At 57.7% G+C, this 60,194-nt stretch overlaps 3 protein-coding genes across 7 annotated transcripts; 1 reads left to right on the top strand and 2 right to left on the bottom strand.

The window, feature by feature from the left end:
• Positions 1-17,058: 17,058 nt before the first annotated feature.
• LOC133216526 (sacsin-like) lies at positions 17,059-31,632 on the bottom strand. Its single transcript, XM_061361288.1, has 6 exons — positions 31,450-31,632; positions 31,255-31,357; positions 30,815-30,961; positions 28,668-29,994; positions 28,345-28,433; positions 17,059-27,727 (listed from the first exon to the last, which is right to left on the bottom strand). The coding sequence occupies exons 1-6, from the start codon at positions 31,630-31,632 to the stop codon at positions 17,619-17,621; spliced, it is 11,958 nt and encodes a 3,985-aa protein (XP_061217272.1). The 3' UTR covers positions 17,059-17,618.
• A 2,506-nt stretch (positions 31,633-34,138) lies between these two features.
• LOC133216743 (immunoglobulin superfamily member 1-like) lies at positions 34,139-37,455 on the top strand. Its single transcript, XM_061361722.1, has 5 exons — positions 34,139-34,430; positions 34,520-34,555; positions 35,750-36,019; positions 36,256-36,540; positions 37,038-37,455. Exons 1-5 carry the CDS (start codon positions 34,397-34,399, stop codon positions 37,193-37,195), a joined length of 783 nt encoding a protein of 260 aa, XP_061217706.1. The 5' UTR covers positions 34,139-34,396; the 3' UTR covers positions 37,196-37,455.
• Positions 37,456-40,965: 3,510 nt separating this feature from the next.
• L3MBTL1 (L3MBTL histone methyl-lysine binding protein 1) lies at positions 40,966-59,854 on the bottom strand. 5 transcript variants are annotated; one of them, XM_061361691.1, is made up of 22 exons: positions 59,748-59,854; positions 56,636-56,798; positions 55,355-55,578; positions 54,501-54,645; positions 54,219-54,357; positions 53,438-53,561; positions 52,730-52,817; positions 50,303-50,394; positions 49,583-49,687; positions 49,086-49,221; positions 48,545-48,645; positions 47,458-47,609; positions 46,430-46,506; positions 45,942-46,027; positions 45,265-45,375; positions 44,879-44,993; positions 44,536-44,635; positions 43,455-43,652; positions 43,130-43,176; positions 42,693-42,850; positions 42,260-42,322; positions 40,966-41,415 (listed from the first exon to the last, which is right to left on the bottom strand). In XM_061361691.1, the coding sequence occupies exons 2-22, from the start codon at positions 56,769-56,771 to the stop codon at positions 41,281-41,283; spliced, it is 2,532 nt and encodes an 843-aa protein (XP_061217675.1). In that variant the 5' UTR covers positions 56,772-56,798; positions 59,748-59,854; the 3' UTR covers positions 40,966-41,280. The 5 variants fall into 5 exon arrangements, with proteins under 5 accessions (XP_061217675.1, XP_061217674.1, XP_061217677.1 ...); XM_061361690.1 differs by lacking the exon at positions 59,748-59,854 and adding an exon at positions 57,013-57,184; XM_061361693.1 differs by lacking the exon at positions 59,748-59,854 and adding an exon at positions 57,013-57,184 and having other exon boundaries at positions 48,545-48,636.
• Between the last annotated feature and the right edge of the window lie 340 nt (positions 59,855-60,194).

Genomic DNA, 60,194 nt, shown 5'->3' with positions numbered 1-60,194 from the left:
CTCGCATTTCCAAGACTACTGCCTGCTCTAAGAATGGCAACTGGACAAAACACCAATGGGCAAACTTGGAGTGTTTCTTCAAACCAGGCTTGTTTTCCCCTGTCATTGCTTTGGGGAGCTTTCTGTCTGCATTGACAAATGCTACATACACTACCTTTAGTTGGCAACCTACACACTCACCCCTCCCGCGTCCAGCTGCTGCTCCAATTCCTGACACCGAGTCCGGTACTTGAGTACCTGGAACGAAGGTGAGCAAATGCACGTTGTAACTCGGCTCCTCCTGCAGTAGCTTTTCTCTTAAGTCTCTACAGCCCAAGCACAGTACATTTCACAGTGCTGTGGGTACAGCCAACAAGCCATGATATAGGGAAGCTTCACTTTATCTGGCAGTAAAGGCATCGAGGCAGCGTTTCTTTGCCACACAGCGCTTGCTGCTCACCCTAAGATAGCAGTGCCAAGCCGAACGATGAAACTGACTTAGCCCTGCCTGCCCTATGGCCACCGTGGACCCCAAACAGGCACGGCCCGACCTCGGCCCGGCTCCGGCCGCCCCCTCGCCGCCAGCACTCCCGCGCCCCAGGCGAGCCCGGGGCCGTTCAAAGCCGGCCCTCGCTGGCTCAACTGCTCCCGCGGGGGCAGCGCGGCCACACGAAGGCGTTTGTGAGCCCGGCATCTTTATTCGAGCACGGCAAAGACCGAGCGAGAGGCTGCGGGAAGCGGCGGCAGCAGCAGCGCGGCCCGGGCCGGTACCCAGGCCTTCCCCCGACCTCCGGCCTCGGCGCCATCCCGCCCGCGGCAGCGCTGAGGAGGGCCCGCCTTCGCCGCCCGCACTGCACTGCACGGCCCGGCCCGGCCCGCTCTCCCCAGCCCCGCCGCTCACCTTGGCCTGCAGCTGCCGCACCAGCACCTCTTGCCGGCGCTGCGCCTCCTCCGAGCTCCGCAGCCGGAGCCACAGAACCTCCGGACCCCGCGCCTCCAACCCGGCCTCCGCCGCCATGGCCCGCTCGGAGCCGGAGCCGGAGCCGGAGCCGGAGCCGGGCCCGCTCCCTGCAAGACTCCGCCCCGCTGCACCGCCCGGCCCCGAGCCCGCCCCGCGCCCTGCCCCCGGCCGCTGCCTGGGACCTGCCGGGCCGGGCCGGGCCGAGCGGTTCCCGCTGCCCAGCGGGGCAGGTGCGGTGCTGCCTGCTCGGGGAGGCCGCTCCTGCTGCGGGTTTTGCACCACAAAGATGGAGATTTACCCCACAAGCAACCATGTAAATACCTGCCAGGGTTAGAACTGCTGACAGAGCCCACACTGCTTTGGGTTGGAGGGGACCTTACGGCTGGCATGGGGTGTGCTCCGCTTGTGGAAATACACCACTGAGCATCCTGTGCAGAATCCTGGAATAGTTTGTGTTGGAAAGGACCTTACCATCATCCAGTTCCAACCCCTCTGCCATGGGCACGGACACCTCCCACTAAACCCTGCCACCCAAGGCTCTGTCCAACCTGGCCTTGAACACCACAAGGGATGAACATTCACAACTTCCCTGGGCAACCCATTCCAGTGCCTCACCACCCTCACAGGAAAGAATTTACTTCTTAGATCCAATCTAAACTTCCCCTGTTTCAGTTTTAACCCGTTACCCCTTGTCCTATCACTACAGTCCCTATTGAAGAGTCCATCCCCAGCATCCCTATAGGCCCCCTTCAGATACTGGAAGGCTGCTATGAGGTCTCCACGCAGCCTTCTCTTCTCCAGGCTGAACAGCCCAACTTTCTCAGCCTGGCTCCATACAGGAGGTGCTCCAGCCCCTGACCATCCTTGTGGCCCTCCTCTGGACTTGTTCCAACAGTTCCATGTCCTTTTTCTGTTGAGGACACCAGAGCTGCACACAATGCTCCAAGTGAGGTCTCATGAGAGCAGAGCAGAGGGGCAGGATCACCTCCTTGGACCTGCTGGTCACGCTCCCTTGGATGCAGCCTAGGATGTGGTTGGCTTTCAGGCTGCGAGCGTGCACTGAAGCTGGCTCTTGTTTATTTTCTCATCGACCAACACCCCCAAGTCCTTCCCCGCAGGGCTGCTCTGAATCTCTTCATCAGGTCCCATGCACTTGTGCACGTTCAGGTTCTTAAGATGGTCTCGCACCCGATCCTCTCCTACGGCGGGCCTAGGGTCTTCATTCTCACAGTCCCTGCATCTGCCTTCCAAGACATGGGTGGTGTTGTCAGGGAATTTGCCAGTGAAGACCAAGGCAAAGAAGCCATTCAGAACCTCAGCCTTCTCCAAATCCAGGGTAGCCAGTTCTCCTGATAGCTTCCGGAGGGGGCCTACGTTGTCCCTAGTCTCTTTTATTTGCTACGTACCCGTATAATCCCTTCCTGTTATCTGTAACATCCCTAGCCAAGTTTAATTCTAACTGGGCCTTAGCTTTCCTAATCTGGTCCCTAGCTTCCCGGACAACATCCCTGTACTCTTCCCAGGCCGCCTGTCCTTGCTTCCACCATTTATAAGCCTCTTTTTTCCTTCTAATTTTCCTCTTCAGCCTCGCAGCCTTTCCTGTGCGTGGGGCGCAGGTTCTCGCATGGGCTCACCCGTGATGGGCACGGCTGGAGGACGTGGCTGGGCAGGGCTGAATCCCAACCCCATGGACACATCCCAACTGCAGCACATGAGCACTGCTCAGGTTGATCACTGACTGCTTGTGGGACAGGGCAGGAGGCACAGGAGATGGTCCTGGCACATCCAAAGTTGGCCAGCTCAGGCTTAACCCAGTTTATTGATTATTTAAGCACCAAAAGTGTGTCCTGTTTTCTCAGGGGGTCGCGTAACGTTCCATGTCCCCCATGAAGCTGCACCCCCCTCAGGGCTCATCCCCATCCCCCGCTCCCAGCAGTTCTGGAACTCTGGGGTGATGTCACAGAGGGGGTCACAGCAGCACCGCCCATGCCCAGGTAACAGCACAGACCTCCACCCCTGAACCCACAGTTAGCCCCTGCTCCTACCTACGTGCTCCATCCCTTCTGCCCTGCTCCTGCCCTGCGCTTCTGCCCTACTCCCAGCCCTTTCCTCTTCTTCCATCCCTACACCTTTGTTCCTCGCTTCTTACACCCGACCTTCCTACCTGGAATACAGCACCAGAAGTCCACCCTTGTGATGATGGAGGTGGACGAACCAATGGATGTGGATGGGGAGATGGAAGAACAAGTGGAGGTGGAGGAGGAGGTGGATGAGGAGGTGGACAAGGTGGACGAGGAGGTGGACGAACCGATGGAGGTGGATGCGGAGGAGGAGGAGGCGATGGATACCAGTTCTTTGTTGTTTCTTCTATTTTTTGTTCCTTTGTAAATACATTTCCTGATGTTCTCCTGACCCAGTCTCTCTTTGTATTCACTGCGATCACACGTGCTTTGGCAGACAAGGGGTTTCCACTTGCTCTGTGCTCCCAGGGCTGGAGGGGCCATGGGGCTGGTGCTGGGGCTGGGGCACCCCAACTGTCCTCACGTGGGCTCCCTGCCCTGGCAGAGCGGCTCTTTCAGGCTCTCCGCAGCTGTGGGCAGGGCTGGGCACGGGTGAGGGACCAAAGGTCTGGGCGCTCAGCCCGACCCCTGGGTGGCTGCAGGGCGCCTGCTCTGGTGCTGCCATCGGGCACAGCCTGTGCCAGCGCTGACCAAGGCTCCTCGGGCTGCTCCTCAAGCTGGGGGAAACACGGCCACGTACAAGGAATCAGTCCTGGAATCTCAGAATCACAGCGTGCCCGGGCTCGCGTCCCTGCGGGGAGCAGCCTGCGCCCGGCATCCTGTTGGATGCTGCTGCCCAAACCAAGCCTTTGACCCCCTTCCTCCCACTGAGTCCCTTGGTCCCCATCCCGCAGGGTGGGAAAAGGGGCTGGGGCTGCAGCTGGTTTGGGATACCAGATGTTGGCGGCTGCAGCTGGAGCCAGGCTCACCCGCCGGTGCTCTCATGTGGGACCAGGCAAGCAGGCAGGGAGGGGGAGCTGCCAGCAGGAGATTGCAGCGGGGTGCAGGGGGAGCTGCTGCGTGCATGAGGTGTGCGTGCAAATGCAGACGGGCACACGCGAGTTCAAGGTGCGGAGCTGTTGCAGACCCCTCCTGAAGCAGGCAGCCCTGGGCACCCGCTGCTGGCACCACATCTTGTGCTGCCCTCGCAGCCTTTCCTGTGCGTGGGGCGCAGGTTCTCGCATGGGCTCACCCATGATGGGCACGGCTGGAGGACGTGGCTGGGCAGGGCTGAATCCCAACCCCATGGACACATCCCAACTGCAGCACATGAGCACTGCTCAGGTTGATCACTGACTGCTTGTGGGACAGGGCAGGAGCACAGGAGATGGTCCTGGCACATCCAAAGTTGGCCAGCTCAGGCTTCAGCCATTTTATTGATTATTTAAGCACCAAAGTGTGTCCTGTCGTCTCAGGGGGTCACGTAACCATTGCCCAATGTCCCCCATGAAGCTGCACCCCCCTCAGGGCTCGTCCCCAGCCCCCGCTCGCAGCAGTTCTGGAACTCTGGGGTGATGTCACAGACGGGGTCACAGCGGCACTGCCCGTGCCCAGGCAACAGCACAGACCTCCACCCCTGAACCCACAGTTAGCCCCTGCTCCTACCTACGTGCTCCATCCCTTCTGCCCTGCTCCTGCCCTGCGCTTCTGCCCTACTCCCAGCCCTTTCCTCTTCTTCCATCCCTACACCTTTGTTCCTCGCTTCTTACACGCGACCTTCCTACCTGGAATACAGCACCAGAAGAAGTCCACCCTTACGATGGGGCAGGTGGACGAACCAATGGAGGTGGATGAGCAGGGGGACGAATCGATGGAGGTGGATGAGCAGGGGGACAAACCGATGGAGGTGGATGCGGAGGTGGACGAACCGATGGAGGTGGATGAGGAGGAGGACGAGGCGATGGATAGCAGTTGATGAGTGGTAAGGGAGTACAGGTCCCCATCCACTGCAGGCAGTCAGGGTGGGTTGGCTGCTGCCATGCTGCGGCTGGGGCTGTGTGCGACGGCCCCGCTGCAGGGACACGGTGCCCGGTGGCCTCATCCTGGTGGCACAAGCACCACCACCGCGCTGCCCTGCGCTGCCTTGGGGACACACGAGCCGAGTGTGATCTCGTAGAGTCCCGCTCTCCGCAGCGTGTGGCAAACACAATGACCATCAGTAGCCTCATGAAATGACCTCGTGCTGCTTGTTTCCACGGCTGGTCGACAGGGAGGTTTTCACGGCGTTTGAAGGCTTCGTTAGAAGTGTTCCAGTTTATGTTGAAGATTGTTGTTGTTGAAGAAGATTGTTCGTTATTACCATAGGACTTGTAGGTTTAGGTAGAATAGGTGTAGGTTTAGGAATAAGCGTTGTTCTTTTAGATAGAGTAGTTGTAGTTTTAGGTAGAAGAGTTGTATTTTTCAGAAGAACAGTTGCTCTTTGTTGTTTATTTTGTTTATTTTTTGTTGCTTTGTAAATACATTTCCTGATGTTCTCCTGACCCAGTCTCTCTTTGTATTCACTGCGATCACACGTGCCTTTGGCAGACAAGGGGCACAGCCCCTTGTAAGTGAGCACTCAAGGTTATGAGCTGAGGGTAAGACTTGGAGCTTGGGAATACTCTCCTACCCTTCATTTCCCAGGTTTCCTCTAGCTGTGAAGCACACAGCAAGCACACAGCCAGCTCTGTACGTTGAATGCCAGCACTCTCACCTTCCAAAATGCCATGCTTCAACCAATTCTTTTTCAGAGACAGCCAGAGAATGAATGTAACAGGCAGTGTAGCCTGAACCTAAAATCCTTCTTGACAGGGTTTTCTGGACTCGCATTTCCAAGACTACTGCCTGCTCTAAGAATGGCAACTGGACAAAACACCAATGGGCAAACTTGGAGTGTTTCTTCAAACCAGGCTTGTTTTCCCCTGTCATTGCTTTGGAGAGCTTTCTGTCTGCATTGACAAATGCTACATACACTACCTTTAGTTGGCAACCTACACACTCACCCCTCCCGCGTCCAGCTGCTGCTCCAATTCCTGACACCGAGTCCGGTACTTGAGTACCTGGAACGAAGGTGAGCAAATGCACGTTGTAACTCGGCTCCTCCTGCAGTAGCTTTTCTCTTAAGTCTCTACAGCCCAAGCACAGTACATTTCACAGTGCTGTGGGTACAGCCAACAAGCCATGATATAGGGAAGCTTCACTTTATCTGGCAGTAAAGGCATCGAGGCAGCGTTTCTTTGCCACACAGCGCTTGCTGCTCACCCTAAGATAGCAGTGCCAAGCCGAACGATGAAACTGACTTAGCCCTGCCTGCCCTATGGCCACCGTGGACCCCAAACAGGCACGGCCCGACCTCGGCCCGGCTCCGGCCGCCCCCTCGCCGCCAGCACTCCCGCGCCCCAGGCGAGCCCGGGGCCGTTCAAAGCCGGCCCTCGCTGGCTCAACTGCTCCCGCGGGGGCAGCGCGGCCACACGAAGGCGTTTGTGAGCCCGGCATCTTTATTCGAGCACGGCAAAGACCGAGCGAGAGGCTGCGGGAAGCGGCGGCAGCAGCAGCGCGGCCCGGGCCGGTACCCAGGCCTTCCCCCGACCTCCGGCCTCGGCGCCATCCCGCCCGCGGCAGCGCTGAGGAGGGCCCGCCTTCGCCGCCCGCACTGCACTGCACGGCCCGGCCCGGCCCGCTCTCCCCAGCCCCGCCGCTCACCTTGGCCTGCAGCTGCCGCACCAGCACCTCTTGCCGGCGCTGCGCCTCCTCCGAGCTCCGCAGCCGGAGCCACAGAACCTCCGGACCCCGCGCCTCCAACCCGGCCTCCGCCGCCATGGCCCGCTCGGAGCCGGAGCCGGAGCCGGAGCCGGAGCCGGAGCCGGAGCCGGGCCCGCTCCCTGCAAGACTCCGCCCCGCTGCACCGCCCGGCCCCGAGCCCGCCCCGCGCCCTGCCCCCGGCCGCTGCCTGGGACCTGCCGGGCCGGGCCGGGCCGAGCGGTTCCCGCTGCCCAGCGGGGCAGGTGCGGTGCTGCCTGCTCGGGGAGGCCGCTCCTGCTGCGGGTTTTGCACCACAAAGATGGAGATTTACCCCACAAGCAACCATGTAAATACCTGCCAGGGTTAGAACTGCTGACAGAGCCCACACTGCTTTGGGTTGGAGGGGACCTTACGGCTGGCATGGGGTGTGCTCCGCTTGTGGAAATACACCACTGAGCATCCTGTGCAGAATCCTGGAATAGTTTGTGTTGGAAAGGACCTTACCATCATCCAGTTCCAACCCCTCTGCCATGGGCACGGACACCTCCCACTAAACCCTGCCACCCAAGGCTCTGTCCAACCTGGCCTTGAACACCACAAGGGATGAACATTCACAACTTCCCTGGGCAACCCATTCCAGTGCCTCACCACCCTCACAGGAAAGAATTTACTTCTTAGATCCAATCTAAACTTCCCCTGTTTCAGTTTTAACCCGTTACCCCTTGTCCTATCACTACAGTCCCTATTGAAGAGTCCATCCCCAGCATCCCTATAGGCCCCCTTCAGATACTGGAAGGCTGCTATGAGGTCTCCACGCAGCCTTCTCTTCTCCAGGCTGAACAGCCCAACTTTCTCAGCCTGGCTCCATACAGGAGGTGCTCCAGCCCCTGACCATCCTTGTGGCCCTCCTCTGGACTTGTTCCAACAGTTCCATGTCCTTTTTCTGTTGAGGACACCAGAGCTGCACACAATGCTCCAAGTGAGGTCTCATGAGAGCAGAGCAGAGGGGCAGGATCACCTCCTTGGACCTGCTGGTCACGCTCCCTTGGATGCAGCCTAGGATGTGGTTGGCTTTCAGGCTGCGAGCGTGCACTGAAGCTGGCTCTTGTTTATTTTCTCATCGACCAACACCCCCAAGTCCTTCCCCGCAGGGCTGCTCTGAATCTCTTCATCAGGTCCCATGCACTTGTGCACGTTCAGGTTCTTAAGATGGTCTCAAACCAGACTGTATCCTACAGTGGGCCTAGAGTCTTCATTCTCAAAGTCCCTGCTTCTGCCTTCCAAGACTTGGGTGGTGTGGTCAGAGCATTTGCCAGTGAAGACCGAGGCAAAGAAGTCATTCAGAACCTCAGCCTTCTCCAAATCCAGGGTAGCCAGTTCTCCTGATAGCTTCTGGAGGGAGCCTATGTTGTCCCTAGTCTGTGTTTTATTCGCTACGTACCTATAGAATCCCTTCCTGTTATCTGTAACATCCCTAGCCAAGTTTAATTCTAACTGGGCCTTAGCTTTCCTAATCTGGTCCCTAGCTTCCCGGACAACATCCCTGTACTCTTCCCAGGCCGCCTGTCCTTGCTTCCACCATTTATAAGCCTCTTTTTTCCTTCTAATTTTCCTCTTCAGCTGCCCTCGCAGCCTTTCCTGTGCGTGGGGCGCAGGTTCTCGCATGGGCTCACCCGTGATGGGCACGGCTGGAGGACGTGGCTGGGCAGGGCTGAATCCCAACCCCATGGACACATCCCAACTGCAGCACATGAGCACTGCTCAGGTTGATCACTGACTGCTTGTGGGACAGGGCAGGAGCACAGGAGATGGTCCTGGCACATCCAAAGTTGGCCAGCTCAGGCTTAACCCAGTTTATTGATTATTTAAGCACCAAAAGTGTGTCCTGTTTTCTCAGGGGGTCACGTAACCATTGCCCAATGTCCCCCATGAAGCTGCACCCCCCTCAGGGCTCGTCCCCATCCCCCGCTCGCAGCAGTTCTGGAACTCTGGGGTGATGTCACAGAGGGGGTCACAGCGGCACCGCCCGTGCCCAGGCAACAGCACAGACCTCCACCCCTGAACCCACAGTTAGCCCCTGCTCCTACCTACGTGCTCCATCCCTTCTGCCCTGCTCCTGCCCTGCGCTCTTCACCAAGCCCCTTCCACGGGCACCTTCTTCCATCCCTACACCTTTGTTCCTCGCTTCTTACACCCGACCTTCCTACCTGGAATACAGCACCAGAAGTCCACCCTTGTGATGATGGAGGTGGAAGAACCAATGGATGTGGATGGGGAGATGGAAGAACAAGTGGAGGTGGAGGAGGAGGTGGATGAGGAGGTGGACAAGGTGGACGAGGAGGTGGACGAACCGATGGAGGTGGATGCGGAGGAGGAGGAGGCGATGGATACCAGTTCTTTGTTGTTTCTTCTATTTTTTGTTGCTTTGTAAATACATTTCCTGATGTTCTCCTGACCCAGTCTCTCTTTGTATTCACTGCGATCACACGTGCTTTGGCAGACAAGGGGTTTCCACTTGCTCTGTGCTCCCAGGGCTGGAGGGGCCATGGGGCTGGTGCTGGGGGCTGGGGCACCCCAACTGTCCTCACGTGGGCTCCCTGCCCTGGCAGAGCGGCTCTTTCAGGCTCTCTGCAGCTGTGGGCAGGGCTGGGCACGGGTGAGGGACCAAAGGTCTGGGCGCTCAGCCCGACCCCTGGGTGGCTGCAGGGCGCCTGCTCTGGTGCTGCCATCGGGCACAGCCTGTGCCAGCGCTGACCAAGGCTCCTCGGGCTGCTCCTCAAGCTGGGGGAAACACGGCCACGTACAAGGAATCAGTCCTGGAATCTCAGAATCACAGCGTGCCCGGGCTCGCGTCCCTGCGGGGAGCAGCCTGCGCCCGGCATCCTGTTGGATGCTGCTGCCCAAACCAAGCCTTTGACCCCCTTCCTCCCACTGAGTCCCTTGGTCCCCATCCCGCAGGGTGGGAAGAGGGGCTGGGGCTGCAGCTGGTTTGGGATACCAGATGTTGGCGGCTGCAGCTGGAGCCAGGGTCACCCGCCGGTGCTCTCATGTGGGACCAGGCAAGCAGGCAGGGAGGGGGAGCTGCCAGCAGGAGAATGGCAGCGGGGTGCAGGGGGAGCTGCTGCGTGCATGAGGTGTGCGTGCAAATGCAGACGGGGACACGCGAGTTCAAGGTGCGGAGCTGTTGCAGACCCCTCCTGAAGCAGGCAGCCCTGGGCACCCGCTGCTGGCACCACATCTTGTGCTGCCCTCGCAGCCTTTCCTGTGCGTGGGGCGCAGGTTCTCGCATGGGCTCACCCGTGATGGGCACGGCTGGAGGACGTGGCTGGGCAGGGCTGAATCCCAACCCCATGGACACATCCCAACTGCAGCACATGAGCACTGCTCAGGTTGATCACTGACTGCTTGTGGGACAGGGCAGGAGCACAGGAGATGGTCCTGGCACATCCAAAGTTGGCCAGCTCAGGCTTCAGCCATTTTATTGATTATTTAAGCACCAAAGTGTGTCCTGTCGTCTCAGGGGGTCACGTAACCATTGCCCAATGTCCCCCATGAAGCTGCACCCCCCTCAGGGCTCGTCCCCATCCCCCGCTCGCAGCAGTTCTGGAACTCTGGGGTGATGTCACAGACGGGGTCACAGCGGCACTGCCCGTGCCCAGGCAACAGCACAGACCTCCACCCCTGAACCCACAGTTAGCCCCTGCTCCTACCTACGTGCTCCATCCCTTCTGCCCTGCTCCTGCCCTGCGCTTCTGCCCTACTCCCAGCCCTTTCCTCTTCTTCCATCCCTACACCTTTGTTCCTCGCTTCTTACACCCGACCTTGGTACTTGGAATCCAGCCCCAGAAGAAGTCCACCCTTACGATGGGGCAGGTGGACGAACCAATGGAGGTGGATGAGCAGGGGGACGAACCGATGGAGGTGGATGAGCAGGGGGACAAACCGATGGAGGTGGATGCGGAGGTGGACGAACCGATGGAGGTGGATGAGGAGGAGGACGAGGCGATGGATAGCAGTTGATGAGTGGTAAGGGAGTACAGGTCCCCATCCACTGCAGGCAGTCAGGGTGGGTTGGCTGCTGCCATGCTGCGGCTGGGGCTGTGTGCGACGGCCCCGCTGCAGGGACACGGTGCCCGGTGGCCTCATCCTGGTGGCACAAGCACCACCACCGCGCTGCCCTGCGCTGCCTTGGGGACACACGAGCCGAGTGTGATCTCGTAGAGTCCCGCTCTCCGCAGCGTGTGGCAAACACAATGACCATCAGTAGCCTCATGAAATGACCTCGTGCTGCTTGTTTCCACGGCTGGTCGACAGGGAGGTTTTCACGGCGTTTGAAGGCTTCGTTAGAAGTGTTCCAGTTTATGTTGAAGATTGTTGTTGTTGAAGAAGACTGTTCGTTATTACCATAGGGGCTACATTTGTAGGTAGAATAGGTGTAGGTTTAGGAATAAGCGTTGTTCTTTTAGATGAGTAGTTGTAGTTTTAGGTAGAAGAGTTGTATTTTTCAGAAGAACAGTTGCTCTTTGTTGTTTATTTTGTTTATTTTTTGTTGCTTTGTAAATACATTTCCTGACGTTCTCCTGACCCAGTCTCTCTTTGTATTCACTGCGATCACACGTGCCTTTGGCAGACAAGGGGCACAGCCCCTTGTAAGTGAGCACTCAAGGTTATGAGCTGAGGGTAAGACTTGGAGCTTGGGAATACTCTCCTACCCTTCATTTCCCAGGTTTCCTCTAGCTGTGAAGCACACAGCAAGCACACAGCCAGCTCTGTACGTTGAATGCCAGCACTCTCACCTTCCAAAATGCCATGCTTCAACCAATTCTTTTTCAGAGACAGCCAGAGAATGAATGTAACAGGCAGTGTAGCCTGAACCTAAAATCCTTCTTGACAGGGTTTTCTGGACTCGCATTTCCAAGACTACTGCCTGCTCTAAGAATGGCAACTGGACAAAACACCAATGGGCAAACTTGGAGTGTTTCTTCAAACCAGGCTTGTTTTCCCCTGTCATTGCTTTGGAGAGCTTTCTGCCTGCATTGACAAATGCTACATACACTACCTTTAGTTGGCAACCTACACACTCACCCCTCCCGCGTCCAGCTGCTGCTCCAATTCCTGACACCGAGTCCGGTACTTGAGTACCTGGAACGAAGGTGAGCAAATGCACGTTGTAACTCGGCTCCTCCTGCAGTAGCTTTTCTCTTAAGTCTCTACAGCCCAAGCACAGTACATTTCACAGTGCTGTGGGTACAGCCAACAAGCCATGATATAGGGAAGCTTCACTTTATCTGGCAGTAAAGGCATCGAGGCAGCGTTTCTTTGCCACACAGCGCTTGCTGCTCACCCTAAGTTAGCAGTGCCAAGCCGAACGATGAAACTGACTTAGCCCTGCCTGCCCTATGGCCACCGTGGACCCCAAACAGGCACGGCCCGACCTCGGCCCGGCTCCGGGCCGCCCCCTTCGCCGCCACGCCGCCGCGCCCGGCCAGCCCGGGGCCCTCCGCGGGGGGCCCTCGCTGGCTCAACTGCTCCCGTGGGGGCAGCGCGGCCACACGAAGGCGTTTGTGAGCCCGGCATCTTTATTCGAGCACGGCAAAGACCGAGCGAGAGGCTGCGGGAAGCGGCGGCAGCAGCAGCGCGGCCCGGGCCGGTACCCAGGCCTTCCCCCGACCTCCGGCCTCGGCGCCATCCCGCCCGCGGCAGCGCTGAGGAGGGCCCGCCTTCGCCGCCCGCACTGCACTGCACGGCCCGGCCCGGCCCGCTCTCCCCAGCCCCGCCGCTCACCTTGGCCTGCAGCTGCCGCACCAGCACCTCTTGCCGGCGCTGCGCCTCCTCCGAGCTCCGCAGCCGGAGCCACAGAACCTCCGGACCCCGCGCCTCCAACCCGGCCTCCGCCGCCATGGCCCGCTCGGAGCCGGAGCCGGGCCCGCTCCCTGCAAGACTCCGCCCCGCTGCACCGCCCGGCCCCGAGCCCGCCCCGCGCCCTGCCCCCGGCCGCTGCCTGGGACCTGCCGGGCCGGGCCGGGCCGAGCGGTTCCCGCTGCCCAGCGGGGCAGGTGCGGTGCTGCCTGCTCGGGGAGGCCGCTCCTGCTGCGGGTTTTGCACCACAAAGATGGAGATTTACCCCACAAGCAACCATGTAAATACCTGCCAGGGTTAGAACTGCTGACAGAGCCCACACTGCTTTGGGTTGGAGGGGACCTTACGGCTGGCATGGGGTGTGCTCCGCTTGTGGAAATACACCACTGAGCATCCTGTGCAGAATCCTGGAATAGTTTGTGTTGGAAAGGACCTTACCATCATCCAGTTCCAACCCCTCTGCCATGGGCACGGACACCTCCCACTAAACCCTGCCACCCAAGGCTCTGTCCAACCTGGCCTTGAACACCACAAGGGATGAACATTCACAACTTCCCTGGGCAACCCATTCCAGTGCCTCACCACCCTCACAGGAAAGAATTTACTCCTTAGATCCAATCTAAACTTCCCCTGTTTCAGTTTTAACCCGTTACCCCTTGTCCTATCACTACAGTCCCTATTGAAGAGTCCATCCCCAGCATCCCTATAGGCCCCCTTCAGATACTGGAAGGCTGCTATGAGGTCTCCACGCAGCCTTCTCTTCTCCAGGCTGAACAGCCCAACTTTCTCAGCCTGGCTCCATACACGAGGTGCTCCAGCCCCTGACCATCCTTGTGGCCCTTCTCTGGACTTGTTCCAACAGTTCCATGTCCTTTTTCTGTTGAGGACACCAGAGCTGCACACAATGCTCCAAGTGAGGTCTCATGAGAGCAGAGCAGAGGGGCAGGATCACCTCCTTGGACCTGCTGGTCACGCTCCCTTGGATGCAGCCTAGGATGTGCTTGGCTTTCAGGCTGTGAGCGTGCACTGAAGCTGGCTCTTGTTTATTTTCTCATCGACCAACACCCCCAGGTCCTTCCCCGCAGGGCTGCTCTGAATCTCTTCATCAGGTCCCATGCACTTGTGCACGTTCAGGTTCTTAAGATGGTCTCGCACCCGATCCTCTCCTACGGCGGGCCTAGGGTCTTCATTCTCACAGTCCCTGCATCTGCCTTCCAAGACATGGGTGGTGTTGTCAGGGAATTCCCAGTGAAGACCAAGGCAAAGAAGCCATTCAGAACCTCAGCCTTCTCCAAATCCAGGGTAGCCAGTTCTCCTGATAGCTTCCGGAGGGGGCCTACGTTGTCCCTAGTCTCTTTTATTTGCTACGTACCCGTATGATCCCTTCCTGTTATCTGTAACATCCCTAGCCAAGTTTAATTCTAACTGGGCCTTAGCTTTCCTAATCTGGTTCCTAGCTTCATGGACAACATCCCTGTACTCTTCCCAGGCCGCCTGTCCTGCTTCCACCATTTATAAGCCTCTTTTTTCCTTCTAATTTTCCTCTTCAGCTGCCCTCGCAGCCTTTCCTGTGCGTGGGGCGCAGGTTGCTCAGCATGGGCTCACCCGTGATGGGCACGGCTGGGAGGACGTGGCTGGGCAGGGCTCATCCCAAGACCATGGACACATCCCAACTGCAGCACATGAGCACTGCTCAGGTTGATCACTGACTGCTTGTGGGACAGGGCAGGAGCACAGGAGATGGTCCTGGCACATCCAAAGTTGGCCAGCTCAGGCTTAACCCAGTTTATTGATTATTTAAGCACCAAAAGTGTGTCCTGTAATCTCAGGGGGTCACGTAACCATTGCCCAATGTCCCCCATGAAGCTGCACCCCCCTCAGGGCTCATCCCCATCCCCCGCTCCCAGCAGTTCTGGAACTCTGGGGTGATGTCACAGAGGGGGTCACAGCGGCACCGCCCATGCCCGGGTAACAGCACAGACCTCCACCCCTGAACCCACAGTTAGCCCCTGCTCCTACCTACGTGCTCCATCCCTTCTGCCCTGCTCCTGCCCTGCGCTTCTGCCCTACTCCCAGCCCTTTCCTCTTCTTCCATCCCTACACCTTTGTTCCTTGCTTCTTACACCCGACCTTCCTACCTGGAATACAGCCCCAGAAGTCCACCCTTGCGATGGTGGAGATGGACGAACCAATGGAGGTGGATGGGGAGATGGAAGAACGAGTGGAGGTGGATGAGGAGGTGGATGAGGAGGTGCACGAGGAGGTGGACGAGGAGGTGGACGAACCGATGGAGGTGGATGCGGAGGAGGAGGAGGCGATGGATACCAGTTCTTTGTTGTTTCTTCTATTTTTTGTTGCTTTGTTCTGTATTTTCCTGATGTTCTCCCTGATCCTTTCTCTCTTTGTATTCACTGCGATCACACGTGCTTTGGCAGACAAGGGGTTTCCACTTGCTCTGTGCTGCCCAGGGCTGGAGGGGCCATGGGGCTGGTGCTGGGGGCTGGGGCACCCCAACTGTCCTCACGTGGGCTCCCTGCCCTGGCAGAGCGGCTCTTTCAGGCTCTTTGCAGCTGTGGGCAGGGCTGGGCACGGGTGAGGGACCAAAGGTCTGGGCGCTCAGCCCGACCCCTGGGTGGCTGCAGGGCGCCTGCTCTGGTGCTGCCATCGGGCCCAGCCTGTGCCAGCGCTGACCAAGGCTCCTCGGGCTGCTCCTCAAGCTGGGGGAAACACGGCCACGTACAAGGAATCAGTCCTGGAATCTCAGAATCACAGCGTGCCCGGGCTCGCGTGCCTGCGGGGAGCAGCCTGCGCCCGGCATCCTGTTGGATGCTGCTGCCCAAACCAAGCCTTTGACCCCCTTCCTCCCACTGAGTCCCTTGGTCCCCATCCCGCAGGGTGGGAAGAGGGGCTGGGGCTGCAGCTGGTTTGGGATACCAGATGTTGGCGGCTGCAGCTGGAGCCAGGCTCACCCGCCGGTGCTCTCATGTGGGACCCGGCAAGCAGGCAGGGAGGGGGAGCTGCCAGCAGGAGAATGGCAGCGGGGTGCAGGGGGAGCTGCTGCGTGCATGAGGTGTGCGTGCAAATGCAGACGGGCACACGCGAGTTCAAGGTGCGGAGCTGTTGCAGACCCCTCCTGAAGCAGGCAGCCCTGGGCACCCGCTGCTGGCACCACATCTTGTGCTGCCCTCGCAGCCTTTCCTGTGCGTGGGGCTCAGGTTCTCGCATGGGCTCACCCGTGATGGGCACGGCTGGAGGACGTGGCTGGGCAGGGCTGAATCCCAACCCCATGGACACATCCCAACTGCAGCACATGAGCACTGCTCAGGTTGATCACTGACTGCTTGTGGGACAGGGAAGGAGCACAGGAGATGGTCCTGGCACATCCAAAGTTGGCCAGCTCAGGCTTCAGCCATTTTATTGATTATTTAAGCACCAAAGTGTGTCCTGTCGTCTCAGGGGCTCACGTAACCATTGCCCAATGTCCCCCATGAAGCTGCACCCCCCTCAGGGCTCATCCCCATCCCCATCCCCCATTCCAGCAGTTCTGGAACTCTGGGGTGATGTCACAGAGGGGGTCACAGCGGCACCGCCCGTGCCCAGGCAACAGCACAGACCTCCACCCCTGAACCCACAGTTAGCCCCTGCTCCTACCTACGTGCTCCATCCCTTCTGCCCTGCTCCTGCCCTGCGCTTCTGCCCTACTCCCAGCCCTTTCCTCTTCTTCCATCCCTACACCTTTGTTCCTTGCTTCTTACACCCGACCTTCCTACCTGGAATACAGCACCAGAAGAAGTCCACCCTTGCGATGGTGGAGATGGACGAACCAATGGAGGTGGATGGGGAGATGGAAGAACGAGTGGAGGTGGATGAGGAGGTGGATGAGGAGGTGGACGAGGAGGTGGACGAACCGATGGAGGTGGATGCGGAGGAGGAGGAGGCGATGGATACCAGTTCTTTGTTGTTTCTTCTATTTTTTGTTGCTTTGTAAATACATTTCCTGATGTTCTCCTGACCCAGTCTCTCTTTGTATTCATTGCGATCACACGTGCTTTGGCAGACAAGGGGTTTCCACTTGCTCTGTGCTCCCAGGGCTGGAGGGGCCATGAGGCTGGTGCTGGGGGCTGGGGCACCCCAACTGTCCTCACGTGGGCTCCCTGCCCTGGCAGAGCGGCTCTTTCAGGCTCTTTGCAGCTGTGGGCAGGGCTGGGCACGGGTGAGGGACCAAAGGTCTGGGCGCTCAGCCTGACCCCTGGGTGGCTGCAGGGCGCCTGCTCTGGTGCTGCCATCGGGCACAGCCTGTGCCAGCGCTGACCAAGGCTCCTCGGGCTGCTCCTCAAGCTGGGGGAAACACGGCCACGTACAAGGAATCAGTCCTGGAATCTCAGAATCACAGCGTGCCCGGGCTCGCCGGCACCGGTTTGCTCTGACAAATGCTGTGCAGAGACCATTGCTGGCCCTGGAGAACACCGGGGGTAGAGCATGCTGCCCGAGGAGCCCAGGAGAGAAGGAGCAGAAGGGAACAGCCCTGATCCTGGTGTTGATTGAAGGGGCATGGGTTCACTGGGGTATGAAGGATGTGAGCGCAATGACAGCAGAGCAGGTCCATTGCTCAGGGAAACCAGTGGAGCAGCTGGAGCTTCCTGTGAGAGCCTCAAACTTCAGCCCTCGTCTGCCGCTGGTGCAGGAGTTCCAGTTCAGTACGAGAACAAAACATACACAGATGGAATTACTGACTCTTTTCCTCCCTGATTTGCAGCAGGAAGGTACCAGAGTGCAAGCAGTGAGATTAAAACTGGTACAACAGGGAAAACATCACACTGACAGGACAATGTACTCTGTTAAGCTTTATTTCATAAACTCATGCAGAAATGCCACAAACAGAAATGACAAACAGACTATTACACAAATTCACTTATTCACCACTAAGTCATAAGGTTCCATAACTTATAAGCCATAACTCTTGATTTGTGGTGAGGCCATGACAGGTCCATGGTGGTCCCGTGTTCCAGCTGGCAATACCTCCTTCCATGGGCACATCCTCACATGCTGCCCACATGGTCCTGCAGCCTCCCTAGCACTCCCTGCACCCGCTTCAATACCTCCTCCTCATCCACACTGTGGAAGGCCTCGGTGGGGGTGATGGGGAAGGGGTGGTAACTCGGGTACTGTGTGGCTTTGCCATCCACGCCATAGCTATGCAACCACTCCACCTCCTCTGCCAGGCCCCTCAGCTTTGGCGCTGCCACCTCCAGCCACTGGGCCAGCCCCACCAGCCCTGGTGGGGCCTCAAAGGCTTTACCACAGCAAAGTACAGCAGCCACCAGCGCCTTCCCCAGGGCCTGGTGCACCTTGAAAAGCACCCAGTTGGAGCAGCAGCACCTGATGTCATTATGGGCTGCCTGAAGGTCACTCTCAGCTTGCCGCAGCCACCGCTGCGCTTCTGGGATGGATGGAGTCAGGGCCATGGCCTCCTCAATGCACAACCAGGAGCCATGGTCTTCCCATTCCCAGCAGTGGTGCTGGGCAGCACCCAGCAGCACCTTTGGCTCCCTGCTAGCACTCCGTAAGGTTGCCATGCTGTGACCTCCGCTGCCCTCTGGCATCAGGCTGCGGCAATCCTTCCGTGGCTTCCCCCTTGCCGTAGCCTCCCCACGCAAGCTCTTCTCCGGCTCTGGTGCCATGACCTCCTCCGCCTCCAGTGCAGCACCCACCAGGGCCACATCATTCTCCTCCAGAGCAAAGGCCACATCCCGTGGCTCCTGGCAGACCAGCATTTCGCGCAGCACTGACAAGGCTTGTGCATCCAGCTGCCCACCCAGGATGGTATTGATTTCCTGTGCTAGTGTCTCCAGGACCCTCAGCTGGTGCCGGCTCAGGACCATCTCTGCATGCCGGATATAGAGGAGCCGCTGGGCACCACCAGCCAGGCACACATGGACAACCCGTGGCTGGGAGGTGCCCTCTACTTTGGCACCATTGTGCACCAGCACCGTGCGGATGTCCTCGCAGCACTGCACTTTCAGCTGCTCCAATGCAAAGCCACAGTCCGCTTCTATTCTTCTCATAGCCCTGTGGCTCTGCCACTGGAGCAGGGACTCCAGCCCCATCCTAAACCATGGTGACACCAGGAGGGTCTGCAGCCACCTCTGCCCAGGGCACTGAGAACCGTAGCGGCACGGCTGCAGGCTGCTCTCCAGCTGCTGCTCTGTCACCTCTGAGAGTGCCCGTGGCCGCAGGTGCTGTGGCAGCATTTGCAGCAGCCACCAGGCATTGTGCCCAATCCCCGGTAGTTCAGCCATAAACACAAAGGTCTTCCCCAGGACCTTGGAGGTATTTGAGGACACGCAGTCATTGAAGTACAGCTCGTGGGATGGCTCCAGGCAGTCAGCAGTGCTCAGCAAGTACAGCTCAGACACGCTGGAGAAATCAGGGGCCTGCACTGCATCCCGCAGCAGCTGGAAGAAGTGGTGTGTGGCCAGCAGGACTGTCTTCTTCTGGACGGTATTGAGGGTCCTGCCGGCGTCGCTCTCCTGGTGGATTTGGGCCAGGACACGGCTGTAGTGAGTCAGTGTGGGGAGAAGGACCACGCCAAGGTGTTGCAGGAGGTCTCTATAGACACTTATGTGGGGGTCAGGTGTGAGGAGATAGGGGTAAAAGCAAGCCTCCTCCGGGAGTGCTGTCACTACTCGCCATGGCATGACCATGTCCCCTGACTTGGCCAGCACCACAGGCAGCTCAGTGAGGCGCCCTGCATCCACCTCGTTCAGATGGGCCTGCAAGAAGTTGTACACCTTGTGGAGCACATCGGCCCGCGTGTTCACCTCCTGCAGTGTCTGGCAGGCTACCCTGCACAGCTGCTCCAGGTTGGCCACCACCAGAGCAGTGGGTATCTCTACAAGGACTCCCATGGCCTCCAGGAGGTTCTTCTTGAGTGCAAAGGACTTTGGCAGGATAGCCGCTGATGTCCACAGGAGCTCAGCCACGTCTGCTTGGCAATGGTAAACACTGCCTTTCAGGGCCACAGGCTTAGTGTGAGCTGCAAAGGGGGGGTGGAGGTTCCTCAGGTTTTGGGGGATGTCCAGTGGAGGCAGGAAGCGGATTGAGGCAATCTGCTCCAGGAAACTCCCTGGGGGGGTCTCTCTGGGATCGTCCAACAGGGCACCAAGCTCTTCGAGCATCTCATGCTGTCGCACCAGCAGGTCTTCAACATGGCACCCAGCCTGAGTGGCTTCTTGTTCTATCTCCAAGGCCAGTGCCACAAAATCCTCTGCAGAGAGGCTGGTGCGAACACCTGCCTGAAGCAGGAAATCCTCAGCAGCTTGCTTGTGGTGAGTTAGCTCCTTGATGAAAGACTTGGGCACAAAGCGGTGTTGGAGCCGCAGGGTGCTGAAGGACTCTGTGTTGATATAGAAGTAGGAGGCCAGGCGCAGCACACCTTGGGCATCAGGTATAAAGGCCACAGTCCGAAAAGCTGCCACAACAGCTTCCTCCAACTTAGCATCACAGATGTATTTCAGCTTAAAGTACAAGCGCAGAGCTTCCATAAGCTGTTGTGCCGTGAGCTGGGACAGCTGGGGCAACACCACAGTCTTGAAGAGCTGCTTGTCATCTGTGACCTCCCACCCCAAATCTTTGGCCAGCTGTCGGTGCATCTTGTCTGCTGTGAGCAGCACCATGTTCTTCTTCAGGTTGTACAGGGCTTCAACACCCTTGGGCAGTTTTTGGAACTGGCTGTTGAGCAACAGCACCTTGCAGTAGGGTGCCACAGAAACGTAGTCCCCATTGTACTTCTGGAAGAGAGGCAGGAGCTGGAGCTGCTGCAGTGCCAGCGAATCCAGTTTTCCTTGCACAGAGCACAGCAGGACAGTCACATCCCTCTCTTCTAAATCTCTCCAGTGGAGATCAGCTCTGGTGTCTGCCAGCAGGGACACCAGAGCCGTGGGCTCTGTGGCTGACAGTGTCCTTGTTTTCAGGCAGTGGTAGGCAAATTCAGGAGGCAGCAGATGCTGCTGGAGCACAGGGATGCCCAGTTTGTGCAGCACCTTCCCCACTTGTGTCTCACACTCAAAAAGAACATTGGGGAGGGAGGATAGAGGCAGTCGGCGCTGTGAGCCTGGCTTATTCCCCTCAACAGGCAGCACTATCACATCCCGGAGATGATTCATGAATGAATTCATGTTTGCCTCCAACTTGTCTTTGGTCGCTGCGGATATGTAGACCACAGTGCTGAAGAACTTCCACAGCTCCTTGAGCCACTTATTCTCCTCTGTGGTCCAATTCAGGTGACCCAGTGTCTCCTGGATGAGCGGTGTGGCCTCCAGGAGGTCAAGCTCCTTCACAAAGCAAGGCAGGGTCAAGCCAGAAACCAACTTGTCGGCAAAGCGGCGGCAGTGAAGGGGGAAGAGGTGGGCAAAGGAGCTGCGGAAGACTGGGTGTTGGGTGCTGAGGGCATTCAGGCAGCCGTCTTGCGTGGCCAGCAAGGGCAGGCCTTCCAGTTCTGCCTTGTCCACATCCCGGGACTCCAGGCAGCATCTCAGCAGGATGGCACAGCTCTCTGGGGTCCTCAGGGGTGTCTCTGCTAGCATGCAGGGCACGGGGAGTGCCAGGGCCTTGAGGAAGCGCCGTAGAGAGGCTGCCTGGAAGGCAACAGCATCCACATGGGCTTCAATGAACATCTGGTATATCTGCTTCAGGTGAGTGAATGGTGGCACCAGGTTCATGTTCAGCTGCTGCAGCACCTTCTGGAGAGCTGGCTCAGGAGCTGTCTGAAGGAAGTATGGCTCTGTTAGCACATTCCCACCACCTGGAGATGCCCAGGTCACTGTCACCACGCTGTCAGGTAGCTTGCTAAGTGTCTTGATGTGGTACACAGGCACCAGGGGTGCACAGCTGAGGTGCCTATAGACATTCCTCACCAGGTCCTGAAAGGCGGGTTGTGCTTCTTTCACAACAGGGAAGAACTGGAGGTAATGGAAGACCAGCTGCTGCTGGCAGACCTTCAGGGACTTGTACTGGAGCCCTTCAGGCCCCAGGGCTTTCCACTGCCTGGTGAGAAAGGCACAGTATAGTGGAGCCATCAAGCGCTGGAGCAAGAAGCTGTTCCAGGCTGCCTCTGTGCTTCCTGAGTCCTGGCGGAGAATGCGTCTGGCTGCATCCACAGAGAAGTTGGCATTGATGTGCACAGGTAGCCCTGTGCTCAGCGGCAGTGGGAGGGTGCAGAAAGCTCTGCCTGTGAATGTACGCGAGACCAATGGCTTCAGGCAGGCAGCCACAGCCCCATAGGGCAGCCTCCCAGGCACTGGAGATTCCTCAGTCCCCTCCTGCACCCCAATCTGAGAGATCACCCTCCACACAGTGCTGGCCTTGGCCCTGCTGGTTTTGACTTTCATCATATAGGAGACAGAGGTGGGGCTGTTCTCGTCCATGTCTTGGCTCAATCTCACTTGATATGCCCGTCTCAGCTCTGCATCACGATCTGTCAGCTCCGTGTCCACCCGCAGCCTCTCCAACAATTGCTCCCCATCTGGGGGGATCTCAGAGAAGATCACGGTGCGGACGTGCCGGAGGAAGAGCACCAAGTCCTCACCTTCCTCAGCCAGTACTTTCTCCATTGCCATGATGTCGTGGTCTCGCACAACTGTTCCAGACACCCTGGAGAAGATAGCCCCAGTTGCAGTGCGGAGGGGCAGACGGAAAAGGACACCCTTGTTCAGGTTGAAGAGGGAGGGTAAGAAGGTGCCATAAATATCTGGGAAGCTCCTCTTGAATTCAGGGGTGACAGCAAACATCCCACCAGGACTCTCAGTTGTGGCTGTGGGCACGTAGTAGAGATGAGGATCAAAGACACACAGGGCACTGTCTCCAGTGAGGAAGGCTGGGCAGTCAGTAAAGTGATAGACAGTGTTGAAGCCAAGGCCATATCTGCCTGTGACATTCTGCCGGCCTTGCTTGCCACCCACCCCCAGAAGCTGAATGCCTTCAATGTCCTGCTGCTGGAAGGGGCTGTCATTGTAGATGCAGAGAGCTGGGCCCTGCAGCGATGTCCATTTCTCACCAAAAGTGGCATCTGCTGGGTGCTGCCGGCGGTCCCACACGAAGTGCACGAGCCTTGCACCAGCATCATCTGCGTTCTGGACCAGCTCTGTCACGATATCACGAGCAGATGCTGGATACTCACCCAAGATGTTCTTCAGCCGGGTAGGCAAGTCTTCATGGGCACCAAATGGCTGTGCCCAGGGGCTCATGCCTGCGATGAGCAGTTGGCTTTTCTCCAGTGCTCGGTGACGTGTGGTAGGCACACCGCAGCGCTGGGCTGTGGCTCGGGATAGCTGTTCGTGGCACAGCAGGATGTCTCTGTCCATCGGCATCCATGGCATATCATTGAAGTAGAGCTTGTCCCGTGGACGCAAAACGCCCTCCTGGTCGGGTAGAAAGAGTCTTTGGGTCTGGTAGGCATCTGGCTCTTTGTCATCTAGCATCAAGCCAACAGACACCAGCCGCAAGGCCAGAGCCAGCTCCGCGGCAGGCAGGGGCTCTCCAGCGTGCATCTCTGCCAGGGTGTGGAGGACTCTGGCATAATCATCCCAGGTGAAGGTGTGGCGCAGCCCCACACACTCCCAGAGTTGCTTGTAGGGTTGGTACTGCTCTGGAAGCTGGTGAAGATATGGGGCAGCCTTAAATGACAGTTTCTCAGCCACAGCCATGACTGGCACAAAGTGGGAGCCCACCAAGATGAAGGGCTTCTTTTGGGCCGCTGCAGAAGCCACCTCACCCCAGATGGAGTGGTCTTTCTGGAGCAGTGTGTGCAGGTAACTGTAGCAGCAATGGGCGCTGTCCTGCAGGTTCTTCAAAGGGAGAGCATTGGAGCTACAGCTCAGTGCCTCCAGCTGCTCAAGGACTGCAGCTGCTGGTATCTGCCGGTTCAGTCCCAAGAAGGATTCCACTTCCCTGGAGAGGCTGAATTTTTCCCCCAGCACTTTAGGAGCAAAGACAGGGTGGATGAGTCCCACTAGTGGGGCTTGGAGATAGAGCTGGCCAGCAGGCAACAGCACATGTTCACCAGTTGGCAGTGTACCAGGGAGGAAGGGCACAGACTGGAAAGCTGCCTGCATGGTGTTGTTCACCCTCTCCTCCACTGCATCCTGAAGCAGCTCAAGGATGCAGGCAGCCCTATGGTAGCCTTTGGCATGGTCCTCAGTCCAGATAGGTTTCACTGTCTTTGCCCGTTCCAGCAGCTCTGGCAAGGTCGTTTTGTCCTTAACCATGCCCAGCCTCTCCAGTTGGCTTAGTATTTCTGGGGAAAGGAAAGCATCCCCAGTGGGGAAGCGCCCATCCTTAGGGTCATATAAAGAGGCAGTGCGGCCTCTTGGATGTACCAGGCAATTGATGAGCTGCAGGTGACCATGAGGGGTGGCAGGAATGCAGGGCACTGTCTGCAGCACTTTGTTGATATCATGGTGGTGCATATCCAGTGCATGGAGAAGCAGTGGGTCCCGGTCAACAACAGAGAGGTCTTTCAAATTGGGAAGCACAAGCTCGCAGTAAAAGCGGGGCCAGTCGTAGATGCCATCCTTCACTGCCTCCCCGAGGCCCTTCTGCACCTCCTCTGGCAAGGCCACAGCTAACAGGGGATGGGGCAGGGTGGTGGCAAAGACACGCTTTGCCAGAGCGCCCAGCTTGGGGTGTTTGACCACAGCTTGGTGCAGGAAGCGAGCGTCCTGCAGGGAGCACCATGAGCGGCCATCAGAAAAGAGCCTGAGGCCATTCCTGGATGCCACAGCTTGATAGAAACCAGTCACAGCCTCTGTAAAGGGGTAACGGGCGGTGTTAGCGTCCGGCCAGAAGGTGTGATATTCATAGTTCTCCAACTCACCTGCCTCATGCATGGAGTGGAGGAGATCCAGTGCCCGGAGCCAGGCAGCAGGCACAGCATTGCGGAGCAGCATCCGATTCCATTCACCTCGCTCTTTTGTGTCCCACAGCCCCTTACGGTTTGAGAGGACGTTGAAGGCCCCATGCACATGGATTGGCAGCCCTGAGGTGACTGGCATGGGAAGGTGGCAAAAGACTTGCCCCTCCTCGGCATCCAGACGTGGCACCCACTTGCCGCCTGCAGTAGGGGCAAGGGGAAGGGCCACACCAGCCATGGGAGGTGAAGGAGGGTGCCCTGCCTGTGGATTCTTGTGAAACAGTTCCAACAGCTCCTCCTCACCATGACACACCAAAACTAAGTAGTGCCACGTGGTCTTGGATGCTTCCTCGCGGGCTGTGAGCTGTTCAATGGCTGCCCAGCTAGGGGGGTCCCCAAGGGTGCCCAAGTCTCGGATCTCCTTTCGCCGCAGCGTGGCCAGGGGCATGGTATCCTCCGCAGAGGTGGCTGTGTCTGGCAGCATCTCCAGGGACATCTCTCTCACCTTCCGCAGGAAGAGCAGCAGGAGCCGGTTAGAGCCAAGGAAGCTGGTGCCAAGAGACCGAATGCGCACTGTACCAAAGGCCTCTGAGCAAATCTTTGATGTCAAAGCTTCCTCCTCAGTGCGAAAAGGCAGACGGAAAAGGCTTCCTGGAAAGGGTCCTGCCTTAGGCAGGCGGCACCCAAAGATACCGTGGTAGGGCCGGAACTGCTCAGCAAAGGCACGGAGGATGCGTGGTCGGCTGGAGAAGTCCAGGCGGATGCCGGGGCTGCCAGCCCTGGGGATGTGCTTGCCCAGATGGGTGCCATTGGGATCAAAGATGAGCAGTGTTTCCCCACTCAGCACTGCCGGCACATCTGTGACACGGTAGACAGAGCAGAAGCCCAGCCCAAAACGCCCGATCCGGCCTGCCTGGCCCTCCTTTGTAGCAGCCCCAACCCGTGTGATGTTACGGAGGTCATCCTCTGTGAACAGGGCATCGTTGTAGGCCCAGAGGGCTGGGCCATGGCAGGCGCCCATGCCGGGATCTAGCAACCCAGAGGTGGCCTTTCTGCAGCGTCGCAAGTCCAGGAGGAAGCGGCACACGGTAGCCCCAGCATCCTCTGCATTCTGCACCATCTCTGTGAAGAGGTCACTTTCATCGCCGTACTCCTGGAGGATGTTGCGGAGCCGTAAGGTGATGGATTCCGAGGGGCCGCAGGCGGTGAATGGCTCTGGCCCCAGCACCCGCGTACTGAGCAGCTCCGTGCCAAAGAATGTGGCTGTGCTGGATGGCACTGCCTCATGCACCACCTCCTGAACATCCTCCTCTGCATCCAGCTCCATGTCCAGGTACACGGTGGTGGCAGCCGGACGGAGTGCAAAGCCTGAGCCCTCCAGGATCCTCACAGGAGCTGGCACCGTGCCCTCACCCTGGTGCCCTCGACTCTTCAGCCACTGCAGGACAGCTACGACCACCCGCAGCTCTGCTGCAGTGCCAGCTCGGGAGCTGCGTGTGTCTATGTCCTCCCCAAGGCGGCGCAGAGCTGCTACTGCTCTCTCCTCACTTACCCTCATCTCCACCCCCCAAGCCCTGAAGAGGCAGCTGTAGGGCAGGAAGTCAAGGGGCACCCGGGGCACCAGCATCCCCAGCTCCAGCTCCTCAGGGTAGCTCAGCACGGCATCACGGGGCAGGACAAACCCAGCTCCAGTCCACACCACAGCATCGTCCGGGGCAGTCCTAAAGGTCTTTAGGTTGTCCTGCATGTGCTGGTAGACAGGCCGGAGCGCAGCACCTACCTCACCCATGTCCCTGCGCCCTGCCAGCTCCCTCAGCTGCTTCCACACTTTCTCTGGTGGTGGAGTTTGGCTCAGCCCCAGCTTCTTCTCTGCCTCTGGCCCAAAAGCAGCAGTCAGATGCATTGCAAGCCCCACCAGGGGCTGGTACTGGGTGGACCGCAGCTCCTTTGGGGACAGGAAGGGCCGCCCAGGCTTTCCAGTGCACTTGGAGCTCGGCACCCACGGCAAGGACTGGAGCTGTGAGAGCTGCGCATTGCTGAAGCCAGACAGTGCCTTGGGGTGGTTGCAGACCTTGATCAGTGCCTGAGCTCTGCCCAGAGCTGCCTTGTCACCCGGACTCACGTGTGCTGCAGCCTTTAGGATGTCCGAGGGCACCAGGCACCTCTCACCGTGCCGCAAGCCCAGGGTTCTCAAGGCGCGGAGGACAGGCGGGCTGCGGAAGGCAGCAGGAGGAAAGCACTCGGGGCCCAGCAGCGCCTGCAGGGTGCTCTCGCAGGGGTCGTAGAGGTCTTGTGGGCACGCAGGGCCATTGGGGGTCTCCAGGAACGCCAGCTTGCTGCAGGCCTGCTTGAGCGGGGGGCTCCGTGCAAAGAGGATGTCTCCGTTCCGCAGCACCCAGAGCAGCAGAGCCTGTGTCTCAGCTGCCCGCCCTGCGTAAGCACCTCTGGCCACAGCTCTGACGGCCTCCAGCATCACCTGGACTACACTGATGAGGGGCTTCTGGAGCCTCCCCAGGAGCCGACTGTCAGCTTCATCTCGGCACTGCAACACAGCCTCCGGCAGCACCACATCTCTGGGCAGCTTCAACTCTGGCTCCATTGCCAGGGTGTCACCGGCTGGTACCAGCTCTGTGGGCTGCGGGGTGGCCAAGCAGGGCAGTGGGGTGAAGAGGGGCAGAGCAGCCAGTGTGGCCCTGTCCTGCTTTGTCAGGGATGGGATGTCTGCCAGGTAGAGCCGGAGGGTGTCCACATCCACAGCAGGCAGCGAGGCCAGGCGGGAGGCCACAGCTGCAGCCCCCTGCCTGCCCAGGGCCCGCAGGGCATTGAGTGGGGATGGAGGTAAGACATAGCGGGGCAGGCAGCTGTGCCATGTGCCTGGAGGCACCACTGAGCAGCCCAGGACCTCCAGCACAGAGCACACAGCAAGTGGCAGGTGCTGGTCCTCCCATGCCTGGAAGATAAGACTGGACTGGGGAATCAGCGGAGCCAGGCGGATGCTGGGGGCATCCAGTGGGGACAGGGCAATGAGAGGGAGCCCCTCCAGAGGGCCCAGGTCTTCCATGTGGTGGGCCAGGAATTGCCACAGGGCTGGGAACCAGGAGGCTGGGGGCTGGGGGGGGCCTTGGTCCAGGTACCAGGTCACTGGGGTTGAAGACGGGGAGGACCAGGCAGGAGGCAGGGCCGAGCGTAGTGTCCGGGCAGTCACGGCTGGATCCAGCAGGACCAGGTTGGGGAAGAGACCTGTGTGTGGGAGCAGAGGCTGGGTGAGGGGTATGTGGGAGCAGGGACCTGGAAGAGGGAACCCAGGGTGTGGGGGAAAGAACCTGAGATCTGCAGGGGATGGGGGGGTGGCATACTGGGGATAGGAGGAGCTGGGCTCTGGAGGGATAGTGGAGGAATAGGAGCAACAGCGGAACCCCCGACTCGTGGCAATAGAGAAGATCCAAGAGGAAAAGGGGTGTAAGAGGGACCAGTATGGGAGGCCACAGAGGTCCTTGGTTGGGGAATAGAGGGAGAGCCAGGATCCAAAGGAGCACAGAGGGGATGGGAGAATGTGGGAAGAACAGCAAGGACAGCAGAGTACCCAGGGGTACAAGGAAATGCAGGTACTAGAGGTGGCCCTGGGCTCAGGCAATGCACCCCAACCTGGATAGACAGGGACATTTGGGATCTACACAATGGAATGCTGGGGGAAGCCCAGGAAGTGGCCTCAGTCAGGGGATCACAGACCCCAGGTATGTACAGGGAGCATCACTGTGGTACAGGGGGATACCCGGGCTGCAGAGGAGCCCTGGGATGTACAAGGGTACCGAGGGGTGTAGGGCTGAAAGGTGGTGCAGGGACCCCCCATCTCTTACCCGCCTTGGCAATGCCTCGCAGGAGGCTCTCCAAGCCTGGCTCCAGGTCTGAGGGCAGGAAAGACCCAGCCAGGCCGGGCAGGAGCTCCCTGTGGAGACAAGCAGAGGTGCTGGGGGACCAGAGGGGTAACAGGGCCCAAAGAGCCTCCTGGACCTGGCTCTGCTCCCGCTCGGTGATGCCATGAGGAGGGCAGGGAGGTGACCAAGGGTCCAGGCTCGGCTGTGGCCCCTCTTTCAGCTCAGGAGCGGGAGCTGTGCCCTGGGCAGGCAGCCTGTGTGCCCGCTCCCACGGGGAATGGGGCTGCCCGGGGCCACGGACTCACCTGGGGCAGTCGCATGTGTCCACGTAGACGACGTCTGCCGCGGTTCCAAAGGCCACAAAGGTCCCATCGGCACGGGGCAGGAGGGGAAGCCCCCGCAGCTCAGCATGGCACCCATCCCCGGCCACATAGCGCAGCAGTGCCAGCCGCTCCCCCTCCGGGATGCCCGCAGCGCCGTGGCTCCGCAGCACCTCCCGCACGTGTCCCGCCGTGGCCTCCCGCACGCCCTGCGCCATCCCCAGCGCCAGAGCCCTCCTGACGTGGGCCGGGACCTCAGCCACCGGCTCCCCGGCTGCCAGCAGCAAGGCCCGGACCGCGCGCTCTGCGTCCCCCATGGCCGCGGGCAGCAGCAGGGCCTCTGCAGCCCGGAGCCGCCCCACGGCCCCCGCTGCGGCTGGCACCAGGGTGCGGGCGGCTGCCAGCCCCCGGCACACGTGGGTCACCAGGCTGCGGGTACGGCCACAGCCGGGTGTGAGCTCAGGGTCTGGCCATGTGCTGTAGGCATCGGTGCCGGGCAGGGCTGTGGCCACAGCGGCCATGTGGCTGTAGAGCCGCGGCAGGAGGCCGAGCAGCAGCAGGGTGTTCCAGCGGGCATCGTCTTCACCCTCCTCACCCTCCTCGGGCCAGCGGAGGTGGCGGCGGTCGTCGGAGAGGGCGAAGGGGGCACTGGCATGGACGGGCAGCCCTGTGGCGGTCTCGTCAGTGGCTGGCAGGGGTAGGAAGCAGCACAGCCGCCCTCGGCAGGGCCCGTGGAGGGGGTGCGCCAGGCTCAGCTCAGGGCAGCACCCCAGCTTTGCCCCCAGCTTCACGGCCGGACCCTCCGTGGCCCTGCCCGTGGCCACCAGCCACTCGCTCCTGTCCCCCACTCCATCCCCATGCAGGGCCAGCAGGCACCATGCCAGGCTCAGCCCCTCGTCCCCTGGTGGCACTGGGACAGGGAGAGGCAGAGGGGATGCCGCGAGGGTCCCCATGAGCGTCCGGACCCCATCAGGGGCCACGTGGTACAAGGTCACGCGGCGGATGTGGCGGAGGAAGAGGAGGGCAAGAGGGGCCTCGGTCAGGAAGGTCTGGAGGAGGCTACGGATGCGCTCGGGATGGGAGACCCCTGCAGCGATCCCCGAGGGCTGCCGGCGGAGGGGGAAGCGGAAAAGGGTGCCCTGGGCAGAGCCACGGCGCTGCCCCACAGCCTCCAGCCCAGCCCAGAAGGGCTCGAAAAGGCCAGGAAGGTCCTGGGCTGCAGAGACATCCCAGCGGGCACCGGCGCCTGGCAGCACCCGGCATTCGGGGTCCAGCACCCCCAAGGATGGGGGGCTCAGCACACCTGGGAGGTCTGGAGACATGGGGACCATGAGCCCACAGGGATGGCATGGACGCCACCGCCTCCCCACATCATCCCAACCCATCGGAGTCCCAGGTTCCCACCCGCTTACCCTCAAGTGCAACCCCACAGCGCCTCCCATGAGCTGAAGCTTAATCCCACTTCATCAAGCCCCCCTCAGTCTGCCCCTGCAGCCCTGCCCCCCATTGCCACCCCATCCCTGCCCCCCATTGCCACCCCATCCCTGCCCCCCATTGCCACCCCAGCCCTGACCCCATTGCCACCCCATCCCTGCCCCCCATTGCCACCCCAGCCCTGCCCCCCATTGCCACCCCATCCCTGCCCCCGTTGTCACCCCAGCCCTGCCCCCCATTGCCACCCCAGCCCTGCCCCCCATTGCCACCCCATCCCTGCCCCCCATTGCCACCCCATCCCTGCCCCCCATTGCCACCCCAGCCCTGCCCCCCGTTGCCACCCCATCCCTGCCCCCCATTGCCACCCCATCCCTGCCCCCCATTGCCACCCCAGCCCTGCCCCCCATTGCCACCCCATCCCTGCCCCCGTTGCCACCCCAGCCCTGCCCCCCGTTGCCACCCCAGCCCTGCCCCCCATTGCCACCCCATCCCTGCCCCCCATTGCCACCCCAGCCCTGCCCCCCATTGCCACCCAGCCTCTCCCCAGCATCCCCCCAGCTTCAGGTGTCCTCACTTCAGACACAGCCCCCCCATTTCACCCACCCTCAGTGACCCCCCATCACCCACAGCCAGTTCAGTGCCCCCAGTACCACCCATACCCCCAGTTCAACTCCAGTTGAACCCCCAGTGCCACTCACCAGTGAGGTGGTAGACGGAGGTGAAGCCCAGGCCAAACCGCCCCACGGTGCCGGGGTCCTTCCGCTTGTGCGACACCCCTGGGCTCAGGATCCCTGCCCAGTCCCGGGGGCACATCAGGGCATCATTGTAGGCCAGGAGAGCTGGGCCTGGGAGGGCAGGACCGTGGGTTAGGGGAGGGTTGGGATGTGCAAGGGGAACTGTGACCCATGCTCAGTGTCCCCACAGCCTCAGTCCCCCCTCCAGTCACACAGAAGTCCCCCCCAGTTCTCTGTACTGAGTCCTCCCAGTACCCTCAGTGCGCCCAGCACAGCGCTGAACACCTCCCTGCTGCCAGTTCTCCCAGTCCGCTCTGACTCCTCTTCACCCACATCCCCCAGTCTCCCCCAGTGTCACCCCTGCCCTTTGCCCCCTCTCTCCCAGTGCCCGCAGTGCTTCTCACCCTGGGTGCCCTCCAGCCCTCCTCTGCCGATGTCGAACTCCCTCTCATCAGACACGAACACGACCTCCTTAGCGCCGGCATCGTCAGCGTTCTGCACCAGCTCCTGGAGTCGGGATTCAGGGATCAGTGCCCCCCCCATAGCCCGCAGGGTAAAGCACCAACCCGCTGGGCACCGGCGTGCTGGGATCCTCTCACCTTGAGGATCTGCCCCCCGTCGGGGTACTTCTGCAGGATGCTCTGCAGGTAGTCAAGGAAGACGGGTGCCCGCTGGCAGAATGCCTGCCTGCAAAGCAAAGAGAATGGGGGCTCCAGGGGTAACCAGGACCCCCATGGAACCCCAGGATGTCCCCTTCTTCGGGGGGGGGTCAGGGGCTCCATCTCCCTACAGCACCCCCTGAAACAACCACTTCAGGGATGCCCCCCCCTCCCCAAGCCCCCGTCTCTCCCTGGGCTGCTCCAGCACCGAAACTTCCCTTCAGCCCCGCATGATCCCCACCTCCCGCAGCAACCCTTGGGGCTCCCCAGTCCCACCGACAGCCCCAGTGACCCCGGCGGGCTCCAGCCATCCCCCCCCCGTCCCCCATAGCCCCCCAGGGTCCCGCTGCTCGCACTCACGCGTCCGGCTGCGCCGTGCCCATGACCGGCAGTGCCGGGGGGGGCGGTCCCTTCCCCCGCAGCCCCGGTGGTTTCGTTTCTCCGCTGCACCCGCCTCTCCTTTCCGGGCATTTTAATCCCCAGAGCTGGAGCAAGAGAGGGGCCGGGACACAGGGGCAGGGAGGAGGCGGTGCGGGGGGAGGGCAGCAAGATGGCAATGGGGCAAGGGGACGGGATACGTGGGGACACGGCCATGGGGCAAGGACCGTCAGGCGATAGCAATGGGGGTGTGGCTGTAGGGTGGGGGCCATTGGGGATAGGGGTATGGCTATGGGCTGGGGATGATGGTAATGGGGCAGTGGGGACACAGCTGTAGGGATGGGGCTACTGGGGTATGGTGATGGGTCAGAGATTGATGGGAATGTGTCTATTGCACAGAGCACAGTGGGAGGGCACGGCTATGGGACTGAGGCCATGGAGCCATGGCCATCGAGGAGGGCTTCAGGGGCATGGTTATGGGGCAAGAGGTGTAGGAATGTGATTCAGAGCATGCAAGACCATAGCAGTGAGATGGGGTCCACTGGGGTATGGCCCACAAGACTGTGGGGATAAGGCTGTGGGCAGGTGGCCATGGGGCTATGGCAATGCAGTGGGACCCATGGGCATACAGCTATGGGGTGATGGAGTTACATGGGACACAGCTATGGGGTAGGATTGCTGTGAGCAGGGGCACATCACCACGGCACGTGGGGATATAGTTGGAATTGCTATAGGCTGGGGGACAGTGACATGTGGCTATATGATGGGGCATGGGGGGACATAGCAGTGGAGTGGGAAGAACATGGAGACATGGAAATGGGGTAGGGAGGAAGTGGAGCATGCGTATGGGGTGATGGGTACCTGTAGGAGGGGACAACTTTGGGACATGTCTGTGGGATGGGGGAGGCGTGGCCATGGGTTGAAGGGCTGGGTGGGATTGATGGGAGGGAAGGCTCCGCAGCTCTCTTCCAGCTCCCCATGCCCTGGGCAGAAGGTAACAATGAGCCCGCCTGACTCCTTCAAACAAGTCACCTCTGAGGGGTGTCCCTACCTGGGTCCCCATGAACACACAGCCAAGGCACAAGAGCTGTGTGGGGACAGGGAGAACAGGAGGGCACTGAGAAAGGCATCTTCAGGGACACAGGCAGTGGGGAACAGTCCCACAGCCCATCCTTTCCCTGCTCCCGCATCACCCAAAGCATCTTCCCCTATTTCATTAACCCTCCGCTACCACCAAAGGGAACTCTGGCCACAGCACTGGGCAGCCCAGACCAGGCAGCTGAGGATGGAGGCCAGGTTGTTTGGAGCAAGGAGCCTGTTGTTGCTCCAGCACAGGACAGGGGAGGCCTGGACGGGTGCTCCAGACCTACAGGTAGAAAGCGTTGCTAGTATCGCTGCCCCTGCTCTAATGAGAGAGGCTATAGGGCAGGTGGGATGGAAAGGGAGGAGGCCAAAAACAGCCACAAGAGAAGCCAAGTTAATTCCTTCCTGTTCCGCTCTTGGAGTCACCAAACTTGTGCCATAGCAGTGGGGAGAGCACAGTCTGGACATAGCCTGTGGCCAGACCAGCCTTAACCTGCCTGAGGGGAGACTGAGCTGAGCTCTTAGGCAGAAGCTCTTCCCTGTGAGGGTGCTGAGGCGCTGGCACAGGGTGCCCAGAGAAGCTGTGGCTGCCCCATCCCTGGCAGTGCTCAAGGCCAGGTTGGACACAGGGGCTTGGAGCAAGCTGCTCCAGTGGAAGGGGTTAGACCTGGGTGAGCTTTAAGGTCCCTTCAACCCAAACCAGTCTGGGGCTCCATGACCCATGGGATCCTTTCCGTCTGCACTGTGGTGGGGGCACCATGCAGGGCTTCTGAGCCTGACAAGGGGGCATGGCACAGTGCCGAGGACTTCCCGGCCTCAGTGAGCAAGATGTGACAACAAATGGAGCAATAACCCACCTGGTTTAGGGGCAGAGAAGAAAAAAGGGAGAACAAAGATCTTACATCCCTTCAGATGCTGGGGACATCTCCACAGTTGGCTCCATCAGTGCTGCAGGAGCGTGGGGGGTGTCCTGCCTCCAAAGGGACCTAAGATTCACTTGCATTCTACATCTGCTTTTCATCCAGTCTTACTGGAACAGTGATTTTATGGTGTCACGCGTTGCTGGACCCTTCTCACCAAGGAATCCTGCAGCTTCCCCTGCCCTGCTTACAAAACATCGCCCTATTTCGCAAAGGCTGAGAAACCATTTCCCCTTCAAGTGACCAGGGCTGAAAAAGAAACGAAAAGCCCAGAGAGCTTTACTGCTAAGGTCAGCAGGATCCTAAGAGCACATCGTCACAGATGCCCAGCTCTGGATTGGTGACTTGGACATCCTGGTTCCCGTTCAACCATCCCAGCCCCGCAGAAGCCATGCAATAGGAGGTGCTTTGTGGCAGCGGGGGGATATCGGGACCCACAAGAAGCTGCTCAGTGCCTCCAAAGCCTTCCCTTGCCTGAGCCAAGGACAGAGGGAGCCAAGAGGGACATGGTGCTGGCCGTGACCCCTGTGCTGGCCTTCGGTGAGTGCCAGGGGCTCTGGGGGTCTCAGAGGGTGGTGTGAGGGTTCCGGACCCTCTGCAGAGGCATCACACAGCTGCTTCTCTTGCAGGCACTTGGCTGCTGGTGCAGAGCGAGGCTGCAGCCGGTGAGTACCACGGGAGGGAGATGGGGAGCTGGGACACTTCTCTGCTCCCCCACCCCAGCACCGCAGAACAAACCTCACCCCTGTGTGGAGATGGGGCCTGAAGCCACCTCCAGGCTCGCCACGGGGACTTGTGTCAGTGTGGCAGCGTCTGTCCCTGTGCAGGTGCCCCCACCATGGCAGCGTCTCTGTCCCTATACAGGTGCCCCCACCATGGCAGCGTCTCTGTCCCTGTGCAGGTGCCCCCACCATGGCAGCATCTCTGTCCCTATGCAGGTGCCCCCACCATGGCAGCGTCTCTGTCCCCGTGCAGGTGCCCCCACCATGGCAGCATCTCTGTCCCTGTGCAGGTGCCCCCACCATGGCAGCATCTCTGTCCCTATGCAGGTGCCCCCACCATGGCAGCGTCTCTGTCCCCGTGCAGGTGCCCCCACCATGGCAGCATCTCTGTCCCTATGCAGGTGCCCCCACCATGGCAGCGTCTCTGTCCCTATGCAGGTGCCCCCACCATGGCAGCGTCTCTGTCCCTATGCAGGTGCCCCCACCATGGCAGCGTCTCTGTCCCTATGCAGGTGCCCCCACCATGGCAGCGTCTCTGTCCCTATGCAGGTGCCCCCACCATGGCAGCATCTCTGTCCCTATGCAGGTGCCCCCACCATGGCAGCATCTCTGTCCCTATGCAGGTGCCCCCACCATGGCAGCGTCTCTGTCCCTATGCAGGTGCCCCCACCATGGCAGCGTCTCTGTCCCTATGCAGGTGCCCCCACCATGGCAGCGTCTCTGTCCCTGTGCAGGTGCCCCCACCATGGCAGCGTCTCTGTCCCTGTGCAGGTGCCCCCACCATGGCAGCGTCTCTGTCCCTATGCAGGTGCCCCCACCATGGCAGCATCTCTGTCCCTATGCAGGTGCCCCCACCATGGCAGCATCTCTGTCCCTCTGCAGGTGCCCCCACCATGGCAGCATCTCTGTCCCTATACAGGTCCCCCACCATGGCAGTTCTGTCCCTATGCAGGTGACCCCACCATGGCAGCGTCTCTGTCCCTATGCAGGTACCCCCACCATGGCAGCATCTCTGTCCCTATACAGGTGCCCCCACCATGGCAGCGTCTCTGTCCCTATACAGGTACCCCCACCATGGCAGCATCTCTGTCCCTATACAGGTACCCCCACCATGGCAGCGTCTCTGTCCCTATACAGGTGCCCCCACCATCTCCATCTTCCTGAAGCCGCCTGGGGTGATCCCCCCCGGAGGTTCCACCACCATCTGCTGCAGCTGCCAGTGTGACGAGGGGAGCGTTGTGCTCTACAAGGACGGCAAACGGCTCCGTGCCCGGGAGCTGCGCCATGGCAGGGCCGAGTTCCCCATCTCTAACGCCACCCAAAAGGATGCAGGTCCCTACAGCTGCCATTACCTGGCTGGAGGCACTGTGCTGGCTCGCAGTGAGACCCTGGAAATCACGGTGAGAGGTGAGGGATGTGCGGTTACCCCTTCAGTGGGGTCAGGCTCCAAGGGGCACACAGGGATGCACTCGGCTTCCCCATGCACATGGTGGGCAGTGTTTTTCCCCTTCTTCCCTGGTTTGGAGAGGTGGGGACCATCTTTACCTGTGCCTGAGCGAGGTGCAGGGCTCATGGAGATGCTGCTGGCTCCCAGCACCATGTTAAAGCCCAGCACGCCTTCCCATGGCCTCCTCTCCCAACAGAGTTCCGTCTCCCCAGACCCGTCCTCTCCATCCTGCCGGGACCTGAGGTGGCTGCAGGAGCTGCTGTGACTTTCCGCTGCACCATCACACACACCGGTGCTGGCTGTTTCCTGTACCGGGAGGGCCAGGACAAAGCCCCTGACTTAATTCATAAGGATCAAGATGATTTCAGCCTCCCCCGAGTGCACAAAGGCAACGAGGGCCGCTACAGCTGCCAGTGCTACAGCGGGGCTGCTCTGGTGGAATGGTCTGATGTCAGCAACAGCCTGGATTTGGTGGTGAAAGGTGAGACATCCCCCAAGCTGCATCTGAGCCTTCTCTTCCTCCATTGCCACACCCTGGAGGAACTAGAAAAGAGGATGTGGAGGAGGAATCAGGTGCAATAGGGGTTCAGGCAGAGGGTTACAGCTTCCTGCAGACGTGTGTGAACCTTGCCAGTTCCTCAGAGACCCTACAGATGACACAAGGCTGGGGCAAGGGTCCCAGTAACAGTTGTACATCTTGTCACGGTGACACCGTCTGGCTGAGGGCCAGTCCCACATCTGTGTCCCACTGTTACCAGTGCACTGGGTGGGTAGGGGATCTCCCAGGGAGGTAGAGCCCTTGGGGCTCCCTGTGAGCCCTTTATCCCTCTTTAGCCCACCAGTGCCTCCTTGCCCGTGTGTCTGTTTGCCCTGGGAGCCCCATGTGTGCCCCTTGTGTCCCCTGCTGCCCCTATGGGAGGGCTCCTTTGGTCTGTCAGCTCCCATGTGAGGGTCCCCAGTGACTGTCCCTTCCTGCAGATTACACCTGGAGCAACGTGGGGCGCCTGGTCCTGGGTGCTGCTGTCCTGCTCCTGCTGGGGCTCATCGTGGCCGAGGACAGGCACAGCCTGCCGTGCATTCTGCCTGCGGGGAGAGGTGGCCACCAGGCTGCTCCCTGCACCCAGAGCTCCCTGTGACCGGGCCAGGATGGCATCACTGGGACTGCTCCAGCATCTCCTCACAGCGGGATAAATCACCGCTCCCCACTGGCTGCACCCGGGGACATGGGGCAGGATGGGAGAGAGAGAGAGACCTCATGGCAGGGGGTGAGCCCTCCCTGCGGTGTGGGTGCGTCTGTCCCTTTCCTTCTGCCACCAGGCCTGAATAACCAGTGTCCAGCTGCAGAGACTTCCACTGCTCACAGTCGTTTATTACTTTAAAACACTGACGAAACACAGCACGCTGTCCCCTATATATATAAATTTACTTTGAGACAGCTATAAATTTATATATATAGGACCTTTAAACCTCTTTATACTCAGGACACAAAGTTCCAGAATAGCTTCACTGGCTACAACAGAAGCAGTCTCGTTATGAAAACACAAACCTCAAAAATGGGGGGGGGGGGGATTAAAAAAACAAGTGCAAAATGAATGAAAGTGCAAAAAGGTTTCTGCTGCCTCCTGCCCCTGCACCTTGCCCTGGGCCCCTGCAGGGATGAGCAGCCACCGGGCCAGAGGGAAGGGGTGGATGGGAGCAAGCGAGGAACACAAGAGGCTGAGTCCCATCCCTCTCCCAGCTCCCTCAGCTGCACTCCCAGCCCCAGCTTTGCCACTGCAAAATCTCTGCCAGCCCTTCGAGGCCATTTGGAGGGTTTCTGCCTTGTCTCCATGGACGTGGAAGGCACCAAGGGAAGGCAGAGGCCTGCACGGCCACGCTCCTGCCTGCTCTCATGGAGATGGAGACTGTGGCCTCGCACCACCACGATGCTGCCCATTTCCATGTGGAGGGAGAGGCTCCAACTGCTCTCAGGGCACCTGCAGCCCCAAAGACACTTCGTGCCCGAGTCTGCAGCACATGGTGGGACATCTCCCCAAGCCAACAAGAGCAGCAGGAGCACAGGCTGGGGGCCTCTACCTTCAAACCCTTCAATGAACAGCTCTTCATTGACTTGGCAACGTTGGCTGCAGCCACATCTCTCAGAAAGACCCCAGCGAGGAAGCTGTGGCCACACTCAGCCCCCACTGTCCTTCTCCAGGGCCTCAGTGACCCAGCAGTGAACATCCCCCTGAGGAGCTTGGTTGCGCAACAGGGGAAGGATGAAAAACTTTGGTGCTTCTGCCTTGGTCACAGCTGCCCTCGATGCTGCCTGAGGGGGGACTCCCAGTCAATGCTCTATGGAGATGGCCCTGCTGAGGGCAGGGGTGCAGCAAACCTTCCTTCTCCTGCCTTCCTGCTGGGACCAGAGACAACCTCTGCCCCTAGAGAACACAGCACCCGAGATCCTGGCCCAGAGCCTGCTGCCTCCACAGCCACAGAGACCACTACATTAAAACAGCAACGCTCAAACAGCAGGGGAAATGGTGTCATGGTACTTCCACAAACACCCATCCACACACACACACACACACACACACAATGCTTTGGGTTTGGTTTTAAAGAAAACAAGAAGGTTCTAAGTTTTAACAGTAAATAGCCCTTGACCACCGAAAAACCCTGTAACTCTCACCCAGATGAACCCAGAAGCTTGGCACCCAAATGGCTGAGCTGGCCCAAGAGGCTGATGAAGTGATGCTGGAGACAGCGGGTAAGCGCGTGTGACAGAGGCCTCACACCACCCTTCCAGTGGGGCCAGTTTTCCTGGCAGCACCTCCCTGAACAGAGACCTGGGGTCCAACTGCACAGCCAGGCCCCAGAGCCAAGGGGAGCACCTCGGCAGCACTGTCTGGTTTGTGATCTCACTCAGAGGGAGGCCAGAAGAGCCCAGAGTAAGGCAGCACCCCATGGGCAGAGCTCCCTGCTGGTGCCCATGCAGAGCATGGCTTTATCACACCCAACAGCAGAGCAAGAGCTGGTGGGGGCGGTTGTACTCAGTGTTGTGGGTCAGCCGTGGTGTGGCTCTTGGCTCCTCTTCCCCTCCAGCAGGGATCTTCTGAGCTCGCCACCACCTCTGCTCTGCAGGGCAGCACGAGGCTCTCCATCCTTCACACTGGTTTCAGATCCAATACCAGGGCAGTATCTTCCCTCCCAGCACCTGGGGCCGGGCTTAGTCCCTTCCCCAACAGGAGGAATGAGTGAGCGCGGCAGCGTGGAGCAGGCCAGGAGAGGATGCTTCTGTAAGATGATTCCTCACAAGCTCAATAACCATGTCCTGTGAAAGGAGCGGTTCCATTCCAGATCCCAGCTGGAGAGTCCCAGCACTGTTCACAGTCTCACAGCTGAAGGCCCCAGGGCTCCTCTTCTTCCACCTCAGCACACAGTGGCCCCAAAGAGACTCTCCATCAAGTGAAGAGACCAACGTCAGGGCCATTTACTGTGGATCAAGGGTGACTTGGGGAGTAAGTGCGGGAGCCAGAGACACGGCTGTTATTCCCACCCCTCTTCTCTCCACAGCTGGCCACAATGCAGTGCTTGAAGAGATGGAAGAACATACAGAAGGAAAGGAGAGGGAGAGCTGCCTAAATCAAACCCAAGCATTGACAAAACAAATACACGGAGTAGTTGCAAGTCCTGTGTGAAGAGCAAGCAGCAGACGTCTCAAGAGCAGGTCAAATGTGACCCCAGATATTCAATAACAAAGTGCTACATTTCCATGGGAAGCCTTGAACAGATTGACCCAGGTGTGACAGTGGCTCCCAAGGCAGTGCTGCTCCAAAACACATTGCTGGTGCACTTGCTAAGATCTCTTCATCCCTGTCTTTGGGCACTGGGAAAGGGGGAAAGAGTGTTTTGCTACTCATATGTTGTTCTTGGGAAAGGGAAAGAAAGTGGATGTAGGACTTGGATCACATCACTGTAGGTCTGCCAGGATCCCCAGGCATGGAGGCTTTCCTAGCTTTGGAGTCCATTAGAAGGGACAGCATTCCCAAAGTGCCTGCACCCTTGTTGAAAAGGTGTTATGTTACTGAAGGGACAGAAAGAAACCCAGATAACTGCTGAATCGCTTCTAGCTCTGCAGGTGAGGGATCCAGGGCCAGCAGAGGATCCTGCTCTTCACACAGCAAAACCCGGGGGCCCCGTGAGGGCAAAACAGGGGGAGAAGGTGGCTTGGGAGGATTGAGTCAGCCAACTCAGGAACACCTTCAGAAACAGATGTGCCCACAGAGGAATGGATGCTTCTTATCCTTGGCAGCTGTCTCTGCTCTAGAAAGGGCCTTGCTCCCAATACATGGAACAAAGAGGGTCCAAATCTCCTTTGCAGAGCATTTCCTAATTGCTGCAAGGGGAACAAGTTAGCCAAGCATCCTTGCTCCCAGAGATGTGCTGGCCATGACAGCCTTAAGCCCAAGAGGAAATAAAGCTTGCTCTGCACTCACCAACCCAGGCCCTGTGGGGCCCTGCAGTGCTGCATTACCATAAAGAGGAAGAAAGCAGGGTCACTGGTTGTAGGCAGAGCTGCAGCCAGGACATGGTGCTCCTTGGAAGGGGCAAGAGTTGGGCCACTGGTTCCCAGTGTAGTGAAGGAACAAAGCAAAGTCATCATCTGGCCTTAGAATGGGAAAGTCAAAAGAACTCAGGGCAAAGGCAAAGTGAGCAGAAGCTCCTCGAGAGTGTCCCTTGGGAACGATGTCAGCACGAGCCCCCAGAGGAACACACTGGGGTAAAAAATGAAAACCTCTCTCAGCTGCTGAGCAAAGCCAAGACCGGCCTTTAAACGGGTGCAAGGATGTATGGAGGCAGTCAGTCCTTCCCTTACCTGCGTGGTTTGACTGGTTGTGTCAGCCCCCAGCTGCTGCACCCTCCACACTGCTCCCCTGAATCAATGAGGTCACAGCGGGACACTGGGTGCTGCTGTCACACTAAGAGAGGCCAGTCCCACATCAACCCTCTGCCCTGCAGCCCCCCCAAGGCTTGGGGCCAGCCTTTGCCCGGCGCTGGAGGAGAAGGGCAGTGTGGAGTGGAGAGGAGAGGATGGGAGATGGACTGGTGGGAGAGCAGAGACGCAGCACCCGAAAGGACATGAGCAGGACATGACAAGACGTGGTCGGTCAGGGGGAATCTCTGTCCTGACCAGTTTGGCAGCACCAGTGCTAAGAGAGGGTCCCAGCTGGGTGAAGAAAAGTCACTTTAAGGTGTCATCAGCATTCTTGAACATGAGGATGGCATTGTAGATCTTGAGTGCGGGGCCCAGCTTGACACTCATAATCTTGACGATGTCAGCCTGCGTCAGCAGGAGGAAGGCCTCGCCATCGATCATCTGGGGAGGAGAGCAGGGACAAAGGCACTCACCGAAAACCCAGACTGTGACCTCCTAGGGACAGCACGGGCACAACCTGGGGACATGCACAGTCCCACTCACTCTCAGCCAGGCACCACAGATGATCCCAGGGAGGAGGGCAGGGGCTACCCACAGCATTCCCATGCTGCTGCCCCAGACAAATCACAGCTTGTGTGTCCAGGAACAGGGCACAGGGGAGAAAAAACCCTTCCAGGGGCTCCTTCCAGGAGCTCACACTGCAGACAGCTCAGGCTTCTGCTGTCTGCACAGCACAGAGCCAGCAGGCAAGCTGGTCTGGGCAAACATCCATCCATCCATCCATCCATCCATCCATGAATCCATCCATCCCCTGCTCCAGGTCCTGGCAAGTGTGCAGGCTGCCCCCAGCTCAGCTTTGCAGGCCTGAGCACAGGAGGCATTTACTACCAGGCTGGGATACTTGCTGTACCCAGTGTGCCCAGGATCAGCCTGCCCTGGGTGCACTGCACATATTGGAAAGCAGCTCCTCTGTATGTCTGTCCACAGAGGAGTCTAATAACAATGAAACCGGCTGACAGACAGCAATGCACCTAACTGCTGTGCAGACACACTAAGAGGATGCAGATGGGGAAGGATGAATGGGTGAGGAACAAGCAGCTTTCCTCAGGAGGTGATCATGAAGGAATCTTCATTCTCTTCTTGCTCACCCACCTGAGCCTCCTCAGAGGTGCCCTCCCTCACCCATGCCAGGAGAACAGAGCAGGAGTCACTGGCCAATTCCTCCCTGCCCTGTTGGCAAACAACCGTCCTTGCCCACCTGCACTCATCCTCCAGCACTTCTCACCTCATCCTTGAAGAGCTTGGCTTGGTCCTCACAACCAGTCAGAGTCTGAACAAAGCTAAAGACCTTGGAAAAAACAGGGAAAAACATCAAGACAGAAGCAATGTTTCTGGCTGGAGACCCCCCATGACCCCACACCCTTACTTCCACAGAGGCATTTGGTGCCCTGTAAGGTAACACATGGCTGTTAGGCTAAAGGCTGCAGTTGCAGCAAGGTCCCATCCCTAGAGACCACCCTTGCACCATGGCACAGTAGGTGGCCTCCTCCAGCCCCAAAGCAGCAAATGCTACAGCATTTGCTCGACAGCCCAGAGGAGTAGCTGCTGAAGCCCATTTATGCCTGGTGGATGTACCATAGGGCTGCACAGCCAGGCAGAGTGCTCCCAGCCATGACACTGGGTTAGGAGGCAGCACTCAGTCTTTAAAACCATCTTACCTCATCGATGGTCCACTTGGCCACTGCGGCTGCTGTGATGCCGGCCACCCCAGGCAGGAGTTTGCAGTGCTGCTCCCAGCAGAGCGAGAGGGAGCGGTCGGGGTGTGCAGACAGTGCAGACATGAAGAGTGACTGGTGCATATTGTCTGAAGAAATAGCTGCCAACAAAAGTGTAAGATGTGATCCAACGTAGGACAAGAACATCCCATCCCATCCTATCCCACAGGCCTTGGAGAGGGACCAAGCAGAGCTCTGGTAGCAGGCAGGGAAGATCTCTGTCAGATGGTCAACTTTGGTAGTTGACCACAAGCTCCTCACTGGTGCTGAGCTGTGTGAGGTCTGATTGAGTGAGCCAAGGGAGACCTGCCTCCAACAGCCAACACCCCAGCTCTTTGAGCCCTGCCTCTGCAATGGCACTGTGGAGAGGAGGCACTTACTCTGGAAGTCTTCCTGCTGGATCTTCCGGTACTTTGGAGGTCGCCCTCTAAAGAGACAGGAAGACTGATTTCCAACTGGGTTTGGACTGGCCCGAGGGCTCTTCTCCACACCGCACAGAGCAATGCCTTGGCAGTGGGAGCAAGAATTACCTCTTGGACCCTGACCCAAAAGGTTGACAGCTAAAGACAAAAACATGGGAAGAAAAACCAAGAGAGGTGCCCAACAGAGCTGGGAAGCCAAACGCCAGCTGCCAACAACCGTGCTCCCCGTGGTCAAGGAGCCTCAACAGCTTGGCCATCCCTCCCTCACCAGGACTGCCCCTACCTCCCATGGTGCCGAGACTTCTTTCTCTGAGAGAAGCCAATGAGGTTCCTCTTGCGAGCCGAGGCCTCGCTGTCGGACAAGTCTGCTTTCAGCCTGCCCTGGTTCTTCTCTGCCAGCGGGCACCCTGAGAGGCAGTAATGGGCTGTGAATCTCCCAGTCACGTGTCCTGACCCATCACATCCCGGCGTGGGGCACTTCCTAGAGGACAGAGGGGAGGCAAGCATTGGCCCAGGCTCAGAGCAGCATGATGGGGGCACCCATCCGCCCCTAAGCATGGGAAGCTGGAGCCCTGGTCATAGAAGGCAGAGTAAAAATGTGGTGAACAAAGTCCCAGTGTAAGGGTGCTGGGTGCATGGGCACACCCAGTACCTCCAGGTACAAACACCCATCCCGCCTTCTCCACTGCTATCACAGCAAGCCAGTGCAAGTCACCAGTGCTGATCCTCCCTTCATTGCCCCCACAGGCATTCAGATGAGAGTGAGGAGGAAGAAAGTGCCAGGAGTGTGGCCAGCAGGGAAGCCCCTGGGAGGCAGATCTGCCTTCCCCATCCTCAGAGATGCAACACCATACTCGCTCCTCTTGACAGCAGCCTGCTGTGCTGGGGTTGGCACGACACTGTGCCTGGTTTCCCCTGGAAAAGGCCTCACAAGTGACTGACTGAGCTGGGGAAGATGCACTGCTCCTTCTCAGGCCTTCCCAAGCTCACAAACTCACAGTGAAAGGCATCCATGAGGGGTGGGAGGCAATCTCCTTGAAGCTGGTATCAGTGAAAAGCATCTTAAGGGCACTGTTACCAACATAGTCCCCAGAGGTAGATGGGCACATAGGGCACCCCCAGGGGCTCTGGGTACACAGGACAGGCATGGAGCAGGAGCTCACAGGAGTTATACCAGCCACAGGCTCCAGGCTGCTTTGGGGCCTGGCCTGTGGAGAGCAAGGGCTGACCCTAAGCATGGAGCAGAGACAGGTATGGGGCGGGTGCAATGAATAGCTGGCTGCTGGTGTGGGTGTGGGTATGGAAAAGCAGAGGAAAGGCCTTAAGGGAAGCTGTGCCTCTCTGAGCCACACTGGGGAGCTCACCTGTGATGAAAGCTGTACTTGGAGCTCTTGGTGTGAGGGATGCTCTTGCAGCCCAGCGTTTGGCAGCCCCCATGGGCAGAGGAGGCTGGTTCCTTTGGCCCTAGACCAGAAGCAGAAACAGAAGAGAGACTGTCATGGGCTGCAGCTCCAGGCAGAGCCAGGGCTACAGGCTCCCTGCCTGCCCCAGACAGGGAGGAGTTTTCCAACTGACAGCTCCACAGATAAGCCCTTCCTTCTTGCCCATCCTTAGGCCATTTCTGTGCGTGGGCAGGTGGTGGTGAGAGTGGGGATCTGGCACACTTGGGCCCTGGCCGTGAGGGACTGACCCAGGTACAGGACTTACTGAGAGGAGGCTGCAGCGGGTGTCCAGTTTTTGAGCACCAGCCTATGGGGTGGATGTCCGGATGATCTGCATCAATCCAGAAATCATAGACATGACTCCAGCCATCAAAATGGATCTGGGGAGAGACAAGCAGAGGGGTCACCCTGCAAACCCCTGGGCACCTCCCTGAGGAGTTCTGGAGCCTTCCAAGCTGACAGCAAGCAGCAGGGTAGAGCTGAACTGCAGCACAAGGCTCTCCTCCATTCTTGGAGCCAGGCACTGGGACCTGCCAACTTCCACAGACCTCCACATGCTTTGCTACTGGAACTGACAGTGAGATGGGAAGGGTAGGATCAAGCCAGCACAGTACTTGGACACAGGCTCAGCACTGATACTCCAACACCCACCTTTATCCTGTGATCTTCCACATCCTCCACACTGGCCACTCGGATGAAGGACGGCGTCCTCCTGTCCACTGCCTCCAGCTTCATGTTGACCAGGAAGCCATGGGGTGGACGCTAGGGCCAGGAAGAACCCAGGTCAGTGGGGAGCAGGGCCATGCTTCCAGCTCCTGCACCCCTCAGCAGCTTTCCCAGCAGTGAGCCCTCCTCAAGCCCCACTCCCAGCCCTGGCCTACCCCAGTAAGATCTAGCCCAGCTCACAGCGGCAACAGGAGAGAGTGGCTACAGGCCTCCTGGATATGAGCTGTGTTTTAACAGGATGTGAAAGCTGTACCCAAGGGAGGAAGGTCTCCAAGACACATTTTGGGGTTCTATCTTGCAGCCCCACTTGTCTGGACACAGCTGCTGTTGCTGCAGTTAGAGACAACCACTGTCAAGCAAGCCTAAACGATTTCTCACCACCCAGCTCCTGTCTAGCTGAGGGCATGGTCACACTTCCCATTTTTCCAAGAACTGTTTGCACAGGATAGCCCTGACTTCTGAACTTGAGTGCAGATCTGAACCTCAGGCCTGTGGCAGGAGCATCCTGCACATTACTTGACTTTCATAAAGGTAAAGATCTGACAGCAAAGAAACCCCAAATCTCTGCCTAGGCACAGTGCAGTAGATGATGTGGCACTCACCACTTTAAAGGCCCAAGCTGGGACAGCAGATGCTCCAGTTTCCTTTAGGTACTTTTCCCAGGTGAAGTTGTCAGGGTCAGGATAATCTAAAAGCAGGGAAAATGCAGAAGGTGAATGCTGCAGGAAGACAGTGAGTATCCCACAACATCCTACTGCTTTTGACCAACCACGTCTGAGCCAGACATATGGGAACCTGAGAGACATCAAGAAATGCTACTGTTTTTCCATGGACAATGAAATACAGCGTACATGGAAGCATAAACATCTGGGCCTGGATAGACACCTTGTGTCCTCCTTGTGTCTGCACTCAGTCCAAGACAACCACACAAACACGTGTGCAGCAGCCTTGGCAGGAGCATGGCTGTGGCCTTGCTGAAGGAAACTGCCTGGGCCTGCAGACAAGCAAAGGCCCCAGGGTTCCCTGTGCCACCCTGGAAGCCTGTCCCAGGGGGATGCACCACTGAGGGCTGTGCTCCCAGGCCACTCACCTTGAGGAGGTGTGAGGGGTTTGCCGTGCTCCTGACACCATCCAACTGGGTGGATGTATGGACTGCTGGGATCACACCTAGAACACAAACCCAAACTCTTACACAGGGCTGAGGTACCTGGCTCAGCACAGACAGCATGGGCTGCAGGGGTCCAGGGCAGGACACCTGGTGCACCCCTAGGTCAGCACCACCAGCAAAACCCCCTGCATAAGTCAAGGTCTTCTACAGCATCCTTGTCCCCAAGTGACCTAGGGAACCATGGGCCTTGCAAGGCAAGGACTAGGGAAAGAGATTGTCAGCTCAGAGGGGCAAGACATGAACATGCCCTGGTTTCAAGCCCTGAAGCAGAGCTACCCAGGGAATAGTAACCGCTTGCTGCAAGTGGGGAGACAGGCCATGCCTTTTAGAGCCTGGAGTGGTGAGAGCTGAGGAATCTGGGGGGGCTTTTGTCCTGGTCATGGCTCCCTGTAGGTCAGAGCACACTCAGGTACTGCTGCTTTGCAGGTCTGCCCTAGGACAGTGCAGGCAGCTGCCCAGCACCAGGGAATGAAGAGCAGCTGGGGACAGAAACTGGTGCAGACCCAGGGCAAGAAGAGGTCAGAGGACTCCAGCCAAAGGAAAGGAGTTGCTCTCAGAACCCTGATTGTGCTAACTGGTCATTTTAACTGGCCTTAAGCAGCCTCAGCTGGGACACTTCCCCACCCTGGCTACAATCCCCTGCCTACAGATGGGGATTGGAGCTCCTTTAAGATAAGGAGCTCCTTTAAGATAAGGCCTTCAGTCTCTGTATTGCTTTCTGCCTCCCAAGAGGATTCCAGGGTGAGCCCACAGCATGTGATCATGTCTGACTTTGCCCCACATTAACTAAAGGGTTATGGCAATGTCCCAGGAGGTCTGTCCCGCAGAAGGGTGACCCTCTGCTTCACTAGTGACCTATGCAGCAGCATGTTGGGATTGTCCCACTCTTTCCCAAGCACACTGTCACTCTTGCTGAAGCAGTGGCACCCCAAGAGCCTCTGTGCACTTACCAGTAGTCGTAAGTATCATCCCAGTTGTCAAAGTGCACCAAAAAGCGATTGTCCACCACGTCAGTCACCGTGGCAACACAGATGAGGGAAGGGTTCATGCGGTCAACAGCTTCCAGCTTCATTCCCACCTCGAAGCCTGGGGAAGCCTCGTGCTGGGGGGATAGAGGTTTCTTTCAGAGTTATGGTCCCAGGGTCCTCCTCACCACTTCCCCTGCCCATTGCAAGGAGGCATCTGCCCAAACTCTCCCTGGCCTCCAAGCAGGACCAGGACCACTTAGGACCCCAGAAGGGCAGTGCAAAGGGTGAGTAACTCAGCTTGGCCAGACAAGGAAAGAGAAATCTTCACACTCTCAGGATCTTCAATAAGCAGTAACCTCCCAGAGAAAAAATGTGTCCAACTTATACCAGCTCACAAAGGACTTGTAGTCATGAACCTCCAGTGTTAGCAGCAAGCAATGCCCTAGGCTTAACAGGAGGAGCTGGGATGGGACCTTTACCCTACCTTGCCTTTATTTCTTGGGTCCAAAATCTGCGCAAAACACTGCCTCACACACTAGTGGGATTGTTGCAGTGATGAACAGGAGGTTTAGACATAATAAATAACTTGGAGAGGCTGATTTATCAGTAAGGCTAAGTTTCCTCTGCAGCTGGCTAAGAAACCATTAGCATTTTGCACTCTGCTACATTCCCACTTTCCCTGTCCAAGCTGCCATATGAAAAATAAAGGCAGAGACAGAAACAACGAAGACACAAAACAGAGACGAAAGAACTCTACTTAGAAAACGTTAACTGAGGGGTCTGGGGCAAAGTAATTGTTGAGAGTAATGGTTACTCCTCCTCAGCACTACTTTTGCAACAGATTTGCCTGTCCTAGATGAAACAGTGAATCAGACCAATGCCAATTCTGGGTACACCAAACTAGTACCCAAGCTACAGATCCTCAGCAGCCGAACGTGCCCCATCAGATTGAGCAATGCCAGCAGTACACTCTGGCAGAGGAAAGTCCAGCACTGGCAGACAGGTTCTGCTCAGCTGGAGGGGAAGAAGTCACACCTGAACCTGGCAGGAAGGAGAAGCTGCTACTCACAGCATTTCGGACCATGAAGAGGTGCTTAGGAGCTGCCTGAGCCTTTGTTATCTTCAGGTAGTTTGTCCAGCTGAATTCTTCTTCCTTATAACCTACAACCCCTCAAGAAGAGAAATGCGAGCAGCAAGTTCACAGACAGCACCCAAACGGTCATGAGGCTGAGCTTGGTCATCCACAACCAGCCCTCCCTCACCCTGCCATGTCCTGCTGCGGGCAGCCCTGGGAAACCCAAAACCTGTGGCCCAATGTTTGATTCAGGAGGGGTGCTAGGAAATGTACAGTGGAAACCCAGAGCTCAGCTCCTCCTTAGGGCATCAGTCCCATCTGCCCTGGGGCACAGCTGCTGGCTCCAGCTTTGCCTCAGAATGGGAGGCAGCAGATCCCTCCCAGCATGATGGGTGCCTGAAAGTTGGTCCTGTGGAACCCCCCCAGTATGGCAGCATCCCCTCACAGGCCCCATCTCCAGCTCTACATTTAGGGGCCTGCTATTCATCCACCTTCTTCAACAGCACCCACCAACTGAGACGTGCTAACTCCTTACCTTTTGGGGGCTGGAGTTTGTGCCCAGTCTCCTCAAACCAGCCAGCGGGGTGGATATCGGGGGAGTCAGCATTCAGCCAGAAATCATGGCACTCTGAGTAGCCATCGAAGTGGAGGCGCATTCGGAAACCGCACACCTACCAACAGGGAGGGCAGGAAAGGGAAAGGACCATGGAAACCTCCTGCTGTCCCTGGCTGAGCATTGCACACACCTCTTCTCCTATATGTTATCTCAGCGTATCATTAGGGAAGCAAAGAGTCAATCATAAGCCAGTGCCCAAATTAGGAGGCACATGCCAGTCCCAAAACGTGTTCAGCATGGAACAAGGCAAGCGTAAGGCCACCATAAGCAAGCCCTGAGAAGGGAAGTTCAGGCTGGTGTGTAAATGCCATGGTGTGGCACAGTGCTGTGTCCAGCAAGTGCAAGGATTACCTTTTCTGCACCTGAGGCAGATGCTGGTGCAGGGATTTTGACTAAAGGGCCCACAAGTGACTTACCTCAGCCACTGTCAGGATGAAGTACATAGATGGGTGTTGTGGGTCGATCCCTTCCAGCTTCATCCCCACTTTAAAGCCATTCTTGTGCTGGGAAGCTATTTGGTACTGGAAACAAAACAATTAAACTACAGTGTAAGAAATGACTCAGGTAAAATCATTCTAAGGAGCACCCATCAGGCAATGGGAGCTGCTGGGACCAAGAAACTGTGGGCCACAGGTTATGTTGCCATCCAAATTTTAACTCTTTTCCTGTTGAAAACCACATTCTTCCACCTCCTTGTGGGTTTGTGTCTCTTGCTACTGGCAGGGCAGGGTGTCCCTGGGGAGACAGGGACATGGGCCTGGCTCCTCTTCTACCCTGGCTATCAGAAACCTGGGAGCAGGGGTGCAGCGCAGCAATGCGGCCTCAGGAGAGCTGAAATGTGGCTTTGAGGAAGGGTTGGAAAGGCTCCACCACCCTGCCAGAGCCACAGGGGTGTCCTAGACAAATGCGGGGTGCTTGGGATGGGAGACAGCACCTGCTGGGGAGTGGGACCCAGGGCAATCAAAACTGGAGGCTGATTGGTCACCTACAGGTGAAGATGGGAGCTTGCTTATTGCTCAGAGTCCCGCAAAACAGGGAAGCAAGGGAGAGAGGAGAAGGAAGAGGGGTGGGAAAAAAAAACAGGGAAAGAGAAGAGAAGAAGAAAGAAGGAAAAAGACAGGAAAATCCCAACTCACATCCTGGAAGAGATTTAAAGGGGCAGCGACAGCTTTCTGCTCCTCCAAGTAGGACGCCCAAGACCAGCCTTCTTTCTTCTCCTCACTGGCACCTGAGCGCAGCACAAACGCACACACAAGAGGCGCTGCTGAGGGTCTGCTCCAGCCCCTGGCCCTGCCTGCCTCGGAGCAGTGTGCAGGGCAGGTCCTGCTGGGGCCACATCCTGCTCTCATGCAGTCCTGCATCCCTGCAAAGCTCAGCACCATCCTACAGAGCCCCTTTCTCCAGCAAACCATGGAGGGACAGATCCAAGACGCCCCCTCTAAAATAGGTCCCCATGACCCAAATGTCCTCTTTCACTCCAGTAAGGCATGTAAGGAGCCTGAGGGACAAGCCATTCTGTGCAAAGCATCAAGACACCCCTGCAACCAGTCCTCCTCCAGCCAGTCCATCTGACCATGGCACTGATGGATCTGGGATAGTCAGTAGGATCCATGCAGAGGACTGGGAATCACTCCCAGCTGCAAGGGGCATCTGCCCAGTCAAACCAGCAGTGGGGCTCACCTTCCACCACCACTCCAGAGGCACCAGCTCTGCTATCCTCTGCTTTGAGACAACCACCTGACTCCTCTTGACATACCAAGGCCACACTGGTGCCTTTTACCTATCTAGTATTCATGAAAAGACAGCATCATCTCTATAGGCAGGAGGTGACCCTTCACTCCATTGACCCCTTTGGGAAAGCCACACAGGCCTTGCCTGAGGCACATGAGGTAATCCAAGCCTCCAGCTACTTGCTTTCCCTGCTTTGTAGCACTTGAAGGGACTCCAGGAGTGCTGTGCCTATCCCAGCACTGAGTAATTCACAGCTACAGGTCAGCCATGACAGATAACCTTCATCAGGGCAGGCCAGAAACACAGGGGAAAACCCAACTCCTTCCTCCCTTGAGCTTAGGGGAAGTAGAGGTGGAAAAAACAGGAACTTATGGGAGAAATTAAAGCTGAGCTTCACTGAGCAAGGTTATTAACCCAGATGCTTTGCTAACACTTAAGAGTGACAAACATAGAATCATAGACTGGTTTGGGTTGAAAACGACCTTAAGATCATTGAGCTCCAACCCCCTGCTATGGGCAGCGACACCTCACACTAGACCATATTGCCCAAGGCTCTGTCCAACCTGGCCTTGAACACTGCCAGGAATGGAGCATTTACCACTTCTTTGGACAATCTGTGTCAGGGCCTCACCACCCTCACAAGGAAGAGCTTCTTCCTTATAGCTGACCTGAATTTCCCGTTTAAGCTTGAACCCATTGGCCCTTGTACATCTTCGTTATTCTGTAGGACTTTGAAAAGAGTGGCAGGCGTGTTTGGGGAATCTGTAAGTACGAGCTCTGTGCTTCTGGAGAATGACAAATACACCTGGGGACAGAGCACACACAGACTCTGCTCCACTGAAGCATCCAGGTGTGCATTTTGTTTGCTGGTGTACTTCTAACAGAAGAGAGAATGCCTAAATAACCAGGCTCAGCACTGCTTACTTGTATGCAGCAGGGAACGCGCATGCTCTCAGACTGTAGAGAACAGGACCTGGCAAGTGAGTATGAAATCTCTTCTTAATAGAGGCTAACTCAATGTAACATGAGGGGTTAACAACATCTGGCCCCTGCTACTGTCCCTGCGTTTGACTATGGAGAGGAGTATGAAGCTGGAGCAGTTTCATTTTAAAATTACTTTGAATATGACCTTTCACTATTCACAGACAAAAGGTTTCCCATAAATGTTTATTTTTAATATTTTCCCAATTTTTCCTCCCGCCCTCATCCCACTGCACTGCAGGGATAAAACCAACCAAGCAAACGCTGCATCCTCAGCTTGCCTCCTTCCCCTCGGTGTCAACAGCTCTGCATTTGAGATCTCCTCTGATACGGCCCAGGAATAGATCCCCATGAGATGAGACAAGCCTTCAGCAGCACCACACCTACAGGAGCAGCTCCCAAACTTGTGAGTTCCCGATCACGTGAGGGAAGTTCCTCACAAGATCACCCAAAGAGGGAGTCAAAGCCAGATGTGGCTCAGTCATGTTATTACTCAGGATAGTGCCTCTTGGAACAAACACTATACCCATGAGCATGTAATAAATTCAGCTCTCAAAGGGAGGGACCAGAGAGCACTGTACAGTACAGCTCAATGCCTGAAGAAGACACAGCTGTATCTGTAAGGGTGCACCCTTCCCATGGAGAGAAAGACAGAAAAGGAGAGAAATGGAAAGAGACAGAAAGAGCAGGATCAAGCAAGCAGAGGAGCTTACAAGCCTTCAGGAACATGTTGCACTGGGTGTTTGACTCTGCTGGAGCACCAAAATGCTGTCCCAGACCCACAGATCCACAGCAGGACCCCACAGCTGTGGTGGGAGCACTGACCCCACTGCCCTCCCAGCCCTGCATACCGTGCTGGCTCCCGTTCCAAGTGTCAGCCTCTGGGTTGCTGATGGCAGAGTCCTCAGTAGAGTTTTTCCTCTCTTCCTGCTTTTCTTCCTAGACATGAGAGCAGACAAAACAGAAACCCATCATGCTGGAGGTCTGCACACAGGTTTGTGCTGTGTTGTACCCTTAGACCAGTGCCAAGGGCCACACTGTGCATTTGCAACATCCATGGTTTTACTGATGCTTGGCCCAGAAATGGACAGCCAAGAGGATCTGATGATGGGAGCCGATTTTCATGCTGACTGGTAGCAACCACACCTGAAGCGGGTCTGCAGAGCTTCCCTACCTTGTCAAAGGCACTGTCCCTTCCCCAGGATGCACATCACACAGACACACACTCTTACTTCAACACTTACTTTGGTGACCCAGACTCAAGAGAGCAGTTGAGCGCTCTCTATACCTACAGCCAACCAGGACATGTCTAGCACTGCCCAACCCGAGGTGCTCAGCATGCCCAATAGCCCACCAAGTGTCTAGAAGCTCTAATGATCCACACATTCGAGTCTTTTTGTCACTAACAGCCAAAAGGTTACCTCCTTCATACATAGGTAACGTAGCACTGAAAGACATTGATGAGCACTGTGTACACATGCAGTACACAGAGGGGTGGCCCATAACGCACCCTTGACATCAGCATGTGTGCACATACACCCACCCTGCCCTCTTCCTACCATTTGCTCTGATTCGTATTCTTCCTCTGAAGGGCTCTGGTAATCCTTCCTCTTTCGTTTCTTCACTGGCTTGAGGATTTCAGTGGCATTGGTGCTGCTGGCAGAGTTTTCCACAATGACAGACCTGCATGGAGTAAGGGAGAGTAAACTACTATGGCACGGTGGCTATGGCTGGGTTGTCAGTAAGGGAATGGCTGCTGGAGAATCCCTGACACCCCACTTCTTACTCACACATGCTCCCATCCCTCCCGACTAATGTATGCACTCCTTTCAGCACACGAGTTGGCATGAGGTTAGAACCAGGGTACAGAACAGAATCATCCTCACACACATGGGTGTCAGAAACCTGAACTCAGGGGTGGATCAGAAGTGATCTAGTTTTGTAGCAGGGCTCTAAGCTTCATCAGAGCCACAGACTGATGCTGTAAAACAAGTCCCAGGAGTCACACTTTAGTAAGCAGTGGCCTGGAAATGCCTTTGTGACCCATGCTTCCCACTGCTACTCTGCTTGCAAGCACCCACTGCAGCAACCTCCTGCTCAACCACATACATGTTTATGAGGCCACAAACAGAGCAGGAGAAAATCTGGCTTCTGTGCTTCCTGTTGTCCCTGGGACAAGTCTTCACCCCCTATATTGCACCCAGGGCACTCTGCCTACAGGGAAGAGGGGAACAAGTGGGTTTCCCTCTTCATCCCTTGCTGGAGCATGTAGACCAGGGGAGGGAGAGCAGAGAGGTGGGTGGATATGGCTCAACATGGAGCAGACTCTCCTTCCTTTACCTCTCTTTAAACTGCTGGTGACAGTGCTCGCTGCAGAAGCCTCTGCCTTCCCGGGCTCCATCTGACATGTGCCTGCGGCCACAGGTATCACAGTGGCACATGCTTTCTGCTGTTGGAAGCTTGGTCTGCTCTGGCGCATCTGAGTTGGAGAGAAGAGAAGCAGTGAGGCACAAGGTGCAGCAAAGGAAAGAGCAAGGAGCAGGAGACATGTGCCTCACTCAGGGCCTGCACCAGCCAGCGCCTGCTGAGTGATGGTACCCACCCCAGAAATGAGACCCTTACCCTGAGCCACAGTAGGATTGTCCCTGCTGGTGGGTGCCACCTCTGAGTCCCCATCTTTCTCTGTGTGACCCTCCTTTACAGCTTCCACTGGAGGCATCTTATCAGCACTCACCACCTTCAGCGTCCCGTACTCATTAATTCGGAACTATATCATTGAACCAGAAAAGAAGAATAGTTAACAAGGAGGATAGGAATGCAATTTGATAGCTAGCGGGTACATGTGAGCTCTGAGAATAAGAGGGACATGGCTGAGTCAGTAGTGCCTCCAACAGCAGGACAGCTCTTGGATGATCTTTAAGGTCCCTTCCAACCCAAACCATTCTGATTCCATAGTAGAGGCAAGCACAGCACTAAAGTCTCCTATCCTGCTGCCCCTCCCTGCAGTCTGTGCTGGCCTCTGAGCCTGCCAGGGCAAGCACATGCCTGCCTTGGGTGAGACCAGCACCAGCAGGCAGCATGAGGGGCACGGGGATGGCGGAAGGATGTCTGGTGAGCATAAGGCCACTGTTCCCAGGGTGAGTGCAGGAGCTTGGTGAGAGCCAGCTCCATGGCACAGCTTGGAAAGGAACAGCAAGCAGCAGTCCTGCACAGCAAGCAGCAGTCCTGGCTTCCTGTGCAGAGCAGACCTGCTGCAGCACCCCAGGCACCATGTATTTGCTTTCTCTGCTACGGTCACAAGATGGCAGGGGCATAGTGATGGGGCACAAGAGCCTCAAAGAGCTGGAACAGCCAAGGGCTCCTCCAGCTGGCTGGTGGTCCCTGACTGCATAAACTGGGGACTGCCACTTACAAAAGCAAGCAGCTGAGGGAAGTGGTGAGGGGGGACAAACACAGTGGCCCAGGGCTATGCTTACCCGCAGGTTACTCCCAGGCAAAGTAGCCACCCCATCTTTCCACTCCAGCACACGGACTGTGCTGCAGGTCTGCACCCCACTGATCTGGGGAATGACAGTAGCTGTGATGGGCTCGCTCCCTGCTCCTCTCTCTGGCCTCTCGGCCCCTGTGCTTCTCTGTGGTTCCCGGGGGAATCGCTGGATTTCTAAGGTGCTCGTGGGAAGGCTGATGGCAGTGGCATTTGCTTGAGAAGAGAAGAAAGGAAACAAACAACCAGAGGCATACACAGAACACAGCAAGTGTCACATTCTGCACCCAGGACGAGGTAATCCTGGCTATTATGTACAAACTGGGGGAAGAGAGGAGGAGAGCAGCCCTATGGAAAGAGATCTGGGGGTCTGGGGTGATGGCAAGTTGAACAGGAGTCAGCAGTGTGCCTTGGCAGCCCAAAGAGCCACACTCTGGGTGCACCAGCACAGCACCACACAAGCAGGTCTGAGGAGGCGACTGTCCCACTCTGCACAGCCCTGGTATGGCCCCAGCTCAAGTCCCATGCACAGGTTTGGGTCCTCAGTAGAAGAAGGACATCAAACTACTGGAGTGTGCCCAGAGGAGGTGACCAAGGTCTCGAGGGCAAGACTTAGGAAGTGTGGCTGAGGTCACTTGGCTTGGAGATAGAAGGCTGAGGGGAGGCCTCATCACAGTCTACACCTCCCTCACAGGAGGCAGCACAGAGAGGTGCTGATCTCCTCTTTCTGGTGGCCGGCAATAAGACATGAAGAAATGGAATGAAGCTGCATCAGAGGAAGCTCAGGTTGGACATAAGGAAAAGATTCTTCACTGGGAAGGTGGTCAGTCCCAGGGCAGTGGTCATGGCACCAAGCCTGCCACAGCTCAAGGAGTGTCTGGATGATGCTCTCAGTCCTATGGTTCAGTTTTAGGTAATCCTGCAGGGAGCAGGGAGTTGGACTCAGTGATCCTTATGGGCCCCTTCCAGCTTGAGTTATTCTACAAGTCTGTGATACTGCAGCAACCTAGGAGCCCACATGCCCTGCGGAGCAGGCACACAGCACACTGTGCTGCACTGGGACAGGGCCCCAGACAGAAGGGGTCTGGTTTAAAACTCAAGAGGTTTTGATTGGCCAAGTGACGTGGGATAGGCACCGAGAACCTCTAAAATGGCAACAGCAACAAGGCTTTACCTCCCAAGGTCTGGGAGGAGGACACATATACAAGGAGTGTGAGGTATGAGTGTGGGCAGAGAAGGCTAGGGAGGCCCCAGTTAGGACAAGTCTGCATACCTGGTATGATGAAGGCAGTTGTTGGCAGGTGGGTGCTCTGCACAGTGCTCTCGGTGGTGACCACGTGGACGCTGACCTCCCCAGCAGTATTCCCCTTTGTGCTTCTCACAACCTCCATCTCTGCTCTGCTGTCCATCACCTTGCCAGGGCACAGAGCGAGACACTGTAAGACAGCAAGACAGAAATCAAGTTGGGTACAAGTACAGATCTGACAAAGGAGTGAGAAAGAGACTCTGGGGGATGGTCCCCTCCCTTTCAACCATCTCCCAGCATAAACCCCTGTAGGACATATCAAAGGCCTATTGAATCCAACAAAGAAAAGCCCCTATTGTGAGATCCCAGCTCAGAGCCTGCAAACGCCAAGGGGTTTTTCTTACCTGGCACCACCATAGGATGCTCTGAGCACAGCAGGTCCACCACAAGCTACAGATGCTCCTGGCTCCCACTGATGCAGGCTGTGACAGAGAGTTAGCAAATCCTCCCCTGGAGCAGACACAGGTTCCTCCAGTTCCCCTTCCAGTTCTCCCACTGTCTTCTAACTGGCTGTAGGAGAGGAATTTCACAAGTGGTAGGAATTAACCAGGGGGTGGAGGGAACATGAAGCCCACTGGATGCAGTTGAGTTTCTCACAGGACTGGTGATGTTCAACCCATTTAGCCATGAATTTCAAGTAGGCACGGTCCAGAGGGTACTACTAGGCTTTACTGGCCCTGCCCAACCTCTCCTGGACTCCTCACCCATGACCCACCCCGTCAGCCCCCCCATAACCTGTCCACACTGTACTGCAGCAGTGCTGGTCTCCAGCTGCTGGCTGGCATCCTGGTTTGATCTCAGACCTTGCCTGGTGACCTGAGCTTTAGCTGGACCTTGCCACAGTGACCCTGCCATCTGCCTTGCTCAGTTCCCTGTCCCTGGGGCAGCAGCTGGCCTCTGTTGTGCCCCAGCAGGCAGCAATTCCAGTAACACCATACAGAGACTGAAGAATGTGGGAAGCGACAGATTTAATAACCCATTTACAGCCAATACCCCGAAGCACAGCACTGCTGATCTTCCACTTCTTTACTAGTTTATCCCCTCCCTTGAGCCAAGGCCCATCAGGCCCTGCTGCTCCTCCACTGCACACCAGAATCCTTACTCTCTTTTCCACAAGAAAACCTTACTCCGCTCCTCCTTTCAGTTATTCTGTCCAAGCACACAACATCAGGGCTGCTCTATTAGCACTGCTGAAACCCAACAAGGTGAATTAGGGAAAGATGAAGAGTGGGACAGATGGTAACTAAAAGTTGTTTGGTTTCTTTTGTCTTTCAATTAAAGGCACACAATTACATTCATACAATTATACAACAAACCACCATTTCAAAGGCAGAAGACGACAGCAGCTCAGAGGAACGCACACGGTAAGACAGCAAGAATCACCCCATAACAATGGTGCCTACACCAGGATGTTGTCAGGAGAACAGAAGGAACTCACCCAGCTGGACACCAGACTCCAACTAAAAGCCAAAATGAATTTGGCAGCCAACCTGTCTTGGTGCTTCCTAATCCCCACCAGCAAGGCACTTAAACCAGGTATTTATCCTTCATTCACCACTTTGGTTAAATGTTTCAGGGACAACTCCTTGTTTTGTGTGAGCTGTTGATGCTTTTTTATGTATTTATTTAAGCAGAACTTGGGACTGGAAATGCCTAGAAAAGGAAGAGAAATAACCAGATCCAGTGCTCAAGCTGGATGATGCCCAAACTCTTCTCTCTACAGCAGTCTATGATGTTGGCCAACACCCAACACCAGCACCCTGGACCAGCGGCTTGGAAAGCAAGCATTTTACACACAAGCCTCCAACTCTCTGCAGTCTCACGACACCAGAGCAAAGCCAGGGAATGATCTGCTGTTTGGAAAGAGGAGGGATACATGGTGCAACAGGCCATAGAGGAGCATGGAGAAAAGTAGCTCCCAGCACAGACATGCTGTACAGCCCCATCAGCACTTTTACAAAGGACAGCCTGGTCAACATACGTGCTTCTTTTCATCACAAAACTGGCTTAAAATAACTGTACTTCAAACAATATTAATATGTTTATAGGCTTTGTGGCTTCTCAGATTTTTAAGTATTCCTGAAATCTGCACTGGAGCCACACATCTGGAAAGCTAAAGTTTGACAGAAAAGGACTGAGGGGTCCTGGTGGACACCACATTGAACATAAGCCAGAAATCTGCCCTTGCAGCAGGAGTGAATAGGATCCTGGGCTGCCTTACAGAGAACAGAGGGATCCTTCCCTCTGCCCAGCACTGGTGAGGCCACCCCTGGAGTGCTGAGTGGAGCATCCTCTCCATAGCCTGGGCTGTTTGTTGTGCCCTGCTAGGCTGGGTTAACACTCTCCATGCTACAGGACCCCTTCAAGCATTGCAGCGGTGTCATCTTCAGGCTGCAGGTCAACACGTGTTTGGGAAACATCAGGAACATGGTCAAGCGTCCACCCCTTAGAATGGACTTCCAAGCTCTGTGTGTCCCAGAGAGGATCCCTTGGGAAAGCAAAGGGACGAACAGCTCCATCCCCTGTGTCTGACTGAACCCACTGGGTCATGCCTGGGCAGCGGCTCACCCCCCACACCCCCAAACCGGGACCAGTGCCGAACTTGTCCAGGGGAGATAAGCACCTGCCCGTCCCCAGTGTCTGCTGTGATAGCCCCGGCTGGGCGCAGTGCCTTGGCTTGACAAAACACACTTGGCAGCACCTAAATGTTACACTCCTGAAAGGACCGGTTACAGCGGGGCCGCCGGCAGAGCACAGGCTCCCGCCTCCAGGGCCCTCACCCCAGCCCCCGCCGCGGCCCGGCCCGCACCGTCCCCCCGCCGATCCGCTCCGCTCCGCTCCGCCCCGCCCGGCTCGGCCCGGCCCGCACCGCCCGCCCCGGCTGTCTGCCGGTGAAAGGCGGCCATGGTGGAGCGTCCCTCCCCCGCCGGGCCCGGGGCCGCCCCGCTGCGGGGGGCGGCGCGGAGCGGGCCCGGCCCCGCCGCCCCGGGCCCCAGCACCCGCTCACCCAGCCCGGGCCCCGCCTGTGGGGCAGATCCAAGGCGTCGAGGCCGGGCGCGGAAGGCGCCGCGCTCCTTACCTCCGCGGCGGGGCCCGGCCAGGCCGCTGCTCCCAGCCGCAGCCGGGGCTGCCCGGCCCGCTGTGCGCTGCGCAGAGCCGCGTTCGGGCGCGCCCGCACCGCACGGCCCGGCCCGGCCCGGTGCCGGCGGGGACTGCGAGCGGGGCCGCACCGGGCGGGCGTGCGGGCGGGCCGGGGGATTGGGGGGGCGGTGGGGGGGGGGGTGTGAGAAGCCGGCGGCGGGAGGGGCCGTGCGGGAGCGCGCGCGGGTGCGCGGGGAGGGGGCGGCAGCCGGGCCGGTTGGAACGCATGCACTTAATGAGCGCGTCGCCATGGCAACCCGCGCATTCCGCCACGCCGCAGTGCCGGGGCCTAATCCCGCCGCAGGATTTCGGGGAGACGGGGAAGGGATTGGGGGGGGGCTGTCACCATGGCAACGTCCGGCCTGAGGATACCCCCCTCCCATAA

Source organism: Neopsephotus bourkii, unplaced genomic scaffold (assembly GCF_033783945.1).
Source record: "Neopsephotus bourkii isolate Nb327-2 ecotype Australia unplaced genomic scaffold, CSIRO-AGI_Nbou_v1 NB_1060, whole genome shotgun sequence".
In the NCBI taxonomy this organism is placed as follows: Eukaryota; Metazoa; Chordata; class Aves; order Psittaciformes; family Psittacidae; genus Neopsephotus; species Neopsephotus bourkii.
This window is presented reverse-complemented; position numbering and strand designations above follow the sequence as displayed.

Excerpts from the sequence above, each read along its gene's own strand:
- LOC133216526 (XM_061361288.1), bottom strand. The coding sequence starts at position 31,632 with ATGGAGCCCCTGACCCCCCCCCGAAGAAGGGGACATCCTGGGGTTCCA. Across the intron at positions 28,434-28,667 it reads GACACATGCGACTGCCCCAG|GGAGCTCCTGCCCGGCCTGG; the intron begins GTGAGTCCGTGG and ends TTGTCTCCACAG. Across the intron at positions 27,728-28,344 it reads GCGAGGCATTGCCAAGGCGG|GTCTCTTCCCCAACCTGGTC; the intron begins GTAAGAGATGGG and ends TCCCACACACAG.
- LOC133216743 (XM_061361722.1), top strand. The coding sequence starts at position 34,397 with ATGGTGCTGGCCGTGACCCCTGTGCTGGCCTTCG. Across the intron at positions 34,431-34,519 it reads GACCCCTGTGCTGGCCTTCG|GCACTTGGCTGCTGGTGCAG; the intron begins GTGAGTGCCAGG and ends CTTCTCTTGCAG. Across the intron at positions 34,556-35,749 it reads GCAGAGCGAGGCTGCAGCCG|GTGCCCCCACCATCTCCATC; the intron begins GTGAGTACCACG and ends GTCCCTATACAG.
- L3MBTL1 (XM_061361691.1), bottom strand. The coding sequence starts at position 56,771 with ATGGACAGCAGAGCAGAGATGGAGGTTGTGAGAAGCACAAAGGGGAAT. Across the intron at positions 49,688-50,302 it reads CTTTAAATCTCTTCCAGGAT|TACCAAATAGCTTCCCAGCA; the intron begins GTGAGTTGGGAT and ends TTTTGTTTCCAG. Across the intron at positions 49,222-49,582 it reads TCATCCTGACAGTGGCTGAG|GTGTGCGGTTTCCGAATGCG; the intron begins GTAAGTCACTTG and ends CCCTGTTGGTAG.